We start from the raw sequence: 60935 nt of genomic DNA, 5'->3' as shown, positions 1-60935 counted from the left end.
AATTCAGGATGCCTTGCATAATGTGGATTTCAGATGACAATCCAGGTCAGTCATCACTAAGAGGAGCTCTGTGAACATGTTCTTTCCTTGTGGGATACATGCTCACGTTTTAAAAGTGGATGTCATGTCTTGTTCGTAATACCCTTAAACTTGCTTGAGTATTATGGAAAAGAGAATAAGATAAAGATGAAAATAAATGTTGTGAGTCCCCTGCTCGGTTACATAATGCCATTTTAAAGACATTTTGAATGACATAACTGTATTGTTCAGTAGTATGAAAAACAATACTGCCACCCAGTGGCAGTGTCAGATCATCAGTTCTCAAAATAAGTTGCATCATAAAAGTACATAATGTTCTTGCTTTATTAAAAAAAATAAAGAAAATGAAAAACAGAATCAACTGATTTATATCAATGTATCTTTATAGGTAGTCTTTGTATTCATATGAATTCTTGCTTTAGATTTTTATAAATGTTCTATATACATGTCGTATATTAAGGATATTTATTATTGAGGAAAAGTAGCATGCACAGCATACATTATTTTTATTATTATGACCTGCTGTTATTTCTTATTTGTTATACCATGAGAGAAGTCATGGAGGTTGTGGGACTTCACCTGAGGACATCACAACTACGACCTACCTTCTATGTGTTCAAAGATTCATGTGTTCAGAATGCCTGAACCCCAGTACAGTATCCCCAATGTGCAGTAACACCTACAACTACTCATTTAAATCAAGCAGTACAAAAATTAACACTGGAAGTGTGTGTGTAAGGAATTCTTTAAGAGCTCTATTTTTTAAGCTGTGAAAATAATTGATATACGGGGCAAATAACAACCTCAAAAACCAATTCAAAAGGAGGGGGATCACTACCTTATCCTGAGATCTGTTCCTACTGTCTGAGCGTTATAACTCAAGGATTTTGCAGCAACAGGGACAGTCACAGCAAGCGATCAGCCAACGGAGCAGAGCTGTTGCTGAGACTGCCTATTAAATTCTCCTCTCATAGCTCTGATTACAGCAACCAAAAATCAGTAACAAAGAATCACATTTACAAACTCTAAAGCAATAGGTAATGCAGTGGAGATCATTACTGGGTCGGACAGTTTTACTGGCTTTACAATAATAAAGTCAACAATGGCTTTACAAAAATAATGATTGTGGGTTTAAGACATTAATTCTGAAATCACTGCATGGAAGTGGCTGAAAATAATTTATCACTATAGGTCTTGATGTCCACGCAGCTTTAAGTCTTTCTAACAGCGCAAAAAATGCTCAGGGCTACAGAATAACACACCCGCCATGTTCTGTCTGTGGCAATATCTAAATACCCCCCACCGCGCACTTCTGACCAAGCTACAAGGTGCACTCGCTAAACGAGGTCGTGATCCACACCAACAGAGGATAGCAGAACACATCTCTGCAAAGTTAATAAGATGGCGAGACTCGAAGTGCTGCTTGTTATTGATGCTCAGCAGCTGTATGGCAAATTGAAGGGGTGGGTCTCAAACAATGGCCGTTTCACCTCTTCTTCCTCTTTCTTCCCACTTAGCGCTGGCTCATCGTAAATCAGTGGGGCGTGGGTGCGCTCTGTCGCATCCGCCTTTCTATTCATCAGCTCCCTCGGCAACGTATATCTCACTGTGTTAGAGTGTAATTACAGCCCCACCATGATATGCCCATGTGCACTCTGATAGAAACTCAATTACTACTTCAACGCTCCGGCCAAATTGGCAACGGAGGTGATCCTCATTTCTACACTTGTAGCTCATGGACACGCTTAAATGCTGCTAGAAAGCTTATCATCTTTTCTTCCTCCCGTTCCAAAGACTTTGGTGGTACTATAGAACTCTGTATCATCAGCATAACAGTGAAAATGAAGCGACACAGTGAATGCTGAATCCAAACTGAGGAAATACGTGCATTGTAGAATATGATGACCCATCTACCTCCCTACTCCAGAACCTGACCTGGACCAGACACACTCTGTGGCCCAGTTCTACAGGAAGTTCTTATATGAGGTGCATTACTGAAAATGTGGGATTGCTGGTTTCTTTCTTGCATGTTGTTTGTTTTAAACCCTTAAACATTGTTAATATATATATTTATATTGCCATAATATGTATATATTTTACTGTAGGTAGCAGGTGTTTTTCTTGGAGTGATGTGTTCCTTTTCCTCCATGCATAACGGCCCTTGTTATGGCCAACTATTTTATTTTCATCAATCCACAGCACTCCAAAATGAAGCTGGCTCATCCAAATGTGCTTTAGCATACCTCAAGCAGCTCTGTTTGTGATGTGGGTGGAGAAAATGCTTCCTCTGCATCACTCTCCCATACAGCATCTCCTTGTGTAAAGTGCGCAGAATAGTTGAACGATGCACAGTGACTCCATCAGTAGCAAGATGATGTTGTAGGTCTTTGGTGTTGGTCTGTGGGTTGACTCTAACTGTTCTCAACATCCTTCACTTCTGTTTATTCAAGATTTAGCTTGGTCTGCCACTTCAAGCCTTGACTTGAACTGTACCTGTCTTCTTCCATTTTCTCACAATGTTTCTCACACTGGAGACTGAAAGCTGAAATCTCTGACATAGCTTTCTGTATTCTTCCCCTAAACCATGATGGTGAACAATCTTTGTTTTCAGTGGGGAACCGTCAGGGCCCTCTATGCCCTCTCAGAGGGCCTAAAACATAAACATATATAATTTATCCAATTTTTTAATCTACTTACAGTTTGACAATCGACATCTAAACAATTACAGAAATATAAGCAAATAAATTATTCACCTATGTCAATTCAATCTGTGTTGGAAGGTGAGGGGTTAAGTGGAAGCCTGTGAGCCTGTGTCTCCCCCTATCAGGACTGTGATGCCCGCTGTTCATTTACAGAGGGCCTGGCAGTTATAATTCAGCGCAATACCAGTTTCAAATGACAGTAAAATTGACCAATCATATCTTCCCTCTTAGTGGGCGGGCTTAACTCTATAGGCCCTTTTCACAACAAAGCGGAAATACGTCACCGCCGGGTAAAACAAGTTCCTGTACTCACAGAAGATAGTTGTTGTCAATTCATCTCAACATGGAGGTGTATTTACTTCATCCCTGTCGTCGCTGCCGAGACTGAATTTTGAAGACGTTTTCAGGATCGTTGGAGAACATTCAACAACGAAGGGATCCAAGTTGAATAAAGGCTACAAATTGTTTGTAGAAGAATTAATTCACTCATACCAGGGTAAAGTGACACCAGCTAGCACTAGCTAGGTAACTAACTATTATTTAACGTATAGCTGGTTCCATTAGTCATCCTACGGAATGGTAAAACAGTCCATATTATGATATACATTATAATATTACGAATGATACTGACAGCTTTAGTTAACAATATCTAGCTAGGTTAGCAAGCCAAGTAACGTCAGCTATTGTTTGGTTTACATCAGTATCAATAAAGTTCATGACACACACCAAGTTATTAAGTGTTGTTGTTTATTCAGTCAGCAAAGTGATGGTCAGAGCTGGAGGAGCTAGATGCTACCGATCAGAGTTAGATGCTAGCGGATCAGAGCTAGCTTCAGAGCCGGTTTCAGTTGCTGTCCGCATTTGAAAGAGCAAACTCTCGGCTGGGAGTTGACGTATGTCCACCACGAACGTGTACTCCCAGCTTGCTCTTTTCTGGCTAGATGCTAGCGGATCACAGCTAGGTGATTGTTGTAAAAAGCGCTGTACAAATAAATTTCACTTTGACTTAATGCACACAGCCAGATATCTAATGTGAGCAAGATACTAACGTTAGTTATAAAAGTTACTAGGTTACCAAACTCTGTTCGCCAGAACATCCACTCAATGCACAACATATGTGCACCCCAACTAATGCACAACATGACCCTAATGTATCTAAAATGACACATCTTCATTTCCAGTTATTTAATGCTGGCAGGGCTTTTCTATGTTCTGTCTTTTGAAATCTATCCACTTTATGACTGAATATTCCAAGCATTCATTAGATTCTTGTTTTTGATTACTGCTGACCATTATCCATCCATCTATTATCCAAACCACTTAATACACTATTTGGGGGCAACCCCAAGTAAACCCACACAGGCACAGGGAGAACATACAAACTCCACACAGAGCGGCCCAGACTGAGAATCAAACCTAGGCTGCCCTGCTGTGAGGCGACAGTGGTAACCACCACACCACCCATCTGCTCATCATTATATTCATTTTTACTTTAATACTTTATGAAAAACCCAAAGATAAAACTTTTATATTAGTACATGGAATTTACACACATGGGTCAAAAAAGACCCCTTTTTGTGTATAAAGTAACATAATACTATAATACTATAATAACTAGCTTTGAAATGTGCCATACTTTGTCAATTGTGATTTTTACACCCCAATCGAAATTTGTCCTCTGCTTTTAACCCATCTGTGCAGTCAGAACACACACACACACACTAGTGATTACTAGGGGGCTGTGGATCACACGTGCCCAGAGCAGTGGGCAGCCCTAGCCCGGCGCCCGGGGAGCAGTTGGGGTTAGGTGCCTTGCTCAAGGGCACCTCAGTCATGGCCTGTCTGGGAATCAAACCCACGACCCTCCGGTCACAAGACCAGCTCCCTAACCGCCAGGCCATGACTGCCCCAGTGGATGTGGGATTTGAACCCCTGTAGCTCCTGCCCTTTGCTTCTAATTGGAAGCATGTGGGTCAACACGTTGAGCTACCTGAGATTAAGTAGTTACTTTAGTAGTGAGTGGAGCCAAACATTTATTTAGTATTTGCAACATATTTGTCATTTTGTCACACACGTCAGGTTTTCAAAGTGGCAACCCAAATGCAGACACCATAAGCAGAGTTTGAACGAAGCATTTTTAACATAACGAATAAAGGGTATAGGCAAGTGTGTTTTTGTGCTATGTCAGTTGATGTTACTTTCTTTTTTACCTTAAAAGAGTTTTCGTACTCTGCATTTTCCTGCTTACACCCACTGAACGTGGCAATCACGAGTCAGAATTACAAGACATATTGGGATGCATATGTCTTGTGATATACACAGGAAAACAGGCTAGAGAATAATGCTCAGCATACAAACACAGAGAAATGGCAATACTTTGCAAGGTGAAGATAATCAAGGAAGAGTATATACAGACAGGGCATTTAGTAAAAAAATGGAAACAGTTGTGGAGAAACCTTTGCAACCCTAAAATTGAGGGGAGGAGGACCTCTGGAGGCGAGAAGGGGAGCTGCAGGTGTTCACAATACACACTTTGACAAGCTAGACAGGTATTTTAGTAAACTAGACAGGTATTTTAATCTCCACCAAATTTCTCATTAATTTTCGTGATCGAATATGGTGATGGATTAAATCTGGTGACTTGAAGAATCCTGTTCACCACTGTAAACAACACACACTATAATTTGCCCAGCTACATTTTGTGTATTATGCATTGATGTGCATATATAGCACACTTGTAATATAGTAATATAATTAGCCCAGCTATATTTTATACTTATATTTTATTTTATGTTGCACATGTGTAGGACATTTGTACTTTTTTAAAAACTACAGTTATTTAAAAATGTTTATAAAAAAAAAAATTTCCACCAGGGAAATTTTAGTAAGCACCAATGCAAACTGTCTATAAGAAACTATTTCTACTTTCTTTTGTTTCCCCTCTCTTGAAGCTACATTTTATTTATTTGTAATAATTTAGGCTATGTGTTGCCAGTGTAATATTCATCCCTCAATATAGTTTGCTAAATTCAGGTACCGCATGGTTAGCTGGGAAAATAGTGAATCACTCAGATAACATAACTGGATACATTCAACCTAAAACATATTAGCCTATAATTCACTAATGATGATTACATGAGTAACACCGAAAGTAAAATACAAGACAGTATGACTCCTTTGTAATTAAAACACAAAATGACATTACTGAACAATAATAAATATTTTACTAACAATTTACAAAACATGATGAGGATGACAGGAGCACTGATAATCAGCTGCTGATTATATTCACCTTCTAACTGAGGTACATTTACTAAAACACATAGAGAACTGGCTGAATTCCAGCTGCTCCTGTTTTGCTGTTGTCTCCAGTGGGGCTGGAGAGAAGAACGTGGTCCTATGGAAGGTGGACCAGGTGGGGAAGTAGCAGTATCCCCCTAAACCCAACTCCATGCCAGGTCCAAGTGAGGATACACATGTAAGCACCTACATTCACACTTAACAAGACAGGCTACACATCTGCTCAGTTCAGTTCAGGTCTACTCCTGTCTGTTTCTGTCGTCCAATCGTAGGAGATAATTAATTAAGAATCGTTTTTCTCCACACCCCCATACATTGGCAATAGTTGGAACAGCATTGATTTTATACCTGAAATCAGCATATTCATTTAAGATGATATAACCTTAATTTTTTATCCGTCATCACCAGTAGAGATTTATACCTCCCTATTCTCTACCCTCAACACTGCAAACACTGAAATAATTGGTTCTTGTCCGAGCAGCAGGAGGGTTTAGACCCTCCTATTTACATGGGTGTCACTTCTACATGCCATCACCACATGGCCAAGGTGCTTCACTCACACAGGAAGAGCTTCAGTACATTTTGAGAAATAACCAACGTGTATTCTTATTTGCATATTTCAGGAGTGATCATGAAGCTCTGACGTGATGATGATGTAGGACCAGATGCAACAAATTCTTTAACATCACCAAAACATTAAAGACCTGTTAAGATTCCCCTGCTACTTCAGTTTTATAGAGGAGCATCCTCCTACATGCAACATGTCACACTCATTCAAAATCACACAAAGAAACTACTAGGACCCATGACACTGTGTAGAGATCTGGTCCCAACTCCTTTGATCTAATCATAGTACAGATCCTCTCCCATGCCCATCTCATGCATTCCCTCAAACACCTATTAGTCAGCAGTTGGCAAATATAGAGTGTAGGGGTGACCTGCAATAGTCGCTGATTCGACTATAGTCGACTATACCCCCTAGTCGACTATGAATGTCCTAGTCGAATGTACCATTCTAACTGCATGGAGGTGCCCAAGGATGCAGCTAAGCATTAGTTGTTGCATGAAATGTGTTTGTTTTCGTTATATATAACCTTTTGTCAAATAAAATAATCCTAATTTCTGTTAATAAATATTTAAAAATGATGTTTGCGCATTAACAATAGGCATCTTCCTTACTACACATTAATAAATCACACCCTGCTGTTGCACAATCCAAACGAGCGGAGCTGAGCACGCTACAGAATACGCGCAGCATCTGCCGAGATTATAATGGCTACTAAAAAACTTAAAGTATTTTGAAAAACAAAGATGAATCAAACAAAGTAAAGTGCAAGTTATGTCATCAACGTCTTTCATTTCGCACGACAACAACCAACATGGCGTACCATTTAAAACACGTAAGGCGAAAAAAAAACGTTTGTAGTTTCAGTCGTGCCGTCTCGTCGCGGTGCGTCTCGGTAAGTAGGCCTATAAACATTTTTTGTTGTTGTTTGCTTTTAAACCCCGTTACTTGAACCTTTCCTTGTATTTTTTTGCTGTTGTATGGCAATTGTTTAATATTTTCAGGCAGGCATATTTTATTTAAAATATTTTTGACATTTTGCACAGTGCCTGTCTGACAGTTCGATATGCGCAATGCGCACTAACGGTTAATGTTCTCTAACGTTTCATTAAAAAATAAATAAGTAAATAAATAAAAGCTGAATAAAGCCAACCTACCATGTTTAGCCTATTCATTTATCTGACTGTTTTAGGTTTTTACTTTGAAGAGGTAAAATGTCCTGAATGAGAACGGGATCCCGTTTAAGGTGCTCTAAGTAAAAAAATAATAATAAACCCGATTCGACTATTAGTCGACTAAAGGGAAAAGCTGACGAATCAGATTCGACTATGAAAATCCTTAGTTGAATACACCCCTAATAGAGTGATACATTTTTAAAGACTTTGGGCAGCTTAGGTAATTAAAGCAGTTTTTAATAAATGATAACAATAAGGAAAGATGGTAATATTATTGTCTACTTTCTGCACCTGCATTCCTGCGTTCCTTGTGCACAGCAAACAAGCTATACTGACTCTGCTTGCTTCAGAGACACTATGATGAAAGCGGCTGGCATGCACCCTTCTGGCCACTAGAGGGCCTCATCAATCAATCAATCAATCAATCAAATTTTATTTATATAGCGCTTTTTACAACAGTTGTTGTCACAAAGCAGCTTTACAATTGTCCGAGTCCAAGCCCCCTGTGAGCAAGCCAAGGGCGACAGTGGCAAGGAAAAACTCCCTAAGAGCATGAGGAAGAAACCTTGTGAGGAACCAAGACTCAGGGGGGGAACCCATCCTCCTCTGGCTGACGCCAGTCACAATGAACAATTCAAAAAGAGACAAACAAAGAAAAGATGTGAGGGATAAATAAAGTCCATCTTGGTGTGTATACATGAGTTATTTATGTAATTCCTGTTCAGTCCTAAATGTTAGTCATAGCAGAGGACGGTGAGAGAGGCCAGTGTAGTGGGTTTATCCTTCATCCACACTGGTAAGTCAGGGCAATAGGTTGATCCTCCATCATATCTGGTTATGCAGGAGGTGGCTGGCCCAGGATAGATGAAGAAGAAATTATTATAAACATTTCTGGAGTGTGGCAGCAACTCTGGCATCAAATTAAATTATTACAGTCTAGCGGAAAAGGCAGAACCAGAAGGTAACATAGACTTGGGAGCATTCTGAGACATTGGCATCCATCCACTGCACTGTCAACAAACTTGAGTGACCACGTGCAGTGACAGGACAACAGTACCAGCACTCCAGTTTACCATAAAACCCTTCGTCTATGAACCCCTGGAACTGTACCTTTATCTAATGGGGCAAATTAGTTATCAAATGCTAAATTAAATAAGTAGGTTTTCAACCTAGACATAAAGATTGAGACTGTCAGCGTCCCGGACGCATTCTGGGAGGTTATTCCAAAGCTGGGGGGCCTTATAAGAAAAGGCTCTTCCCCCTGCTGTTACATTATTAATTGTTGGAACTAATAAGAGGCCAGCACCCTGTGATCTTAGTGGACGTGGGGGTTCATAATAGGAAATAAGTTCCTGGAGGTAATCAGGAGCAAGCCCGTGCAGTGCTTTATAAGTCAATAGAAGAATTTCAAAATCAATACGGAATTTAACTGGGAGCCAATGCAGGGCTGATGGGACTGATCTGATATGATTGTATTTTCTAGTTCTAGTCAGAACTCTGGCTGCGGCATTTTGAACTATTTGAAGTTTATTTAGATTCTTATTTGAGCATCCTGACAGTAATGAGTTACAGTAGTCTAATCTGGAGCTAAGAAAGGCATGCACCAATTTTTCTGCATCTTGCTGTGATAATGCATTTCTTAACTCTCTTCTAAGACACAAGGTCCTGTGAACCTTGAGTGCATGTTTCAGTAACTCCTAAATCTACCGCAAAAAGCTTAGGTGTCACTATTGATTCGGATCTTTCATTTGACACGCATATATGCGACGTCACTAAGGCTGCCTTTTTCCATTTACGTAATATCTCCAAGCTGAGACATTTACTTTCGTTAGCTGATGCAGAGAAGCTGGTCCATGTCCATGTCTTGTCAAGATTGGACTACTGTAATGGTCTTCTAATTGGATGCTCTAAACAGTCCATAAAGAAGCTACAACTTGTACAAAATGCTAGAGTCCTAACTAAGGCTAGAAAATTCAATCATATCAGTCCCACTCTCACAGCATTACACTGGCTTCCGATTTGTTGTGTTGTTCAATAATGAGACCTGTTGATTACTTTAAGTTATTTTCCTTTATTCTCTCTCTTCATGTGCTCCCGCTACACCTCTTCTCTCCCCTTCACTCCTCTCCTCTAGCACCCCCTAGCGGGCTCTATAACTATGCTACATTTTCCTTCCCTTGTAGGATTTTAACTTCTAGCCAAACTAAATTGAACATATTGTGGCCTAGTAACATTTCCAACATAGAACCTCACATAATAAAACACGTTTAAACCACCTTAACTACTAAAACAAAACCATTTCCCAAATTCTTTTTTTTTTTCCAATTCTACATTCTGTAGCGAGCTGGCTTCCTGATAACCCTCCCAGATCTGGTGGTAAGTTCATCTGCAAGTGCGGTTTCCGGTACTGTGACAGTCTCTTGAGGAGTCTCAGTTGGCAAGTGTTGTGGCTGTAGTAAATCCTCGGGTGCCCTAATGTCTAAGTGCGGAGTCCCTGGTTCTGGGATGTTGACCTCCCCTATTATGGGTGCATGTCGGAGGTGTTTGACATTCCTCATAACTCTACTTCCATTTTCAGTGTTGACCAGCTCAAAGGAAGAGTCAGAGGTACTCGTCACTATAACATAACGCACACCTTTGTATTTTGAATCCAACTTGTTGTTCTCCAGATTTGCAATGTATACAATGTCTCCGACCTCAAAACCATGTTCTTTTGCTCCATGTTTCTTGTCAGCATACTCTTTCATTTTCTTCTTATATTCATCATGATGCTTTCTTATGTCTCTGTTCTCATTTTCTTTTTCTCCCCAATGAGGTAGTTTGTTGCGCATATCCCTCCCAAAGATGAGATAAGCTGGGGTTTCCCCAGATGCTCTGTGGGTGGTTGTACGATACGCCATCAGGATCTTTGACAGTTCGTCTGTCCAACGCTTTCCTTCACACTTACTGACTCTGAAAGCCTTCTTCAGATAGCGATGGAAGCGCTCAATCTTGCCATTACTCTTTGGATAGTAAGGGGATGCTCTGATATGTTTGATTCCACAGGTTTTCAGAAAAGAGTCAAAAAGAGTGGACACAAATTGCCTTCCATTATCAGCCACTACCTCCAATCTTTCAATGTCAATATCCATATTAGGCCAATAAAATTAGTTTCTCAAAGACTGTTTTGTCCTTACTATTCCTTGGTGTGTTTCGTGTGCAATGTTCATGGCCTGTTTTGTTTTGCTTTTGGGCAGCACAATCCTGTGGGCCCTAAGGATCAGTCCGTTGTGGGTCGACACTTCCTCTGCACATCTCTTATATGGTTGCAACTCCTCCGTCATGTTTGTTGGCCATTGTCCTGTCTCAATAATTGATATAAGTTGGTTCAGAGCAGGGGTCACCAACGTGGTGCCCGCAGGCACCATGTCGCCCACGAGGACGTCACGAGTCGCCCGCGGGCTTGTTTTAAAAATAGCTCACTATAGTGCCATGCACCAAAGCGCTGCATCGTTTATGTTCTACTACTACTATTATAGATTGTCCGCAGTTGCTAGCGGTCTTCCCGCTTAGCAATTGATACTCGCACCCCCCCCCCCGCTCAACTTTTCGTTAGATTGATGCGAATGGTAGCCCTCCGCAATAATTGGTCTCCAAGAAGTAGCTCCCGGTTTCAAAAAGGTTGGTGACCCCTGGTTCAGAGTATCGTCTTCTTGTGTGTCTTTTCTGATGTCCTCGAGTGTCATGGCTGGTACTTCACTTGCGAGTATGGAGAGTACCCTCTCCATGTATGTGTCAACGTACTTACTACATTCTGCGGCAGACAAGGGCAGTCTAGAGAGTCTGCTATGTTACACTTACCTACCACGTGTTCAATTTTGTATTCAAATGGATGCAGTCTCATCCCCAGTCTCTGAATTCGTGGTGGCAACATTGTTGCTTTTTCTGGATTGAACATATAGATCAGTGGCTTATGGTCTGTATGGTAAACTTGCCGCCCCATAGGTACTGTATGTTCTAAAGTGCTCTACAGCCCATACACATCCAAGAGCCTCTCGTTCAATTTGTGAATATCATCTTTCCGTGGCAGTTAGAGAGCGACTTGCATATGCTATTGGTTTGTTTTGTCCAGTGGACTGTTTTTGAAGTAGAACAGCTCCTAATCCTATTGGACTGGCATCAGCAATTACAGTGGTCGGTGTGTCTAACTTGAAGTAAGCTAGGCATGGTTGACTTACCAGTGCTCTTTTCATGTCTTTAAAAGACTTTTCAGTCTCTGTGGTCCACTGCCATTCTTCACCCTTTCGTGTCAGTCTCCTGAGTGGTTCGGACATGTTTGCATAATCTGGAATGAATTTCATAAAAAATCCACATGTACCTAAAAATGAACGTAGTTGTGAAATGTTCTCGGGTCTTGGTGCCTTGCTTATTGCTTCCACTTTTCTTGGATCAGGCTTTATTCCCTCTCCTGAGATCACATGACCTAGTATTTCAATCTGATTCAATCCTAACACACATTTGTCTTTGTTAAGTGTCAGTCCTCTCTCCTGAAATCTTTTGAACACTCTCCTCAGTCTTTCTTCTAGCTGTTCCTCATCATCTGCATATAAGACCATGTCATCCATGTAGCACACTACTCCCGGCATACCACTAAGCAATAAATCCATAGCCTTCTGATAAGCCTCTGGTGCTGATGATAATCCAAATGGTACCCTTTTGTACCTGTAGCAACCTCGGTGTGTAATGAATGTGGTCAGGTGTCTTGACTCTGGATCTAAGTCAATTTGCCAGAAGCCTTTCCTTGCATCCAGTTTTGCATAGACTTTAGATCCCTGAACTGCTTGGAGAATGCTATCTACAGTCGGTACTGGGTGTCTTTCCCTAATAACCGCTTTGTTCACCTCTCTGAGGTCTGCACAGAGCCTCAACTCTGCTGTATCTTTCTTTGGCGTGAGCAGTAAATTCGAAACCCACTCAGATCCTTCATTTACTTCTTCAATTATGTTCTGTTCAAGCATTTTGTCTAATTCTTGGTTCACAGCTTCTTTCAAGTGATATGGAATTTGTCTTAATTTCTGTGCCACAGGTGGTATAGACGTATCTACTGTTATCTTGTGTGTGTACCCTTTTACATTTCCCAATCCTTTGAATAGTTCTCCATATTCTTTAAACAGGTTCTGAAATCTTTGAGACTGTTGTACTGCACTGACTGTCTCTCTCTTGTTCAGTATGTTCAGTGTAAAGCTGGACTTCCGTCCTAACAGTGGCTCAGCATTGCCTCTGATCACATAGACATCGTCCTTCATTCTGTTTCCCTTCCAGTAAAATTCAGCTTCGAAAAATCCAATGCATGGTAATGGTGTTTTCTGTCCATATGCATAAAACTTTTTCGTTGTTAATTTCAGCTTTGTGTTTGTTTTGAAAAGTCTATTGTAAAGACTGTCAGATATAAAGTTACTACTACTTCCTGTGTCTATTACCATTCGCACTATTTGTCCATTAATCCGTATTGGTTCTTTTCCTTCAGGGTCAACAGAATAAAAAAACTCGTCAGAATCGTCTGAGCTGTATTCATCGACATTTCTCAGTCTCTCTGGTTTGGTCCTGCCTGACTCTGATTTTCTTTGTTTTAGATCAGTGTTTCCATAACCACTCTTTTTGTCCGTAGTCTTCTTTCTGCAAACTCGTGCATAATGACCCACTTTCTTGCAATACATGCATTTAGCTGTTCTGGCCCCACAGTCATCTGCCTTGTGGTTAGTCAATCCATATCTGTAACATACATTGTTTTCCTCATCACAATCTCCTTTCTTGACAGGGCCCTTCTTTTCAAACCGTTGAGGCTGTGTGTGTCTGTCTTTGGTAAAGTTCACAGTACTGTCCTTTAGTCTATTGCCGTCTGACAGCGTTTTGGCTTCTGCTTGTGCAGCTTCAAAAACTCTTGCTACTGTAAGTGTTCTCTCCAATGTAATTCTATCCTCCTGCAACAGCTTATCACAAAGCCTTCTATTTGCACATTTCTCCACAATTTGGTCCCGTATCATGTCTGATTCTAGCCCTGCAAAGTCACACGATCTGGCCAGTTCCCGGAGTGCATTTACATATGCATCAATAGTCTCGTCCTGAGCCTGAGTTCTCTGTCTAAATTTATGCCTTTCGAGCACTACATTTCTCCGTGGTGTAAAGTATTTGTCCAGCACGGTTATTGTCTGCTGATAAGTGTCCTTCGGACCTTCTAAGTTAGCAAAAATACGTTGGACGGAGGTTCCTATACAATGCAGCAAAGTAGCTCTTCTCACCTCATCCGTGCTGTATATGGATCCACTGGCAATTTCGAAAATCTTATAAGAGTCCATCCACAGTTTATATTCCGTGTACAGATCTGCTACTCCCATATTCAAAGAATTGGGTGGTAATATTTGTACCATCGTATTCCCACCTGGCTGTGCTTGTCCATTAGCATTTCCCGTAGGCTCGTCCGCCATTTCATTGTGCAGATCACGCTAACGCTGCTAGCTCACAAAATGCAATCAGGTCCTAAGGTTTCTAAAGTCGGTTCGGAACGTTAAATCCGTGTCGTTCTTCTCTTCACTTCAATGTGTCTTGATTCTTTGTTTATCCTCGTCGCCATAAATGTTGTGTTGTTCAATAATGAGACCTGTTGATTACTTTAAGTTATTTTCCTTTATTCTCTCTCTTCATGTGCTCCCGCTACACCTCTTCTCTCCCCTTCACTCCTCTCCTCTAGCACCCCCTAGCGGGCTTTATAACTATACTACACGATTAAACATCGAATTGAATAAAAAATTCTTCTGTTAATCTATAAGGCGTTAAATGGTCTTGCCCCACAATATCTGAGTGAACTCATTGTTTACTACAACCCATCTCGCCCTTTGCACTCCCAAAATGCTGGATTTCTCCTAGATCTACAGACTACAGCCGGAGGCAGAGCTTTCTCCTTTAAAGCCCCTCAATTATGGAATAGCCTTCCAGCGCTAATCCGAGATTCTGATACAGTTCCAATATTTAAATCTAGACTTAAGACTCATCTATTTAATCAAGCCTTCAATCTGTGACGAACACAGCATAGAGATCGCATTATAGTTCTGTATTTATGTTTTTGTTTGTTTGTGAGGAAGTGTTTTATATTTTGATAATCCGCTTTCAGCAAAAGGCCCACCAGAATATCCCACTCATGACGTCATGGGACTACCCCAGTTTATTCCAAGGGAATTAAGAGGAAGAGGAAGGAGAGTAGAAGGCATGGTTTGAGCGTTGGTGGGGGAAACTTTCATTCGTGAAGAGCGCAGTTTCATTAGGGGTTTTTAGCGTGCACGCCTGGACTTTTAGGTCTTTTTATGGACCCAACGGGAGTTATACGCCGAACTGTGGATTTTTCATATCGGATCGGTTTACCTGCGCGTTCTACCTTCCATGCTGGACTGGTGAGCTTACGGGATGCGGGAGTCCGCCGTGACTCATGATTTTTTCAGATTGTACTCCCGGGAGATATCTCCACCTGATTCTCCCCTCCCTCCTGCTCGGATATTTGCAAATGTTCATTGGGAAAGACTCTTTTTTTCTCTCTCTCATTACAGTTTGCGTGTGTACATATTAAGACACTCACACCCCGATAACGTAAAGGGGGGTGTTGGAATGTTGTTATATGGATTTTGGCGTTTGATGTGAGTTCCATTAAACCACGATATTGCATTGCACGGTGACATTGGTAGACTCCTATTGCTGATTATAACCCCTGTTGGAAAATTATATTTTAATCACAATGTTTTTGTAATTTTGTGTGATCTCATATATATTAACCAAAGTCTTTATTCTAATCCTTTTATATTTTGCTAACATTACAGTATTAATCCAACTGTTTATTATTATATTTTACTTACAGTACTGTATTAATCAAATTACTTATTATCAAAAGTGTCTGAGAGTATGCTTGTCTGCCCTTTTAAGTACATGCAGGAGAAAGTTAGCTAAAAAGAGGAAGCTTCAAAACAGCCTCTGTAGGTCCACTTGACATTTGCAAAACCACGAAGTGAAAACTTGGAGAGAGGAAACAACTGTGTGTTTGACGTCTGTAACTTAGGTGCAACCCCAAGGAGTGAAAGTTAAGTGGAAGTTAAGTGGATTAAAACCCCAAGACGTGGGGCCTCTTTCACCTTTGTGATCGCTAATTTGTCAAAACATGTTGTAGGATTTAGGGAACTAAGATGGGCTCACCTAATTCTGAAAGTCTTAGACAAACAACTTTTGGAGAACATGCTAAAACAGTTTCTGGAAAACAGGTATAGTCCGGTAAATTCCAACAGAGACGGGGGGGCTTACCCATATTCATTATAAAATAGAGACAGAAGCGGACTGGTTTTAGAGCTACACACTGAGCGACACGAATAGGCTGAGGTTTTTCACTCTTGTGTACTCTCAGAGATCTCTTAAAATATTTCTTGATTGTATTAGCTTTAATAAAAGATTAAAAGACACAAGACTGGTGACAATTCTTTTTGCATCAAACGAACGCGCTGCGCTAGAACGGGAGGAGAGGAAGCGCAACACCCCCCAGCCTTAGAAGGTGTTATATAGCAGTGGGCAGGGGTTTTCATGACCACGGTTAGAAGTTAATATTCCCCTTGTAATGTTTGGGGCTCGGGGGCCCCCAGACGTTGAGATTTCTGGTAATCTGAGATGTTGATGCTGTCATCCAGCTGTGTCATGGCATCACTCTAGTTGTGGCAATGACTTGACTGGAAAGCAATGTCTCAGTGAGCCCTCATGACTGTGGTCACCTCTGAACCCCTCCCTTTAGTTATGCTGCTATAGATTAGCCTGCCGGAGCCACATGCTAATCACTGGCACATGAGCTATGTATGTTTAAATCAATGGTGGTTTAAATGGATGTCCACACACTCAGTCTGTATTGTCTATCTTTTTCCATGCTTCTACCAAGACGATTGCATGCAAGCACCTACAAGCACCTGGGAGATGGTCTGGCTTGCCGGTGGATGTACTGGGATTTCCGCAAGAGGATGTGCTGATGCTAACTCCTATCTGATGCTCACCATCTGCACAGAAGGGACTGTGACTACTTGGCCAGGGAACAAGAACCTTAACTATAACTGTAGAACCACCCTGCGCACCACAGACTTGGCTGCCCTGGGTCGCCCAATGGAGGATGGGTTCCCTTTTGAGTTTTGGTCCTCCCGAGGTTTCTTCCTAATCCCCACCATCATAGGGAGTTTTTCCTTGCCACTGTTGCCTTTGGCCTGCACATTAGGGATCTGGACCCATACGATTGTAAAGCTGCTTTGTGACAATGTGTTGTGAAAAGCGCTTTATAAATAAATTTGACTTTGAGCAAGATGTGGGTAAGTATTTAGTATGTAATAAGAGCCCAGTTTGCTATACTGACAATTTCTGGTGGTGAATGATTGCAGATTTCCTACAAAGGACTGCATGTGAGTTACCGCTTATGTTAGAATGGCTGTTTTTGAAATTGTAAGGAAGGAAGGCTGATAATGGCTGTAATAACAAAAGCATTATTTCTCTCCTCCTGTGCTGTTGCTGCTATTTCTCTGCGTGCCTGGTAGGATGCAGTGAAGGAGTGGAAGGCTCGGATGCGTCAGGCAGACCTCTCCCGGCAACCAGGGTCCTAGTGCCAAGGAGGAGGCCAGGGAGCGTGCTCAGTACCTGCTCGAAAGGGCTAATGCTCTGAGGATTGAGCAAGAAGATGAGATCAAGAAACCACATCTTAAAGCAGATTGACGAACGCCTGGAGGAGTGTCTGCTTCAGGACAAGCTGAAGGATCAGGAGAACCAACAGTTGAGGGAGAACATGGAACGTATGCAGATGGAGAAGCAGAAGCACCAGTCCGTACCAGTGTTCATTTCGTCTTGTTTTTTTCATGATGAAAACGAGACGATAACTAAATAAAAACCACATAAAAGGACGAAAACTATGACGAAATTAATTGACACTTTCGTCAACGAATAACAACGAGACGAAAATATTTGGCAGGGACGACATCCAATCAGAACTGATTTAGTTTTGAAAAAGGACAAGTTAGGAAAACATCCAATCATAACTACTTCGGCGTTTGTGGAGAGGCAGGAACACTTGCAACGAACACTTGCGCACATTTGATCTGAGCCCGGGAAGACTGTATCAGCCTGTAAACTCTCGTTATTCATGATTATCAAATTATCTAGACAATGTCAGCAGGCAGAAAGAGAAGAGACGATGTATGGACACATTTCTCATTTGACGTCGTGAAAAACAAAACAATGTAAACAATGTGGAGTGACTATCTCGGGTAAAAACATGACAAATCTTAAAAGGCATCTGCAAGCAAAGGTAAGATGCAGATCTCCATGCAAAGGTAAGCATTCAATATCATGCAGGGTAAAATATTTTTCCAAGTTTAACGTTTGTGTTTAGAGAAAATAAAATCAGTTTAGAGCATGTCCTGCTGTAAACGCTGTATTAACTCAGTAAGGTGGTGTGACGCCGGGGGCGTCGGGACAGAGGCAGCCGGAGACGTGGGTTGAGCAGAGGGTGTTTTATTCTCCATGACAACCAGTAATACTCGTAGCACGCAATGCACGGTAAAGCTCGTAGCGTATATATTGCAGATGCAAGGTAAAGCTCGTAGCGCCTACACTGTAGATGCAAGGTAAAGCTCGTAGCGCAAACACAGTAGATGCAAGGTAAAGCTCGTAGCGCAAACACAGCAGATGCAAGGTAAAGCTCGTAGCGCATACACCGTAGATGCAAGGTGAAGCTCCTAACACACAAGGTAGGGACGTGCAGACACCAGAGACGCTCGTGTAGTGGCAATGTGCAGCACTGGACCAGACGACCTGCGGGCTTAAGAAGTGCAAAGTAAACAAGAAACAGGTGCTCAGTATGATGGTGATTGCGACTGTGGGAGTGGCTGCGTGCGCGGGGGTGTGTGCTGGGATCGGCTGCTGGCCGGGTTGCGCGCCCTCTGGTGGCGACCCGGCCCCCTCACCGTGACAGAGCCCTCCCCCAAGGACCCCTCCCGTCGACCTCCACGCGGTCTTCCCCGTCGCCGCGGAGCTGGCCGGTCTGGATGTTCCCTGTGGAAGTCGGCGATAAGGGAGGGGCCTACCACTTGCGAGGCCGGTATCCAGGAGCGCTCCTCCGGTCCGTATCCGACCCAGTCCACCAGGTACTGTAAGCCACCTCTTCTGCGCCTCGAGTCCAGTAACCTCTCCACGAGGTACGCGGGTCCGTCCGACAACTGCAGCGGCGAGGGCGGCCGTGACGTCGAGGCCTCCTCCAGTGCACCTGCTCTGTATGGCTTGAGAGCGGACACATGAAACGCACGCGACACACGTCTGTCTTCGGGCAGACTGATGCGGTATGTAACTGGGTTAAGCCGCCTCAAGATGACGTACGGGCCGGCATATCTCTCCCCCAGTTTACCTCTCCTGCCCAGGCGTCCATCTTCGGTGGAGACCCACACCTTATCCCCTACCTGATAAGATGGGGTCTCTCCCCTCCGACGGTCGGCTTTCCGCTTGAATCGCCGAATCGCCTCTCTCAGCCGCTGATGGGTGTCCTCCCACACCCGCTCACTCCTCTTGCACCACTCCTCGACGATGGGCTGGTCAGAGGACGCGGCGTTCCAAGGATAGAGCGGCGGCTGGCGACCGAGCACGCACTCGAACGGTGTCATCCCCGTGCTGGAATGTGTGAGGGAGTTCTGTGCGTACTCGGCCCAGGGCAGAAGGGCGCACCATGTGTCCGCGTGCTCGCTGCAGTACGCGCGCAGGAACTTTCCTACTTCCTGGTTCGCTCGCTCCACCTGTCCGTTAGCCTGCGGATGGTAACCAGAGGTTAGGCTAACCGTGATGTTAAGCTTGGAGAGGAACTCCCGCCACACACGCGAGGTGAACTGCGGTCCCCTGTCCGACACAATATCCTCAGGCAGACCGAACTGCCGGAATATGTGTCGAAACAAGAGATCCGCAGTCTCCCAAGCAGTGGGCAGGCCCCGCAGGGGAAGGAAGCGAACCATCTTCGAGAACCGGTCAATTACCACCATGATGACCGTGTTCTCCTCGGACGGGGGGAGGTCCGTGACGAAGTCCAATGCGATGTGCGTCCATGGTTGCTTAGGTGCAGGGAGAGGGAGGAGCTTACCCGCAGGAGGAGTGTGTGGCACCTTGCACCGCGCACACACCGCGCAGGACGCCACCTGCTGCAGCACGTCCCGGTGCAGCCCCGGCCACCAGTAGCGAGCCCCCAACAACTGAGCCGTCTTGGACACCCCTGGGTGCCCCGTCCCCACTGACGTATGAGCCCAGCTGATGAGGGCACTACGGTGCGCGGGGGGGACGTACTTACGGTGCGGCGGGCAACCTGGATGCGGGTTCGCTGCCTCGATCTCCCGATCGATCCGCCACTCCAAAGCTCCCACGACGCACTCTGGCTTAAGCACCGGCTCCTCGCTTGTCGACTCCGTACTGCCAGGAAAGGACCTAGATAGCGCATCCGCACGCTGGTTCTTCTCTCCTGGCCGGTATGTCACCTGGAACTTGAAACGAGAGAAATACAGAGACCACCTGGCTTGACGGGCGTTCATCCGTTTCGTGGTCCTGATATATTCCAGGTTTTTGTGGTCAGTAAGCACGGTGAAAGGATGCTTAGCTCCCTCCAGCCAGTGTCTCCACTCACCGAACGCCTTGCGCATGGCCAACAACTCACGGTCTCCCACCCCGTAGTTACGCTCGGCGGCGGTGAGCTTCCTCGAGTAAAAGGCTATGGGACGGAGAGAGCTATGCTTCTTAGGTCGTTGAGATAGCACCGCGCCTACTCCCACGTTCGACGCGTCTACCTCCACTATAAAGGGACGGTTAGGATCCGGTTGGTGCAGAACCGGCGCGTCGACAAACGCTTGCTTCAGCTGGTTGAACGCTCTCGTAGATCTCTCTGTCCAGCGAAGCTTAACTCCTCCCCCTCTCAGCATGTCAGTAAGGGGCTCTGCGATCTGGCTATATGCGCGAATGAACCGCCTGTAAAAATTCGCGAAGCCCAGAAATCTCTGCAGCTCGCGCCGTGTGTGAGGCTGCGTCCATTTCACGACCGCCTCTACCTTCCTGTGCTGCATGTGCACGGAGCCTGGCCTAATGGTGTAACCTAGGAAGTTCATCTCGCTGAGATGGAACTCGCACTTCTCGAGCTTGCAATACAACCGATTGCGCAAGAGCGTGCCCAGAACCGCCCGTACATCACGCACATGTTGGTCGTAGGAGGGAGAATAGATCAGGATGTCATCGATGTAAGCGACAACGCATCTATTCAGATACTCCCTTAAGACCTCATTAATGAACGCCTGGAAGAACGACGGAGCAGAGGCCAAGCCATAAGGCAAGACGCGATACTCGTAGTGACCCGTCGAGGTACTAAACGCCGTCTTCCATTCATCACCCTCGCGTACGCGAATGAGGTTGTAGGCGCTGCGCAGATCTAACTTAGTGAAGACCTTAGCCTTCCTTAACTGCTCCAGTGCCGACGGCACTAGAGGCAGCGGGTAGGCAAAGTTCACTAAGAGGGAATTGAGCCCTCGGTAATCTACGCATGGCCTCAGCCCACCGTCTTTCTTCTTTACGAAGAAGACGCTGGCTGAGGCGGGAGAGGTAGAGGGAGTAATATAACCCTGAGCGAGAGCCTCCTTAATATACTGAGCCATGACCCGCTCCTCCTCCTGAGAAAGAGGATAGACTCTACCGCGCGGTGGCGTAGTACCTGTCTTGAGTGTAATGTGACAGTCCCAGGGTCGGTGAGGTGGTAACTGGGTCGCCTTGGCCGCGCTGAACACCTCCGCTAGATCCCGGTACGGAGCGGGAATGACTGGAGTGGTGCTGATGTTTGGGCTCTCAACGCTGGTGGATTGCGCGAACACACGGGAGGGAGACCGGGTGCCCTGCAGGGGCGCTACCCACTTCAGCAGCTTACCCGTGGACCAGTCGATAACGGGGTTGTGGAGTCTAAACCAAGGGAGACCTAATGTAACAGAATAACGTGTGGAAGGGAGCACAAAAAAACTAATCTGTTCCCTTCGACCCTGAACGTGTATGGTGACTGGTGCAGTGCGGTGAGTAATAAAACCCCCGCCCACAGGTCGTCCGTCCAGTGCCTGCACGCGTCTCGGCTCCTCGAGTCTGGTCAGGGGCACCCTCAGCTGCTCGGCAACGCTCTTCCGCATCAGGTTCCCCGAGGCTCCCGTATCCACTAGGGCAAACACAGATAATGACATCGCCCCGTAAGACACTGACGCTTCCCACGTTAAGAGACCTTTCATTATAGCGATACTCACCCTAGCCCGCCCCCTCCTTGGACTAGCGGTACGAGTGAGGGGGGGGCGGAAGCACCCATCTCCATGGGCTCGGCGGGCGTGGTCTCACGGGGCGGTGTGTGCACGGGAGCCTGCGGGGTGGGGGGAAGCGCCGCTCCTCTGCCTCGCTCCTGCAGCAACCTGTCCATGGTTATGGCCAGGTGCACCATCTGATTCAGATCCTGTCCCTCGGGCCTGCAGCTCAGCTCTGCCCTCAGGTCGGGCTTCAACCCCGCCAGGAAGACGTCTGTCAGAGCCGCTTCACCCCAACCAGTCCTGGCGGCCAGGGTCCGGAACTCCAGAGCGTAATCTGCGGCACTTCGGCTTCCCTGCCGTAGTTTCAACAGGCTCTGGCCGCAGACCCTCCCATGGCTGGGGTGATTGAAGACCGCCCGCAGCTCGCGAACAAACTGCTCATAACTGCGGGTGCAGGGCTTCTCCGCGCTGATCTGGGCTGCTCCCCAGTCCAGTGCCTTGCCCTGTAACCGGTTTACCATGAAGCCGACTTTCTCCCTCTCCTCCAGGTGAGGCATGCTGGAAAAATAGAGCTGGCACTGGACCAGGAAGCCCTCACAACGCTCCGGGTCCCCGTTATAGGGCTCGGGGGGAGGTATCGGTGTTCGGGGCGTCGGAGGGCGCGCAGGTACCTGTACCGTCAGAGCCTGGATGCAGGTCGTCAGGGTATTCACCACTGAGCGGAGCTCCTGGAGCTCCTGCTGTTGTCTGCCCAGGATGATGCCTTGGTGGGCCAACACCTCTATGGCAGAGGCGCCCTCGCCTCCGGCTGCTCTGGGCTGCACATTCTGTGACGCCGGGGGCGTCGGGACAGAGGCAGCCGGAGACGTGGGTTGAGCAGAGGGTGTTTTATTCTCCATGACAACCAGTAATACTCGTAGCACGCAATGCACGGTAAAGCTCGTAGCGTATATATTGCAGATGCAAGGTAAAGCTCGTAGCGCCTACACTGTAGATGCAAGGTAAAGCTCGTAGCGCAAACACAGTAGATGCAAGGTAAAGCTCGTAGCGCAAACACAGCAGATGCAAGGTAAAGCTCGTAGCGCATACACCGTAGATGCAAGGTGAAGCTCCTAACACACAAGGTAGGGACGTGCAGACACCAGAGACGCTCGTGTAGTGGCAATGTGCAGCACTGGACCAGACGACCTGCGGGCTTAAGAAGTGCAAAGTAAACAAGAAACAGGTGCTCAGTATGATGGTGATTGCGACTGTGGGAGTGGCTGCGTGCGCGGGGGTGTGTGCTGGGATCGGCTGCTGGCCGGGTTGCGCGCCCTCTGGTGGCGACCCGGCCCCCTCACCGTGACAGGTGGTAATGGTCAGATGGTTAATGGTTAGTTGGATCAGGTGTGTGGGGAACAGTGTGTCCAGGCCAGAGTCTGGAAACTAGCTAGCTAACTCCAACCATGTGCGTTATCATGTCCCAAATCTCTCCATACACCCTAAAAAGTGCACGAAACAGATTTGTTAGTTTTATTTACTAGTTTATAATAAATAGTTAGTTTTATTTATTAGTTAGTATTTTATTAGTGCACATAATGTGCAGTGTGTGGCTTTAGTAAACACTGTGACCAACAGATGTCTGGTATGTTGTGTGTCTAAAATAAAGAGATGTGGAATTGAAATGTGGAATGAAGGTCTATGCCAGTTATTTATTCATTAATTTACTGTTATGGTAAAATTTATTGGAATTGCACAATTAAAAATACTGTGTAAAAAGTGATGAGTTAGATTAGTTAATCACAGAGCATGTCATTTAATTAGATTAACAGCACTTGACAGCACTAGTAACAATTATTAAATAAATAAGAGATCATATAAAAAGGTGGTACAAGGATAAAAGAACAGTTTTCTCGTATTCACTTTGCAGTTACGGAGGACCTCAGATGACTAAAGTGGACCACAGAATGCAAAGAAAGTGATAGCATCCCAGCAGAATAATTCAGCAGCTCTTCTAAGTACTTCAAAGTACAAAAGTGACTCTAAAGAACAACAGACAAAAGAGGAGGCTATAGCCAAATGGATTGGGTGTACTGCATTATCAGTTACTACAGTTGAAGATGAGGACTTTGTTCTTATGATGGAAACAATAGATAGGAAGCTGACTGTTCCAAAGAAAACTAAAGTAAGCAATTTGATAGACAAATATTATGAAGGTGAAGTACTGTACAAAAATTTAGAAAAAGATTGGCTGCTGTCCGGAAGGTCTCTGTTGGCATTGACCTGTGGACAAAAACAGGGCTCACAGCGTCATTCCTGGCTATAAGTTCATGCTACTTTTGTGTTGAACAAAATAAACCAGAACACACATTGTTGGCCCTTGAACAAATAGCCCACCCACACACTGCACAGTCAATCAAAGCATGTGTGGATAAATGTATGCAAGAATGGGGCATACCAAATGAGAAAATCTTCACAGTAATAACAGACAATGGGAGCAACATGGTGGCAGCATTTAAACACACCCTGCCAGAGGAAGAAGAAACCACCTTTGAGAATTCAGAAGACTCCCCACTGATGGAAATCTTTTTCTAACAGAGACTTGGCTTGATAGCAATGGAGCAATAGTGCTAAATGAAGCTTCGCCTCCCGACTTTAACTATTTTAATGTCTCCATAGTAAATAAGAGAGGTAGTGGTGTTGCATGTTTTTACCATAAAGCATTCTGCTGTAAGCAGATTTCATTAGGGAAACATGCCCGCGAGCTAGACCTGGGGGCAATCAGGCACAATAGGCTGCAGGTGTTTGCAGCCTACTTAAGGCGAGCAACTTCAGCAGTCCTTTGCAGAAGTTGTTAGTTGTATTCACGCTCGCAGCCTAAGCCAGTTACTCTTGCCTTTGTGCAGTTGCTACGTTTCTCTGTTTACTTCTGTTTCTCCCCTGAGTGTTCTCAGGTTTTGTCTCTCGTTAGTGATGGGCAAATGAAGCCTCTTGAAGCAATGAAGCTTTCCAACCCTTTGCTTTGCAAAAAGGTTCATTACTCGAGGCTTCATTCATCACTCACTAGTGACATCTGCTGGTGAAACTAACAGCCTCGTCATTCAGTTGGATCATACTTTCAAATAATTGTAAATGCAATATTGTCACAAAGTTTCAATCAAACTCATGTTTAGTAACAGGAGAATCAATTAAATCATGTTTTAATTATTAAAATGATTTGTAGCCAATCTAATCCTTGACCATTAGTGGTTGTGTTGGGTTCTTGTATGTCACATGGACTTATTTGACAATGAAGATATGTTGTACTTTACTATATTGGGAATTGAGTGATTGTTGAGGCAGACTGAATATTTTGAGTTAGAAAATGATAAAAAAAAAACAGAATGTGTTTAAAATAATTGCTTCTTGGGGGTTCTAGATCTGGTTTGGCAGTCATGACCTGGTGGTTAGGGAAGGGAAGTGGTTAGGGAATTGGTCTTGTAACCGGAGGGTCGTGGGTTCGATCCTCAGACCTGAGGCCATGACTGAGGTGCCCCTTAACCCCCAATTGCTCACTTATATAAAAATGAGATAAAATGTAAGTCGCTCTGGATAAGGGCGTCTGCCAAACGTAAAATGTTTTTAACATTACAAATAAGGTTTGCCTCTTCCAATGGTTTTTAGTCTGTTTTTGATGTGTGAATCTGATATACATCCTGATCAAACAAAAAAAGAATTTAGAACGTTCCAGATTTTAAATTTAACCACCTACTACAACCCACGAAGCAACAGGGTTCATAGCGCTTTTATTTTGAAAAACGATACGCAAAATGAAGCAATGACGTGGCCGATGTAATACGAGGCCTCGTTTGTTGCTGATCACGTGATTTTGCTCAATATGACACAAGCTCCGAAGCGGGGCTTCATCGGACACGCCCCTTTTTACTCGGTACACGCTTCGAAGCCTAGCTTCAGATGTCCCATCACTATCTCTCGTACGTTCTGTTTGTTTCTTCCCTCTCTGTTCTATGTCGGTTTGTCTACCAGTGTTCTGGTGGACAGGCTGACAGGTAATCTGGTAGAAGCTTAGGTCTTGCCTACCTAAGCTTCATCTATTTTATTTCTCCTTTTGACATGTTGAGCCGTTCTCCATGTAATTTTTTGTTTTCCCGTTTTTTCTTAAGACGCGTTGTATTCCCTTCCGCGTGTTTTTGTTTGTTTACTTACCTGGTCTATACTCACGTCGAGTTTCTCCGTGTAGTTCTTCTGTTGTTCCCTCTGGGTTTTTTTTGTTTTCGTTTTCCCGCTGTCGCGGAGGTTTCAGTTTGGCTGTTTTTTGCCTTTTGCTTTTAGTGGGTTTGCACTTGAGTCCTACACTCCTCGAAACCAGCGCGACACCACCGTGTTCGGGGGTGCCTCGTTACAACATTTTGATATTTATAAAACAACATTGCAGAATTACAACAGTGAAGTGAAATCAGCAAGGAAAAACTATTTCTCTACCTTAATCAATTCATCCAATAATAACTCGGCTGTCTTGTTCAGAAGCATAGATCAGCTAGTAAACCCCACCTCCTGTGGCTTCCCTGAGACTGTTTCAGTTGAAAAATGTGAGGAGTTTGCTATATTTTTTAGGGACAAGATTACTAGTAGGCAGAACATAGCAACAAGCACTAATAGACCATCAATCCTTACACCAGTTACTCAGCCTAACTTTAATATGTCTTATTTCCAAGAAGTTGACATGGTAACACTACTTGATGTGATCTCATCACTAAAATTCTCTACTTGTGAACTGGACCCTTTACCAACATGCTTTTTCAAGCAGGTTCTGAGCTCATTAGCAAATGAAGCAAATAACGATTGTTAATCAGTCTCTGCAATTGGGTGAATTCTAGGGGTATATTCAACTAAGGATTTTCATAGTCGAATCAGATTCGTCAGCTTTTCCCTTTAGTCGACTAATAGTCGAATCTGGTTTATTTTTATATTATTAATATTTGATACCCTGTATGTTACAGAAACTGCAACCTTGGATGGAGGCAATAGAGAGATTGAAGCTGAGGGTCATCCTCGATACAGATGATGCTGAAAGACTTATTTTGTCATCTCGCCTAAGCAGTGTACAAGCACTCATAGATGAGATCAAAACTAGGCTAAAATTGACTTTTGACTTTCGGCTCCAGTTTCATGACCCAGATTTTGATCATGCATTGTGTAATTTGGTTGAAATAGAACACCTGCCAAGCACAGCATCAGTCAAAGTGGTCAGATTAGTTGAGCTGGAATGGATTTCAACTAGCACCAATGACACAATCATTCTGACTGATAGCACTGAGAGCACAGACACACCTGAGCATAGTAGTCAGTGGCCAGAGGTTTTTATTGTTCCAACATTTTCTTATGAGGTGGAACATGTGCTAAGGGAAGGTAATGCAGCATATGAAAAAGATGGGAAAGTAATTAGACTCCCTAGAGATCAAAAACACAACATACTTGAGACAATGGGGGACGAAATCTATAAACTAAAAGCATATCCTAGCAGCACACAAATTGGCAAGGCTGCAGAAGCTTTAGTTCGAAAACATCCCTGCCTGAAGGAGAACTCTGACACTGGGTGGGAAGGGTGGAAGAATAGTCTGAGACATAAATTAGGAAACCAACGAAAGAAGCTGGCTAAAGCTGGCATCAAAGATGTAGCTGTAAATTCTGGGAAATGCAGCAGAACAAACCCAAAAGTTGCTGCACCAAGGGCTAATATTAAAAGACCTAGGAGAGGTGAGGTCAACTTCCTTCCCAGTTATCCTTCTGGAGAAACAAAAGAGTATCTGGAGACCAGGAGGATTGAGATGGTAGAAGAGTTCCAGAAGACCTCTGCTGAAAGAGACATCCCTCTTATTTATCAGCACATGATGCGCACCTTTGCCCTCAGGAGAGAAGAGATAATCACAACTTCTCCTCCTGTGTCAGAACTTAAAGAAAGATGGCCAGCACTCTTTAATGAGACACAGGTAAGTACAGATTAAAATGTAGTGCTCATCAAGTATGCAATGTTTTTGTTTGTTTTTAATCTCAAGGTTTTTTTGCTAATTCTCAGCTCTACTGTGAATTTCACCGGATTACCAATCAGCACCTGCCACATGTGTTTTATGCTGCATTGGATGAATATGCTGGTCAGCTGATTGGACTTTACAAATAGAATGAAACTGGACGGGTTGGTGAAAAGATGAACCAGCTTTTGTTGGCATATGAGAAACAGGTACTTCAAATTACATTCACACTATCAGTAGCATGATAGTTCCCATTGTCATGATTTATTTTTATCCTTTAAGGACAAAAATGACATTCATGCAAGAAGAACAGCAGCCCTGGCCGGCCTACCCATTTACCTCAAAGAGGATTCTTCAGGTATCTTCAAAACATGCAAGGTATGGTATAATTGGGCAATAAACCTCAATAATCCATTGCAATAAAAAAATGTCAGAATTAATTAAAAAAACATAGCTGATTGTGTTTTATTCACTCTTTTTTGTCTTTGACGGATATTTTTGTTTGATAATATTGCACACTGTTATATTTCAGAATGAAATGGAGTTTTATGAAGGTGCAGTTGCTCTGGTTGCTGATGTGGATGAAGAAGAGGTGCCTGCTGGAGTTCCTTTCTCACCACACCAAGTGTTCATTGTGCTTGAGGATCAGGTTGTAATGACTCATCATTCATGGACTGATGCACTAGTGTGTTTGTTTGTGCTAATCTATGCCCTACATCTGAGCTATCCTGTGAAATGTAGTAGCTTTTTTGAGTTCATTCAAATAGTTTTGCTCAAGCTAGACGATGAGAGAAAGCAAGGCCAGATATAACCTTCAGAGGACCATCAGGCTAGCAAAACGGAACTATAGGGACAGAGTTGAATCCAACTTCCTCTGCTCTGATCTCAGACGTATGTGGAGCGGACTGCGCACCATCTCTGATTATAAAGGAGGTATGAGCCGGGACAGGGGGTCACCCTCCTCACTTGCAGACGAGCTTAACGCACATTATGCTCGTTTTGAGGAAAATAACACCTCCCCTGTTGAAAATCTCCCAAAAGATCAGGAGAGCTTCACTCTGACCATTTCTCTGTCTGAGGTGGTGAAATCTTTCAGGGCAGTTAACCCACGCAAGGCACCAGGTCCTGATGGTCTACACAATCGTGTACTTAGAGCATGTGCCAACCAGCTGGCTGAGGTTTTCACAGACATCTTTAACCTCTCCCTAAGACTGTCAGTGATTCCAACATGCTTTAAGAAAACCATAATTGTTCCAGTTCCCAAGAAACCTACTGCCACTTGCCTGAAGGACTACCGCCCTGTTGCACTGACATCAACAGTTATGAAGTGCTTTGAGCGGCTGGTCAAAACTCACATCTGTTCTACGCTTCCAGCCAATACAGACCCTCACCAGTTCGCATACCGTTCCAATAGATCCACAGATGACGCCATTGCATTAACAGTACACACTGCTCTCACACACTTGGACAGTAAGAACACATATGTGAGAATGCTGTTCATAGATTACAGCTCGGCATTCAACACAATCATACCAGCCAAACTCATCCTGAAGCTCAAAGATTTGGGTTTGAACTCTCATCTCTGCAAGTGGATAATGGGCTTCCTGACGAGCAGACCGCAGGTGGTGAGAGTGGGTGATAGTATTTCGGCCACGCTGACCCTGAGCACGGGGGCCCCCCAGGGATGCGTTCTCAGCCCCCTCCTGTACTCCCTGTACACGCATGACAAACCTCATCCTCAAATTTGCTGATGACACTACCATCCTAGGCCTCATCACAGATGGAGATGAAACTGCCTATAGAGACGAGGTAAGCGCTCTGTCACAGTGGTGCCACAACAATAATCTCTGTGTAAACACCAGCAAAACGAAGGAGATGATTGTGGACTACAGGAAGCAGCAGAAGGGCGGTCACTCTCCCCTTAGTATCAACGGGGATGAAGTGGAGAATGTCAGCAGCTTTAAGTTCCTCGGCGTACACCTCTCTGATGACCTCACCTGGTCCCTTCACACCAACATGATTGTGAGATCTGCCCGTCAGCGTCTCTTCTTCCTGCGCAGGCTCAAGAAGTTTGGAATACCTCCTGTTATCCTCACCAGCTTCTATAGATGCACTATAGAGAGCATCCTAACAGGCTGCATCACTGCCTGGTATGGCAGCTGCACTGCTTGTGACCGCAAGACCCTTAAAGGAGTGGTGAGGACAGCAGAATACATCATAGGGAACAAACTACCAGCCTTACACGACATTTACCAGTCTCGCTGCCGCAGAAAAATCCAGAAGATCAGGCTAGACAGTGGTCACCCAGCACACGGCCTGTTCACTATTATGCCTTCTGGTAGAAGATTTCGCAGCATCCAGGCTAGAACAACCCGGCTACTGAACAGCTTCTATCCACATGCTGTCAGACTTCTGAACGAACTGTGAGGCTAGTAAACCCCCAACTTACATCTAAATTTTTAATTTTAATTTTAATTTAATCTTAAATACTTTATTTATTCTGGTATATCGCTGCTATACATTGTGTGTATGTTGTGAGTATATTCTCTTGTGTTTTTCGTTTGCACCGTTTTTGTACTGTTTTGTACTGTCTTGCCACTATATGTGATACTGCCCTGCTGTAGAACTATTACTATCTGAGCCTCACCCCAAGCATTTCAATGTATGTTATGTCCCAACATGATGTGCAAATGACAAACTTGAAACTTGAACTTGAACCAAAATTGCTATCACTGAAAAATGAGCTGGTGTAGAGGGTTTTCTTCTTCACAGGTCACTATATTCATGATTGTCCAGGAATCAGTGGTCAATGACCAAGTTAATTTTCTATTTGTTCTGGTTATCAGCCAAAAAAGAAATAGTTCAAATGAGTACTTGGCAGTTTTCTTGTGATTTTGATTTTAAGGCAAATAACTCAGAAGCCACAAGTACTATTGAAGATTTTTTTTTTACATAGTGTATATTCTTGAGTTCATTTTTTGCATTCTTACAGTACTCCAGACTGTAGGTTATTGAAATCCTTGTAAATCTTTATTATATTTGAATTGCCTATAAATTAAGGTAGGTACATTTACAAATAATTCAATACTTGATAATTAGTCAAAACTTATATTTTGAATCCTATTTTTGAGAGTACTTGCCATTTTGAGGTTTGGACAAAGTAGTTGAGAAGCCACATGTCTTTATGCTTACAGTTTCACATTTACATTGTCGAATATAAATGTTGCATTATGCATGGGAATTGTTACAGATGTCCTTGTTGTTCAGTTACATTTGCATTTGTGTATCTCAATATCGTGCACAAGTAAATTGTAATTGTTAGTCAATTTTTTTCTTAAAATTCTGATTATTATTGCTGATGGTTAACAACTAAAATAATTTCTTCTAAAAGATTGAAATTCTTCTCAATTTGTACAGTATTCTAATTTATCGATGTACACCTAAAATATTCTATAAGCATTTTGAGCAAATTGAGTAATAAATATGCATCTTGTAAGTGTTGGGTTTAAAATACTTTTTTAAAAAATTGTTAATGACTTTTTGTTGCCTTATGTTTGAAGCTGCAGTTTCAGTTATTAAAAACTGAATGGAAAAAGTCAAAGGTTTGTTGTTGTGTTAATACTACTCATACTGGTAGGTGGTCACAGTGTCTCCTTCTTCATGAGAAACATTGGCAAATTGTCCGCAAAATACTGTACTTCAAATGTGATCTGACCAATATAGAATATATAGACATATATTCTAGTCTAATCATGGCAGGGAACAATATCACTAATTTGAACTGACAACACAACCGGTTATGATAGACATTAAATACAGCAAACATAATGCGAATGGGGAACAGACGAACCAACTAAATGTATAAACTAGGGCATTAAACATAACAAGAAATGGCCAGAGAACATAGGTGAATAAACGCAAAGAAACTAAACACAATAACCAGAGAATCAAGGCCAACTGAAAACATGCTAAACTAACACAGAGAAACAGGGAGCAAAAGCGCAGACAACGGGAAACAATGGAAACGAAAATGAGGCAGGAAAAGAGCAGACAACACGAGAAAGGTGAGGGGGCGGTGTTACGTGTGACAACAAGGTTCTAATTTGTCAATGTCACCCAGCAGTGATAATATACTTAGCAATGGAGAGATGTTGATGTCTCTTTAGAGCAGGGATGTCAAAGTCAAATACACCGAGGGCCAAAAAACCAAATTTGCTACAAGCCGAGGGCCGGACTGGTTCAATGTTTATTAAAACATTGAAATGATTGCACATAGCCTATTGAACCAAGACCTAACACAGTGTATATTATTTAATGCTTAAATGAATAAAGCAATATTTTCTTATGGATGCCAGTATTTTCAAGTGAAAACATTTTTCAACAAGCAAACAGATAAAAACAAACTTCCTTCAAAGAAAATATGTCCTGTACATTAAATGAATAAAGTAATAAAGGTTTGAAAAGTGCTGGAATTTAGGCTAAAGTACTTGAAATTGTAAATGCTTGAAAATTGTACAATGCTTGAAATTGTAACGACTTCGTTTCACAACAAATATGTCTGACTGAACAGGGGAGAGTTTTCCGAAACGTTCTTAGCGCTAAGTACTTCTTAACCTCATACGTTTCATACGAGGTTACGAAGTACTTAGCGCTACGAACGTTTCGGGAAACCCACCCCAGTTCTCCTGTATTACGTTAACTCTTGTAATTCCAGGACGAAACATGAGAGAACGTGAAGACGTTAAGATTGGGCGAATAATTTCGACTATATGTATAAATATTTAACTTAATTAAGTTTAACTGGTGCAAGACCTTGCGAGACAGCGTGCGACGCCCTCGCACACGGGCGGAGCCACTGCGATTATGTCATTTTTGCCGCGCAGACCCTCGCCGCTTGTGTGCTGCAGTGACTTCGTGGGCTACCGTTGCATTGTGGGGAATGTAGTGTTTGTGCGTGCAAAACACCATCGGGCGGCTCTGGCCTGCGGGCCGGTTCTAATAGTAATTAAATATCATCCAGGGGGCCATAGATAATCAATTTGCGGGCCGGATCTGGCCCGCGGGCCTTGACTTTGACACATGTGCTTTAGAGTATCACAGACATGAATTGCAGTCTAACTTCCATATACAAAGCAGATCTTTTCTACCAAGGCAAGAGTCATGGAAATACTCTGATAATGATCCCAGGTGTTTGGATAGGCAGAGAGGTGAACCTTGTGACTTTTTGATTCTGATAAGGTTTGTTTCTTGGCTGCAGGTCAGAGAGGCTGAGCATGAGGCTGAGCAGCAAAGAATAAAGAGAGAGAAGGAGAAGGATGTGGCCAGACTCAGAGCTCTCCAGAAACGAGACAGAGACCACAGAGCTGAACAGGTGGAAGCAACCTCACTGATTAAACATTTAACAACAGACTCCTTTCAGTTAGATGCTTGTGTTAAAGACTTGGTGGATCATATTTCCAAGTAAATATTGAACAATCTTTTGCCAGTGTTTTATATTTATCATACGTTTCATGGTACATTTCTTCCGGCTTTCAAGAGAGGCGGTCGCACTTTATCTCCGCTCCTGCACTCCCTCCCTCCTGCCCTGCTCAGCTTAGATTCTCTGTCTTGTCTTAGTAACCTGACGCTGCTCTTCGAATTTTAACAAGAAAATGGATTTGATCAGGTGGTCTCTCAACGCAATTGACACTATTTTTTCCACGAGGAGTCATGGTGCGGGAGAACCCACATGCCCGGACGGAACGTCCTCAGCTGGATATGTGCATGACTCATGGGGGACCTGGCGTAGTTTGTGTCTTGCGCCTCTCTCCCTGGAAGATGTTGAGGACGTGTACTTATTTGGAACTTTGATCGCAGTGGCTCTGCTGATTGGATTAGGCGTTGCCCTGGTGTATCGGAAAACTGATAGAGTGGAGTCAGCTATTGAGCGTCCACGTCAAGTGCCCCACATGATTGATGCGGTGGGTAGAGCTGTTGGAACACAGACTGTGACTGTTGGAAAAAGCTTGGAGACGATCGTGGATGGAATCAATGCTCTACGTGCGAAGTTGGATCAGTTGGGAGACAGCCGACTTTAAGAGGAGTACATGCTCAAATTCCCAAGGACGGGCTCCTTGCTAAATTCTTCATTCTTCTTATCTGCATTGGCGCCCAAACAAATTTTTCCCAGAAGGTCGTCGTCTTGGTTACCTGCTCCTACCCCCACACAGAGACTGTCAGAGATGGCTCTCGCCTTCCACCGCGAACTTTGACACAAAAACTCTGTGCCAGGCCTCTGGCTCCCCCCTCCCTCTCTGAATGGATCACGCCTCTCACTGCTTACTGTCTGTGTTATCAATGCTGTATGTGCTATGGGGATTTTTTGCATGCACACAGACTGTTGTCCTGTTTGTGAGAATAATCTGTGGTCATATTTTTTTGTCTCCTCCCAATGTTATCTCTGTTTCTCTTTGCCTGTGAGGGTGGCGCGTCTGCGTTTGTACGCTGCGTTACGCTGCCGCCGCTCTGGTTTTCTGGTGCTTTAACACTGTGCCCTGGGCAAGAAAGCATTTCATCTTGTACTTGTTGTCACGTTGAGGACCCCGGCCCCTCCCTTTTGGGCGTGTGTTGACGTAGTCTACGTGCATCGTCTGCGTCTATGGATATCCGTGGTTATGGCATGTCGTGTGAATAATCAGTATCACCTGTGACTTGTCTCGTAATCACGTGGGGCTAATGTGGTTTGTCTATTTAATGTGCGCTCGCGCAGTGTCCTGTGCTCGTCGTTGTCTACGTCTGCACGTTGTGCTGCCTGTATGAGTGTCTATCGTGCGCTATTGCGCAGTATCTGTTTAAAAATAAAAGTGACGTCTGTCGCCACAAGAGGGATTCGTGTCTCATCCTTCACCACGACCCCATCGTCACAGAACGACGAGCCGTCCTGAGACACCCAGATCATGCCTGGCTACGCCACCCGGCAGAAGAAGGCAAAGCGCCCAAGCAAGCGTCATCACCACGCTTCGTCTTCCCCCTCGCGCCGCGGCGCTACGTCGACACAGAGAAAGCGGGAGGAGGACACCCCCCCGTGCCAAGAAGCCACACCGTCGGTCGAGGAGCTGGAGAAGGACCCGGTGTGTGCCTACCAACTGGCCACAGCCCGGGGGCTCGAAAGAAAGGACCCCGAGCTGGCGGAGATGCTCCGCGAGGGGGTGGTACGTATATGGAGGGAGCGACACCTTGCTCCTTCTCGCGCCACCTCGCCGCTGCAGGTAGGCGTAATCGCGTCCACCCCGGAGGCGGAATTCGGTGAGGAGGATTCTGAGGAGGAGCAGGAAGAAGAGGAGGCGTATTCCCCTTCGTTAGGCGAGGCCTCCACCATAGACTACGGTGGCGAGGAGGAGGAAGCCTACCCCCCCTCGGATTACGACGCCTCCACCATTGACTACGGTGGCGAGGAGGAGGAAGCCTACCCCCCCTCGGATTACGACGCCTCCACCATAGACTACGGTGGCGAGGAGGAGGAGGCCTACCCCCCCTCGGATTACGACGCCTCCACCATAGACTACGGTGGCGAGGAGGAGGAAGCCTACCCCCCCTCGGATTACGACGCCTCCACCGTTGACTACGTGGGCGAGGAGGAGGAGGCCTACCCCCCCTCGGTATGCGATGCGGTTCCCGAGGACTACGGCGAGGAGGAGGAGGAATCTGAGGAGGAGGACTATATTCCAGTATAGTCCATGGAGTGGAGATGGACACAGAGGAGGAGCTCCCTTGCGGTCCACAGGGCGCGTACGACAGCCGCGCTGCACAGGGCGCGCGCGACAGACGCGCTTCACCGGGCGCGTCCGCCAGCCGCGCTGCACCCAGCGGAGGTTCCGCAGCTAAGGCTGGAGGAGGAACATCCCCTGCAGCAGCGCCTGCAGCTCCCGACCTCTCTCCCCTCCTAGCTCTCCTCCTGGCGCGTAGCTGGGTCCCTGTTTCATGTTTTTGTGTACCAGTGTTCGTTAGTCTTCCCGTGTGTATACCAAACCCATTTTTCCCGTTTGTTCCTCTATGTGTTAACGTTCCTGTGTGTATGTTTGTGAACGTCCCGTTCAACCTGTCTAACGTCTTTTCCCCGGTCTTCCCAGGGAGGGTGTGCTAGGCGATTCGTGACGGACGCTTCGCCAAGGGCAGTCACCTCCCAGACGCAGGACTGAGCGCGTCGGATCCGCCCATCGTCGTGGGTTCGGGGCACTCGGTCCTGTTGGCACCCCGGGACGGGTAGTGCCCTTGGAGGGGGCGTCTGTCACGTTGAGGACCCCGGCCCCTCCCTTTTGGGCGTGTGTTGACGTAGTCTACGTGCATCGTCTGCGTCTATGGATATCCGTGGTTATGGCATGTCGTGTGAATAATCAGTATCACCTGTGACTTGTCTTGTAATCACGTGGGGCTAATGTGGTTTGTCTATTTAATGTGCGCTCGCGCAGTGTCCTGTGCTCGTCGTTGTCTATGTCTGCACGTTGTGCTGCCTGTATGAGTGTCTATCGTGCGCTATTGCGCAGTATCTGTTTAAAAATAAAAGTGACGTCTGTCGCCACAAGAGGGATTCGTGTCTCATCCTTCACCACGACCCCATCGTCACACTTGTACAATGTATGACCAATAAATCTGAATCTGAATCTGAATCTGAACATTTAAAACAGAGGAGGATCATATCTATAGCCATATTTATTTATGCATCATGACTGTGATAAATCACAGTCCACAGAGAAAAACAAATTTTTGTTAACTTTGTGATGTCATTTCCTCCCAGGATGAGCTCAGGGCTCCCAGGAACCAGTCGAGAGAGAATGGAGAAGAAAGGAGAAAAAGCAGGCCAAGAAGGCAGTGCAAAGGAACAGCTGAAGGTCTCCCGCCTACATCAGATGTCCCACAAAGAGCACATGCTGTCAGTCGAGGTTGGCAGACAGAGGGCGGAGTTCAACAGGGTCCTCAGGTGAACTGGCACCACACAGCTAACCAACGCCAGTCTTAGGCTTAGAAACTCATTCTCATTACTAACATGTTCTTGATTAAGTAAGGAATTTGGAGAATGTGGAATAATACCATCATTTCACAGCTGTGGAATGTATACGTGTGCCATAAACACCCATGGAAGCCATCTCAGACAAGCTGTGGCATTTCTCAGGATTCAGCACATGGGTGTGGTACAGATGTAAAGGTCAAAACAAGGGACCTTATTTTTGAGACCTTATTTTCCTCTATAAAACTTTCACTTAAATACTATATATATCATAGATGTTTATTTTTTTACCTGGAAGAACTCCTGATTATAAAACTGATAACGTTACAGCTCTTTGTTTCAGTGGCAGTCTGGAACTTGTTAGACAGAAGACTATTGTTGTGATTTTGGGTTTTTTGCTTAGCAATTAACACATGCTTTGTTTATTCTTTTAACATAATACAGTATTCTTATAACATAATACAGTATTCTTTTAACATAATACAGAAGTAAAATGTAACCACTGTTTAATATAGAAGTGAAATGTAACCACTGTCTAAGATGTGTCCGAGCTGTGAACCCAAGGGAGAGGATGTTGAGCAAACCACACTGTAGAGTGAGACCTAAAAAGCAGAAGGCGTAGGCCTGATTGTGACGACGTTGAGGAAATATGAATTTACAGCATCTTCATGGATGGTGGCCTCTTTCCGGCCTATCAGTCCATCGGCAGGGACCATAAGTCTATTAGGGAAAAGTGTTGGGGGTGCAGAAAGAAGAAGTGCAGAGACGCGAGAGACGCAGGCCATCGTCCTGCAGAGGGAGCGCTTCCGGGAGGTGCAGAGAATGAACGAAGAAACTCGCACATGCAGAGCTCGTCTGGATGACATGAGAGACAAGAAGCTGAAGTGAGTCACACAAAAGCAATCGAAGACGAGTTTCTTAATTGGCACGTTGTCTTCATTCATGAAAAGCACATGAGCATTTTAACCCAGTTCCTGTTTGAGGAAGAGTGTAGCATGATAACATCAGTGTCAATCATGAGATCATTTCCTTTAATGACAGAACTGCTAGATTTTATAATTGTCAGCAGAATCATGCAAGATAAGCAATGACACAACATCTTCGTTTTCCCTCACAGGATAAACCCACTTTTATGTCACTCCTCCCCATTTCATTCCCCCCTTGACCCTCTCTCAGTCTCATGATATAACAGGGGATCACATTGTGATTACGAGTTAAAAATCTCCCTTTTTCTTTTCTTAAAAAAATTTAACAAAAAAGTTTATATAGAGTTTATCTATATACTGCATATTATAATAATAACTGCACATGTTAAAAACAACTAATAATGCGTTACAAAATAACTTTGTAAACAAAGTTCTTTGATTTTCCTAGCTTATATGAGCTCTTTAATGTTGCTTAATTCTAACCTGAGTCTCTTTTCTGTGACCTGCTTAAGTGCATCAAGCAGGGAATGATTCTCAGTCACACAGAACAATGGAAGAGTGTTCAGACTAGGGTCACCAGTGGTGATTTTAGAAAAGTGTTGCCAGGAAGACTTCACTGTTTATTCCATCTGACATGACTAGAGTTTCTCCTGCCAGTGTGCTTTTGACCACATTAATTTTTCATATTGCCAAAGGAGAGGAGAGATCTTTCCTCCTTTTCCCATGAGTGCAATCAGTGTCCCTCCCTGTGTACCTTCATCAGGAAGATTAACAAATGAAGCATCACTGAAAACAACCAATGTCAAATCATCACTGTTACCCAAGTGTTGAAACGTAAGAGTCACCTTCTTTGCCTTAAGTTTGCGGATGGCTTTGTTCACTTTGTGAATGGACTGTGTTAGGTGCCAGGCTACATGTGTCAATCAGAACATCTAACCTTGTTTGTTTAGCAACCCTCAAAATCTGTCCTATCTTTGACCTCAGTTGCTCCCTTTCTGTCACACTTAAGTATCTCTCTGTGTGGCCCGTGCTGCCTGCCTGTTTCCCCAACCTTTCATCTTATCACCCTAAACCAGCAGACTTCTGTGTGTCTGCTCATGATTATTTTTACTGCATATCCGGACACATCCTTAAATTTTGATTCCAGAGTGAAACTGTACTACCCATGAGAAAAGATGCCAAAATATGTGGGGTTTTTTATTCTTGGGGAGTTTCCACATTTTCCAAATGTGCAAAAAACTAAAACCTATAATAATAAAAAATGAAAATATGCATGTCCTTTACAACATGCACACAAACAGCTGTGATTGATTCCCAAATGATACAGCAAGTACAGGAAGTATGTATTTTTAAGGGAATTTACTATGAAATGTTGATTATGGTTAACAGAAAATGTTTTGCGCTCTCAGGTCAGCTGGGCTTCCTGACAAATACTGCAATGAAGTGGACATAAAGGTTATGCCTTACCCACCTTGGCGCACTAAATGTTAGATTCTTGTATGTCCCCACATATATACATAAAACCCATGAAGCATGTCTTGTACGCAATGTAAGCAAATAAAAATCTTTAAAGCAAACTGCAGGTTATTGAGTAATTGGGTGTTCTGTTATGAGTTCTGTGATTTTGTTAATAGACACATACCGGACCCTACAAAATATCATTAGAAGGGGCACGCAGGCATAGGCAGGAGAAAGCCCATAAAGCCATTTTAATTTTTTTTTATGGTTTTGATTGGTTAGATCCACTCTAAGCAGGGCCGGCCCTTCCATTAGGCGACATAGGCAAATGCTAGGGGCGCCATCTGTCCAGGGGGGCGCTCGCGTGCATGCGTTTTTTTTTTTTTTACAAATGAACAATTAATAAATGTGAAAACAAGCAAAGTCCACATAATCATAATTTCATTGTTTAATAATGTTATTATAAGAATTCTTAATTTGACTAATAACACACAACACCTATCACTCGCACGCCAACCTGCCCTCCCCCGCGCTCTGCGCACCTTGTTACTGTTTCTCTGTACACCACAGTATTTCACACCGTTGTTTCTAGGTAAAAGAGAGAAAGGCCCTCCCCCAGGAACTTCTGTGTATCTGTCGCATACCCTTGCCTTTTACATTGAGAGCTTTTATTATAGATTGGCAGTTTTATCAACCAATCATATTATCGAATTAGAATCGTTATGTAAAATGGTTTTAAAATATTTTTTGTGCAACACCTTTATATTTATTGTTTGTTATATGGTAATATTTAAGTCATTTGCTTTTTATTTGTTTCTTTAATAGTGACACAATCAACCCAATGATTGGTGATGCAGGGGGCACCAACCAAAATCTCGCCTAGGGCACCACATTGGTCAGGGCCGGCTCTGACTCTAAGTCAGATATGTCCTACAGCAGCAAAGAAAAACACTGATATAACATGTTAATATAGCATGAACTGGTTTATAATTTTACTTTATTAATGAAATATATATATATTTATATAATTTTACATACACCTTTACCCCTTCTCTGAAGGGTTAGAAGGGCCTGACTGCACACCACTGCAATATAATAATAATAAGAAGTATGAGGAATAAGCACTATAATATTTTTGTTGAATTTGCATGTGGAATAGCATTAAGCTCCAGTGATTACTAGCCCACCCCAGGTCTTCCACAGACAGCTGTAACGGGACTGTTTTTCCTTCGCGAGAGTGAGCCGTCCCATCACAACTGCGCTTTAGCTGAAACGGAAGCATGTCCGCTACGCACCGCACGCCGTTACTATGGAAGCTGCATTTTGACGCGGTGCTGACGCTGACGTCACAACGCGGCATTTTAGAATCTAAACAGAATCCCAAAGTTTGTGTTCGAAACGAGACCAGAGTTGGTTGAACTGACGGAAAGTTTCGCGTTTAAAAAGCGTTCAATACAGAAACATCTGTTAAATTCTGTTGTACAGCTGTCTGTCTACAGAGGTAAACATTTCTTTACACATTAATAGTCACTTCTTAATGAAGACGATCAACGATATGATACGACCGATTTAAATTATTTACTTCAAAGCTAATCTGTAGTCCTGTATGCTAGCTTGTTTTTGTTTGACGATCGCTATGCGGTTTAGCGGCTTTGTCCACTTCTGAAGTGAGAGTGGATTGATTATAAAATCGTATTTGGCAGGCTAGATCGTTTAAAGCTGAAAACAGCTGTCCGCGTTATCCTCGTGGCATGCCGTCCGTCCCTTTCGCTCGTGTTCCGTTTGTTTAACTTGCTGTCTTCGTAAGAGCGTCTCTGAACTTTGGTACCTGTTTAAAACTGTACGTTAGCAGCTTTGGTAGCTTTTTTTGAATGAGTTATTTATACCTTACACTCATTTTTACCCCATTTAAACGGAACCTAACACGTTAGTTCTATTGATGGGTAGTTACATAATCAGGTATGAAGGTGTTTAGCTGCGCCTGTATTTCTTCAGGTGATGGAGTCGTTGAGTGAGATGGAGCAGCGCTTGGTGCAGGTAGGACTGTCTGGACGCCTCCAGCTCTGAGCGTCTGGCTTTGCTGTGGCGGCTCTACGTGGAGAAGGACAAACGCGCGAGAGAGCTCACTCGGAACATACTGGAGCTGCGCTTGGAGCACGCGGCGGAGCTCAAAACCGTGAGTGTGTTTTCGAGCCATTTTCATCTTTGATTAATGCAATTGTAGTTTTTTCTTTGTTATACTTTAATTTGTTAGTTAGGAATTTACCCGATTTGTTATTGTATTCGAATTGTTCCTGTCTTAATCGTTGTATTAAAGAGTCTTCTCATTTGCATTCTTTTAACTTTTTTAATTTTTTCTGTTGGGTTTTTTATCATTTCGTTCGATAGCTCCCCAATTTTCTGTTGTAGATTAGTCTCATTTTCTAAATCTTTCTTCTTCTTATAAGAAGAGTAAGAGATCATTTGGCCTCTTAACACTGCCTTTCCCAAAGAAGTGTTGGTGGGGTTTCTGGAGAATCATTTGTTTCTAGGAAAGATGCCCACTCTTTTTTAATATAGCTGTCAAACTCTGGATCTCTGAGTAAGGAGGTATTTAGTCGCCAGTTGAAAGTTTTATATATTGGATTTATGTTCTATGTAAGTGGTACTGGAGCATGGTCGCTAATTGTTATCGGGTGATATTTTATTTCAGATAGACAGGATATAATAGAATTGCTGGTTAAGTGATAGTCAATGCGAGAGTGCGAGTGGTATACTGATGAATAAAAAGAAAATTCTTTAGCGTTTGGGTGTTTGAGGCGCCAACCATCACTGAGCCCTAAGTCTGACATGTATTGCTTTATGATATCTGTGGACTGCCAGTTACGTGTATTGTGTGAACTGGTTAATCTGTCTATATGTGGGTCGAGGGTTAAATTAAAGTCACCTCCAATAATAACTGTAGCGCCTGAGATATTGTTTATATGGTCGAAACATTCGTGAAAGAAGGATGGGTTATCAGTATTAGGGGCATATAAGCTAGCTATTGTTAAGGGGGTATTGCTGATGTTTATGTTGATTATAATATATCTTCCTTCTCGGTCTAATATGGAGGTGTTATGTGTAAAAGATACATTTTTACTTATTAATACTGATACTCCTCTTTGTCTGGAGTTATAGTAGGCTGAGAATATTTAGGTGTATTGTGATGACCTGAACTTGTGATGATTTGTTTCTGATAGATGTGTTTCTTGTAGTAAGCAAATGTCTGCCTTTAGTGACGTGAGATGATTTAGTACCTTGGTTTGCTTAATTTGTGTGCCGGTACCACGAATGTTCCAGGTTATAAATTTGAGTGAGGACATATAGTGGGATATGGATTAATAGTATTTATCAATGATATGATACGAGTGAGCACATGCTTGAATATTTTCTGCTGTGTATGGGATGGAATGTAAACAGAGTTATTTGTTTCCTGGTCTGGGATGTACAATAGTAATAAAACAGAAGTTGGTGCAGAAAGATAGAGAGAAGTGCTTCCATAGAGACAGATAGAATATAATATAAAAGGAGTTGGGTTTGGAGTGACATGCATGTTGTGATGTTGAGACGTTACGTGCGTTGTATTATTCCTGAGCTATTCCTTGTGTTATTTATGGGATTTTATGGATGGATTAATATGTATGCGGTGTGTTTACGAGTGTGTGTACATTTGCGTGTAGTGAATGGATGTTTCTGGGTAGCGAAAAATCTAAAGTTAGAGGGAGAAGAGAGATAGAGAGAGCAAAGTTCAGTGAAAAATATATATACATTATGAAAAAAAATACAAATTTTATGATATATATATATATATATATATATATATATATATATATATATATATATATATATATATATATATATATATATGAAGAGTTTGGTTCCAAAACGCTATAAATCCATTTTGATCAATTTGAGTAAAAATGTGTTTTCTTTAGCAAGAACGTGGTAGGCTGAAAACCACTGTTTTCTGTTTCAAACTTTCAAATACCATACTAAGGTTAAAAAAACACAAATCAAATCAAGATTTTAATATTTAAAGATTTATTTAAAAAAAACAATTCATTTTTTCGCAAAACGCAATAAATCCATGCCATGTTTTTTTCAAAATGTCTTGTATATCCTTTGGCATCAATAGAACATTTTTTTTACTGAAAATGTGCAAAATACAATAACAAATAACTGTAAATTGTACATCTTAATATAATAGTTTGACCATTGGGCCTAAAAACACAAATTTCAAAACATTTCATTAACGAACAAGACATTGTCACGCTACAGCCCCGAACCCCTCCCTTCGAGCGTGTGTTAATGTTGTCCGTGTCTTTACGTGTACGTCCGTTGGTGTGTGTGTGTGTGTGTGTGTGTGTGTGTGTGTGTGTTCACTTGTCTCGTTAAGACTAATGTGTTTCACGCGGTGCTTGTTAGGCTATGTGTATATAGTGTGTGTGTGTTTGTATCGTTTGGTGCTCGTCTTTAACGTGACATTCGTTGTGTGTGTTATACCGTGTCAGCACGCTGTGAGCGTGTACTGTTTAGTGTATTCTACTGGTGTTATGATGCGCCGTGAGCGTTTACTGTTCAGTGTGATTGACAGCTGTTTCAAGACGCCGTGAGTGTGTCCAGCGTCAAGCTCAATAAACGTAGCCTTTGAACGCACAGTCTTTGCATCCTCGACTCCCTCGCACCCGTTACAGACATAAATAGTAAAATGGTATAACTATTAACATAAACAGTATAACTGCTATACGAACAGGCTCCTCTATACTATCAAAACCGTTCATTTTCGCGTATTTTAAGAGTGAAAAACGAGATATATTTTACCAAAGTAGGCTACAAGAAATGCCGGGCGGCTCAACAGGTCGCATTCTATGACGTTTCCATAGGTGGTGGTGCGCTGTGATTGGATGAGTGGAGATGTGGCGTTCTGCGGGAAATCAGGATTGGCGTTTGTTGCATTTTGGAAAGAAAGAGAGAAAGTAGGGCAGTATTACACGGCGGAAATGGCGTTTATCGCGTTTTGGAACCAAACTCTTCATATATATATATATACATATACATGCATACACACACATGCATCCATGCACATATACATACCTACATACACATACCTACTTATACATATACACATACCTACACACACATACACACATACCTATATACCTACACATACATACATACAAATGAATATCACTGTATATTCAAGATACAGACTGTAGAGCTCAGCGTGTATGAGAGGGAGATAGAGCGCAACAGTGAGCGAGGTCAGGAAAGATAGATAGAGAGAGAGAGAGAGAGAGAGACCGCTCATTCAATTATATAATATAGGAACCTAAAACAACCAAGGGGTTGTCTTTGTCATGATATAGCGTTCCATTGACAAAAAGTTTGTCAACTGTGATAACTGCTTTTTTCCCCTCTTTAATGAAGACTTTTCTGACGGTAAACAGTTTTCTGCGTCTGTCCAGGATTTCACGGGGGAACTGGTCGTTAATTCCCAGGTCTGTACCTCTAAGTTCCCTTCCTTTACTCATGATGAGTTCTTTATGTTTGTAATGCTCGACCTTAGCGACGATGGGTCTGGGTCGGTTGTTCTCGGGTTTTTTTCTTCCTAAGTGGTGCGCGCGGTGGAATGTGATAGATGAGGTTATTTCAGGTGAGAGTTTCAGTTTGGTGATCATAAAGTTTTTTAATATGTCTTCTGGGTTTTCCTGTGTGTGTTCAGGTATTCCAGAGAATACAATATTGTCTCTCATACTGCGTGCTTGTAAGTCCAGAATTGTTTCTTTCATTTGTTTGTTTTCAAGTGTCACTGTTGATAGCTGGCTTGTAAGATCGCTGACGGAATGCTGTAGCATTTTTTTTTCTTTGGTAAGAGTAATGATTTGCTCTTGGCTATATTCCAAGCTTTCACGTAGGGCTTGAAATTCTTTATGCAATATTTCAACGAGGTATATTCTGGCGTCGAGTGCAGATAGTTTGCTGTTAATTGATAGCAGAATAGAACTGACCTCTGTGCAGCAGGGTGGTGAAGCTGGAGCTCCTGTATCTCCAGGTGAGCTGGGTGGTTGGAGTCGCTTGCCGGTAGGGGTTTGGTGTTGTTCACCTTTAGGTTTGTGTATGGAAAAAAGTGTGTGTGTGTGGAAAAAAAGAGTGCGTGTGTGAGCGTGCATGTGTGTGAGCGTGTGTGAAAAAAGTGCGTGTGAGTGAAAAAAGTGTGTAATCGTGCACGTGTGAAAAAAGTGTGTGCGTGTGAAAAAAGTGCGTGTTTGAGCGTGCGTGTGTGTGAAAAAAAAAGTGTGTTTGTGTGAGCATACGCGTTTTTGAAAAAAATTAATTAAAAAAGTGCGCGCGTGAGAGTGCGCATGTGTGGAAAAAAGTGTGCGCGTGTGATCTTGCGTGGGAAAAAAGTGCGTGTTCTGTCCATTTGTTCAACGCTGAGAAGCCCGGCATGATCAACGCCCACTCTCCGATTCTGTTACATTTAAAACTTATTTATTGTACAAGTGAAATGTTTAGTTGAATTAGTCCATGATCCATAATTCTTAACAACTGCATATAATGACATTGAGAAACAAAGCGTGGTCAAAAAGTGTTTTACCAAGCTCCCCTCTTACCTTTCCTCAAACTATCCGTCATATAACATCTCCCCTCGTGACCAAAAACTCAGGTGCTTCATTATTCAAAAGAAAAGTAAAAGGACGTATGTGAGCATGTGAAAAAAAAGTGTGTGTGAGCGTGCACGTATGTGAGCATGTGAAAAAAGTGAGTGAGAGCGTGCACGTATGAGAGTGTGTGAAAAAAGAGTGCGTGTGGGAAAAAAGAGTACATGTGAGCGTGCACATATGTGAGCATGTGAAAAAAGAGTGCGTGTGTGAGCGTGCACATATGTGAGCGTGTGAAAAAAGTGTGTGAGAGCGTGCACGTATGTGAGCGTGTGAAAAAAGTGTGTGAGAGCGTGCACGTATGTGAGCATGTGAAAAAAGTGTGAGTGTGAGCGTGCACGTATGTGAGCATGTGAAAAAAGTGAGTGTGTGAGCGTGCACGTATGTGAGCATGTGAAAAAAAGAGTGCGTGTGTGAGCGTGTGAAAAAAGTGTGAGTGTGTGAGCGTGCATGTATGAGAGTGTGTGAAAAAAGAGTGCGTGTGGGAAAAAAGAGTGCATGTGTGCGTGCACGTATGTGAGCATGTGAAAAAAGTGTGTGTGAGCGTGCATGTATGTGAGCATGTGAAAAAAGAGTGCGTGTGTGACCGTGCACGTATGAGAGTGTGTGAAAAAAAGAGTGCGTGTGTGAGCGTGCACGTATGTGAGCGTGTGAAAAAAGTGTGTGTGAGCGTGCACGTATGTGAGCATGTGAAAAAAGAGTGTGTGTGTGACTGTGCACGTATGAGAGTGTGTGAAAAAAAGAGTGCGTGTGTGAGCGTGCACGTATGTGAGCGTGTGGGAAAAAAGTGCGTGTGTGAGCGTGCACGTATGTGAACGTGTGCAAAAAAGTGCATGTGTGCACGCTCACACATGCCCTCTTTTTTTCACACACGCGTGTGTGCACACTTTCTGAGAAACACTGAGAATCCTGGCATGATCAATGCACACTCTGCTTTACTTTGCTGTGGTCATTCGAGCTGGTTGTGTTTTTTATTTTATATATATATATATATATATATATATATATATATATATATATATATATTCCCTGCCCTTCTGTCTTTTCCCTTTTTATTCTTTCTCTCCCCCTCTTTTCTTGGTCCACCTAACCCCAATAATTATCACTTTGCATATTGTTATAATTTTTATAAATGTAATTTGAACTGTACATAAAAACAAAGTTGTCCTCCAAAGATGGGGGGGTGGAGGTGGGCCATAAAAAACTTATTGTACAAGTGAAATGTTTAGTTGAATTAGTCCATGATCCATAATTCTTAACAACTGCATATAATGACATTGAGAAACATAAAGCGTGGTCAAAAAGTGTTTTACCAAGCTCCCCTCTTACCTTTCCCCAAACTATCCGTCATATAACATCTCCCCTCGTGACCAAAAACTCAGGTGCTTCATTATTCAAAAGAAAAGTAAAAGGACGTATGTGAGCATGTGAAAAAAAAGTGTGTGTGAGCGTGCACGTATGTGAGCATGTGAAAAAAGAGTGCGTGTGTGACCGTGCACGTATGTGAGCGTGTGAAAAAAGTGTGAGTGTGTGAGCGTGCACGTATGAGAGTGTGTGAAAAAAGAGTGCGTGTGGGAAAAAAGAGTGCGTGTGTGAGCGTGCACATATGTGAGCGTGTGAAAAAAGTGTGTGAGAGCGTGCACGTATGTGAGCGTGTGAAAAAAGTGTGTGAGAGCGTGCACGTATGTGAGCATGTGAAAAAAGTGTGTGTGAGCGTGCACGTATGTGAGCATGTGAAAAAAAAGTGTGTGTGAGCGTGCACGTATGTGAGCATGTGAAAAAAGAGTGCGTGTGTGACCGTGCACGTATGAGAGTATGTGAAAAAAAGAGTGCGTGTGTGAGCGTGCACGTATGTGAGCGTGTGAAAAAAGTGTGAGTGTGTGAGCGTGCACGTATGAGAGTGTGTGAAAAAAGAGTGCGTGTGGGAAAAAAGAGTGCATGTGAGCGTGCACGTATGTGAGCATGTGAAAAAAGAGTGCGTGTGTGAGCGTGCACGTATGTGAGTGTGTGAAAAAAGAGTGCGTGTGTGAGTGTGCACGTATGTGAGCGTGTGAAAAAAGTGTGAGTGTGTGAGCGTGCATGTATGAGAGTGTGTGAAAAAAGAGTGCGTGTGGGAAAAAAGAGTGCATGTGAGCGTGCACATATGTGAGCATGTGAAAAAAGAGTGCGTGTGTGAGCGTGCACATATGTGAGCGTGTGAAAAAAGTGTGTGAGAGCGTGCACGTATGTGAGCATGTGCGAAAAAAGGGTGCGTGTGTGAGCGTGCACGTATGTGAACGTGTGCAAAAAAAGTGCGTGTGTGCACGCTCACACATGCCCTCTTTTTTTCACACACGCATGTGTGCACACTTTCTGAGAAACACTGAGAATCCTGGCATGATCAATGCACACTCTGCTTTACTTTGCTGTGGTCATTCGAGCTGGTTGTGTTTTTTATTTTATATATATATATATATATATATATATATATATATATATATATATATATATATATATATATATATATTCCCTGCCCTTCTGTCTTTTCCCTTTTTATTCTTTCTCTCCCCCTCTTTTCTTGGTCCACCTAACCCCAATAATTATCACTTTGCATATTGTTATAATTTTTATAAATGTAATTTGAACTGTACATAAAAACAAAGTTGTCCTCCAAAGATGGGGGGGTGGAGGTGGGCCATAAAAAACTTATTGTACAAGTGAAATGTTTAGTTGAATTAGTCCATGATCCATAATTCTTAACAACTGCATATAATGACATTGAGAAACAAAGCGTGGTCAAAAAGTGTTTTACCAAGCTCCCCTCTTACCTTTCCCCAAACTATCCGTCATATAACATCTCCCCTCGTGACCAAAAACTCAGGTGCTTCATTATTCAAAAGAAAAGTAAAAGGACGTATGTGAGCATGTGAAAAAAAGTGTGTGTGAGCGTGCACGTATGTGAGCATGTGAAAAAAGAGTGCGTGTGTGACCGTGCACGTATGAGAGTATGTGAAAAAAAGAGTGCGTGTGTGAGCGTGCACGTATGTGAGCGTGTGAAAAAAAGTGTGAGTGTGTGAGCGTGCACGTATGAGAGTGTGTGAAAAAAGAGTGCGTGTGGGAAAAAAGAGTGCATGTGAGCGTGCACGTATGTGAGCATGTGAAAAAAGAGTGCGTGTGTGAGCGTGCACGTATGTGAGTGTGTGAAAAAAGAGTGCGTGTGTGAGTGTGCACGTGTGTGAGTGTGCACGTATGTGAGCGTGTGAAAAAAGTGTGAGTGTGTGAGCGTGCATGTATGAGAGTGTGTGAAAAAAGAGTGCGTGTGGGAAAAAAGAGTGCATGTGAGCGTGCACATATGTGAGCATGTGAAAAAAGAGTGCGTGTGTGAGCGTGCACATATGTGAGCGTGTGAAAAAAGTGTGTGAGAGCGTGCACGTATGTGAGCATGTGCGAAAAAAAGGTGCGTGTGTGAGCGTGCACGTATGTGAACGTGTGCAAAAAAGTGCGTGTGTGCACGCTCACACATGCCCTCTTTTTTTCACACACGCATGTGTGCACACTTTCTGAGAAACACTGAGAATCCTGGCATGATCAATGCACACTCTGCTTTACTTTGCTGTGGTCATTCGAGCTGGTTGTGTTTTTTATTTTATATATATATATTCCCTGCCCTTCTGTCTTTTCCCTTTTTATTCTTTCTCTCCCCCTCTTTTCTTGGTCCACCTAACCCCAATAATTATCACTTTGCATATTGTTATAATTTTTATAAATGTAATTTGAACTGTACATAAAAACAAAGTTGTCCTCCAAAGATGGGGGGGTGGAGGTGGGCCATAAAAAACTTATTGTACAAGTGAAATGTTTAGTTGAATTAGTCCATGATCCATAATTCTTAACAACTGCATATAATGACATTGAGAAACATAAAGCGTGGTCAAAAAGTGTTTTACCAAGCTCCCCTCTTACCTTTCCCCAAACTATCCGTCATATAACATCTCCCCTCGTGACCAAAAACTCAGGTGCTTCATTATTCAAAAGAAAAGTAAAAGGACGTATGTGAGCATGTGAAAAAAAAGTGTGTGTGAGCGTGCACGTATGTGAGCATGTGAAAAAAGAGTGCGTGTGTGACCGTGCACGTATGAGAGTATGTGAAAAAAAGAGTGCGTGTGTGAGCGTGCACGTATGTGAGCGTGTGAAAAAAGTGTGAGTGTGTGAGCGTGCACGTATGAGAGTGTGTGAAAAAAGAGTGCGTGTGGGAAAAAAGAGTGCATGTGAGCGTGCACGTATGTGAGCATGTGAAAAAAGAGTGCGTGTGTGAGCGTGCACGTATGTGAGTGTGTGAAAAAAGAGTGCGTGTGTGAGTGTGCACGTATGTGAGCGTGTGAAAAAAGTGTGAGTGTGTGAGCGTGCATGTATGAGAGTGTGTGAAAAAAGAGTGCGTGTGGGAAAAAAGAGTGCATGTGAGCGTGCACATATGTGAGCATGTGAAAAAAGAGTGCGTGTGTGAGCGTGCACATATGTGAGCGTGTGAAAAAAGTGTGTGAGAGCGTGCACGTATGTGAGCATGTGCGAAAAAAGGGTGCGTGTGTGAGCGTGCACGTATGTGAACGTGTGCAAAAAAAGTGCGTGTGTGCACGCTCACACATGCCCTCTTTTTTTCACACACGCATGTGTGCACACTTTCTGAGAAACACTGAGAATCCTGGCATGATCAATGCACACTCTGCTTTACTTTGCTGTGGTCATTCGAGCTGGTTGTGTTTTTTATTTTATATATATATATATATATTCCCTGCCCTTCTGTCTTTTCCCTTTTTATTCTTTCTCTCCCCCTCTTTTCTTGGTCCACCTAACCCCAATAATTATCACTTTGCATATTGTTATAATTTTTATAAATGTAATTTGAACTGTACATAAAAACAAAGTTGTCCTCCAAAGATGGGGGGGTGGAGGTGGGCCATAAAAAACTTATTGTACAAGTGAAATGTTTAGTTGAATTAGTCCATGATCCATAATTCTTAACAACTGCATATAATGACATTGAGAAACAAAGCGTGGTCAAAAAGTGTTTTACCAAGCTCCCCTCTTACCTTTCCCCAAACTATCCGTCATATAACATCTCCCCTCGTGACCAAAAACTCAGGTGCTTCATTATTCAAAAGAAAAGTAAAAGGACGTATGTGAGCATGTGAAAAAAAGTGTGTGTGAGCGTGCACGTATGTGAGCATGTGAAAAAAGAGTGCGTGTGTGACCGTGCACGTATGAGAGTATGTGAAAAAAAGAGTGCGTGTGTGAGCGTGCACGTATGTGAGCGTGTGAAAAAAAGTGTGAGTGTGTGAGCGTGCACGTATGAGAGTGTGTGAAAAAAGAGTGCGTGTGGGAAAAAAGAGTGCATGTGAGCGTGCACGTATGTGAGCATGTGAAAAAAGAGTGCGTGTGTGAGCGTGCACGTATGTGAGTGTGTGAAAAAAGAGTGCGTGTGTGAGTGTGCACGTATGTGAGCGTGTGAAAAAAGTGTGAGTGTGTGAGCGTGCATGTATGAGAGTGTGTGAAAAAAGAGTGCGTGTGGGAAAAAAGAGTGCATGTGAGCGTGCACATATGTGAGCATGTGAAAAAAGAGTGCGTGTGTGAGCGTGCACATATGTGAGCGTGTGAAAAAAGTGTGAGAGCGTGCACGTATGTGAGCATGTGCGAAAAAAGGGTGCGTGTGTGAGCGTGCACGTATGTGAACGTGTGCAAAAAAAGTGTGTGTGTGCACGCTCACACATGCCCTCTTTTTTTCACACACGCATGTGTGCACACTTTCTGAGAAACACTGAGAATCCTGGCATGATCAATGCACACTCTGCTTTACTTTGCTGTGGTCATTCGAGCTGGTTGTGTTTTTTATTTTATATATATATTCATTCCCTGCCCTTCTGTCTTTTCCCTTTTTATTCTTTCTCTCCCCCTCTTTTCTTGGTCCACCTAACCCCAATAATTATCACTTTGCATATTGTTATAATTTTTATAAATGTAATTTGAACTGTACATAAAAACAAAGTTGTCCTCCAAAGATGGGGGGGTGGAGGTGGGCCATAAAAAACTTATTGTACAAGTGAAATGTTTAGTTGAATTAGTCCATGATCCATAATTCTTAACAACTGCATATAATGACATTGAGAAACATAAAGCGTGGTCAAAAAGTGTTTTACCAAGCTCCCCTCTTACCTTTCCCCAAACTATCCGTCATATAACATCTCCCCTCGTGACCAAAAACTCAGGTGCTTCATTATTCAAAAGAAAAGTAAAAGGACGTATGTGAGCATGTGAAAAAAAAGTGTGTGTGAGCGTGCACGTATGTGAGCATGTGAAAAAAGAGTGCGTGTGTGACCGTGCACGTATGTGAGCGTGTGAAAAAAGTGTGAGTGTGTGAGCGTGCACGTATGAGAGTGTGTGAAAAAAGAGTGCGTGTGGGAAAAAAGAGTGCGTGTGTGAGCGTGCACATATGTGAGTGTGTGAAAAAAGTGTGTGAGAGCGTGCACGTATGTGAGCGTGTGAAAAAAGTGTGTGAGAGCGTGCACGTATGTGAGCATGTGAAAAAAGTGTGTGTGAGCGTGCACGTATGTGAGCATGTGAAAAAAAAGTGTGTGTGAGCGTGCACGTATGTGAGCATGTGAAAAAAGAGTGCGTGTGTGACCGTGCACGTATGAGAGTATGTGAAAAAAAGAGTGCGTGTGTGAGCGTGCACGTATGTGAGCGTGTGAAAAAAGTGTGAGTGTGTGAGCGTGCACGTATGAGAGTGTGTGAAAAAAGAGTGCGTGTGGGAAAAAAGAGTGCATGTGAGCGTGCACGTATGTGAGCATGTGAAAAAAGAGTGCGTGTGTGAGCGTGCACGTATGTGAGTGTGTGAAAAAAGAGTGCGTGTGTGAGTGTGCACGTATGTGAGCGTGTGAAAAAAGTGTGAGTGTGTGAGCGTGCATGTATGAGAGTGTGTGAAAAAAGAGTGCGTGTGGGAAAAAAGAGTGCATGTGAGCGTGCACATATGTGAGCATGTGAAAAAAGTGTGTGTGAGCGTGCACGTATGTGAGCATGTGAAAAAAGAGTGCGTGTGTGAGCGTGCACGTATGTGAGTGTGTGAAAAAAGAGTGCATGTGTGAGTGTGCACGTATGTGGGCATGTGTGGAAAAAGAGTGCGTGTGGGAAAAAAGAGTGCATGTGAGCGTGGACATATGTGAGCATGTGAAAAAAAAAGTGTGTGAGCGTGCACGTATGTGAGCATGTGAAAAAAGAGTGCGTGTGTGAGCGTGCACGTATGTGAGCATGTGAAAAAAGTGTGTGTGAGCGTGCACGTATGTGAGCATGTGAAAAAAGAGTGTGTGTGAGCGTGCACGTATGTGAGTGTGTGAAAAAAGAGTGCGTGTGTGAGCGTGCACGTATGTGAGCATGTGTGAAAAAAAGAGTGCGTGTGGGAAAAAAGAGTGCATGTGAGCGTGGACATATGTGAGCATGTGAAAAAAAAGTGTGTGAGCGTGCACGTATGTGAGCATGTGAAAAAAGAGTGCGTGTGTGAGCGTGCACGTATATGAGCATGTGAAAAAAGTGTGTGTGAGCGTGCACGTATGTGAGCATGTGAAAAAAGAGTGTGTGTGAGCGTGCACGTATGTGAGTGTGTGAAAAAAGAGTGCGTGTGTGAGCGTGCACGTATGTGAGCATGTGTGAAAAAAAGAGTGCGTGTGGGAAAAAAGAGTGCATGTGAGCGTGCACATATGTGAGCATGTGAAAAAAAGTGTGTGTGAGCGTGCACGTATGTGAGCATGTGAAAAAAGAGTGCGTGTGTGAGCGTGCACGTATGTGAACGTGTGCAAAAAAGTGCGTGTGTGCACGCTCACACACGCACTCTTTTTTTCACACACGCGTGTGTTCACACTTTCTGAGAAACACTGAGAATCCTGGCATGATCAATGCACACTCTGCTTTACTTTGCTGTGATCATTCGAGCTGGTTGTGTTTTTTATTTTTTGCTTTTATTATATATATATATATATATGTATATATTCCCTGCCCTTCTGTCTTTTCCCTTTTTATTCTTTCTCTCCCCCTTTTCTTGGTCCACCTAACCCCAATAATTATCACTTTGCATATTGTTATAATTTTTATAAATGTAATTTGAACTGTACATAAAAACAAAGTTGTCCTCCAAAGATGGGGGGGTGAAGGTGGGCCATAAAAAAAACTTATTGTACAAGTGAAATGTTTAGTTGAATTAGTCCATGATCCATAATTCCTAACAACTGCATATAATGAAATTGTAAGCATGTGAAAAAAAAGTGTGTGTGAGCGTGCACGTATGTGAGCATGTGAAAAAAGTGTGAGTGTGTGAGCGTGCACGTATGAGAGTGTGTGAAAAAAGTGTGAGTGTGTGAGCGTGCACGTATGTGAGCATGTGAAAAAAGTGTGTGTGAGCGTGCACGTATGTGAGCATGTGAAAAAAGAGTGTGTGTGAGCGTGCACGTATGTGAGTGTGTAAAAAAAGAGTGCGTGTGTGAGCGTGCACGTATGTGAGCATGTGTGAAAAAAAGAGTGCGTGTGGGAAAAAAGTGCATGTGAATGTGGACATATGTGAGCATGTGAAAAAAAAGTGTGTGAGCGTGCACGTATGTGAGCATGTGAAAAAAGAGTGCGTGTGTGAGCGTGCACGTATGTGAGCATGTGAAAAAAGTGTGAGAGCGTGCACGTATGTGAGCATGTGCGAAAAAAGTGTGAGTGTGTGAGCGTGCATGTATGAGAGTGTGTGAAAAAAGAGTGCGTGTGGGAAAAAAGAGTGCATGTGAGCGTGCACATATGTGAGCATGTGAAAAAAGAGTGCGTGTGTGAGCGTGCACATATGTGAGCGTGTGAAAAAAGTGTGAGAGCGTGCACGTATGTGAGCATGTGCGAAAAAAGGGTGCGTGTGTGAGCGTGCACGTATGTGAACGTGTGCAAAAAAAGTGTGTGTGTGCACGCTCACACATGCCCTCTTTTTTTCACACACGCATGTGTGCACACTTTCTGAGAAACACTGAGAATCCTGGCATGATCAATGCACACTCTGCTTTACTTTGCTGTGGTCATTCGAGCTGGTTGTGTTTTTTATTTTATATATATATTCATTCCCTGCCCTTCTGTCTTTTCCCTTTTTATTCTTTCTCTCCCCCTCTTTTCTTGGTCCACCTAACCCCAATAATTATCACTTTGCATATTGTTATAATTTTTATAAATGTAATTTGAACTGTACATAAAAACAAAGTTGTCCTCCAAAGATGGGGGGGTGGAGGTGGGCCATAAAAAACTTATTGTACAAGTGAAATGTTTAGTTGAATTAGTCCATGATCCATAATTCTTAACAACTGCATATAATGACATTGAGAAACATAAAGCGTGGTCAAAAAGTGTTTTACCAAGCTCCCCTCTTACCTTTCCCCAAACTATCCGTCATATAACATCTCCCCTCGTGACCAAAAACTCAGGTGCTTCATTATTCAAAAGAAAAGTAAAAGGACGTATGTGAGCATGTGAAAAAAAAGTGTGTGTGAGCGTGCACGTATGTGAGCATGTGAAAAAAGAGTGCGTGTGTGACCGTGCACGTATGTGAGCGTGTGAAAAAAGTGTGAGTGTGTGAGCGTGCACGTATGAGAGTGTGTGAAAAAAGAGTGCGTGTGGGAAAAAAGAGTGCGTGTGTGAGCGTGCACATATGTGAGTGTGTGAAAAAAGTGTGTGAGAGCGTGCACGTATGTGAGCGTGTGAAAAAAGTGTGTGAGAGCGTGCACGTATGTGAGCATGTGAAAAAAGTGTGTGTGAGCGTGCACGTATGTGAGCATGTGAAAAAAAAGTGTGTGTGAGCGTGCACGTATGTGAGCATGTGAAAAAAGAGTGCGTGTGTGACCGTGCACGTATGAGAGTATGTGAAAAAAAGAGTGCGTGTGTGAGCGTGCACGTATGTGAGCGTGTGAAAAAAGTGTGAGTGTGTGAGCGTGCACGTATGAGAGTGTGTGAAAAAAGAGTGCGTGTGGGAAAAAAGAGTGCATGTGAGCGTGCACGTATGTGAGCATGTGAAAAAAGAGTGCGTGTGTGAGCGTGCACGTATGTGAGTGTGTGAAAAAAGAGTGCGTGTGTGAGTGTGCACGTATGTGAGCGTGTGAAAAAAGTGTGAGTGTGTGAGCGTGCATGTATGAGAGTGTGTGAAAAAAGAGTGCGTGTGGGAAAAAAGAGTGCATGTGAGCGTGCACATATGTGAGCATGTGAAAAAAGTGTGTGTGAGCGTGCACGTATGTGAGCATGTGAAAAAAGAGTGCGTGTGTGAGCGTGCACGTATGTGAGTGTGTGAAAAAAGAGTGCATGTGTGAGTGTGCACGTATGTGGGCATGTGTGGAAAAAGAGTGCGTGTGGGAAAAAAGAGTGCATGTGAGCGTGGACATATGTGAGCATGTGAAAAAAAAAGTGTGTGAGCGTGCACGTATGTGAGCATGTGAAAAAAGAGTGCGTGTGTGAGCGTGCACGTATGTGAGCATGTGAAAAAAGTGTGTGTGAGCGTGCACGTATGTGAGCATGTGAAAAAAGAGTGTGTGTGAGCGTGCACGTATGTGAGTGTGTGAAAAAAGAGTGCGTGTGTGAGCGTGCACGTATGTGAGCATGTGTGAAAAAAAGAGTGCGTGTGGGAAAAAAGAGTGCATGTGAGCGTGGACATATGTGAGCATGTGAAAAAAAAGTGTGTGAGCGTGCACGTATGTGAGCATGTGAAAAAAGAGTGCGTGTGTGAGCGTGCACGTATATGAGCATGTGAAAAAAGTGTGTGTGAGCGTGCACGTATGTGAGCATGTGAAAAAAGAGTGTGTGTGAGCGTGCACGTATGTGAGTGTGTGAAAAAAGAGTGCGTGTGTGAGCGTGCACGTATGTGAGCATGTGTGAAAAAAAGAGTGCGTGTGGGAAAAAAGAGTGCATGTGAGCGTGCACATATGTGAGCATGTGAAAAAAAGTGTGTGTGAGCGTGCACGTATGTGAGCATGTGAAAAAAGAGTGCGTGTGTGAGCGTGCACGTATGTGAACGTGTGCAAAAAAGTGCGTGTGTGCACGCTCACACACGCACTCTTTTTTTCACACACGCGTGTGTTCACACTTTCTGAGAAACACTGAGAATCCTGGCATGATCAATGCACACTCTGCTTTACTTTGCTGTGATCATTCGAGCTGGTTGTGTTTTTTATTTTTTGCTTTTATTATATATATATATATATATGTATATATTCCCTGCCCTTCTGTCTTTTCCCTTTTTATTCTTTCTCTCCCCCTTTTCTTGGTCCACCTAACCCCAATAATTATCACTTTGCATATTGTTATAATTTTTATAAATGTAATTTGAACTGTACATAAAAACAAAGTTGTCCTCCAAAGATGGGGGGGTGAAGGTGGGCCATAAAAAAAACTTATTGTACAAGTGAAATGTTTAGTTGAATTAGTCCATGATCCATAATTCCTAACAACTGCATATAATGAAATTGTAAGCATGTGAAAAAAAAGTGTGTGTGAGCGTGCACGTATGTGAGCATGTGAAAAAAGTGTGAGTGTGTGAGCGTGCACGTATGAGAGTGTGTGAAAAAAGTGTGAGTGTGTGAGCGTGCACGTATGTGAGCATGTGAAAAAAGTGTGTGTGAGCGTGCACGTATGTGAGCATGTGAAAAAAGAGTGTGTGTGAGCGTGCACGTATGTGAGTGTGTAAAAAAAGAGTGCGTGTGTGAGCGTGCACGTATGTGAGCATGTGTGAAAAAAAGAGTGCGTGTGGGAAAAAAGTGCATGTGAATGTGGACATATGTGAGCATGTGAAAAAAAAGTGTGTGAGCGTGCACGTATGTGAGCATGTGAAAAAAGAGTGCGTGTGTGAGCGTGCACGTATGTGAGCATGTGAAAAAAGTGTGTGTGAGCGTGCACGTATGTGAGCATGTGAAAAAAGAGTGTGTGTGAGCGTGCACGTATGTGAGTGTGTGAAAAAAGAGTGCGTGTGTGAGCGTGCACGTATGTGAGCATGTGTGAAAAAAAAGAGTGCGTGTGGGAAAAAAGAGTGCATGTGAGCGTGCACATATGTGAGCATGTGAAAAAAAGTGTGTGTGAGCGTGCACGTATGTGAGCATGTGAAAAAAGAGTGCGTGTGTGAGCGTGCACGTATGTGAGTGTGTGAAAAAAGAGTGCATGTGTGAGTGTGCACGTATGTGGGCATGTGTGGAAAAAGAGTGCGTGTGGGAAAAAAGAGTGCATGTGAGCGTGCACATATGTGAGCATGTGAAAAAAAAGTGTGTGAGCGTGCACGTATGTGAGCATGTGAAAAAAGATTGCGTGTGTGAGCGTGCACGTATGTGAGCGTGTGGGAAAAAAGAGTGCATGTGAGCGTGCACATATGTAAGCATGTGAAAAAAAAGTGTGTGTGAGCGTGCACGTATGTGAGCATGTAAAAAAGAGTGCGTGTGTGAGCGTGCACGTATGTGAGCGTGTGAAAAAAGTGTGTGAGAGCGTGCACGTATGTGAGCGTGTGCGAAAAAAGGGTGCGTGTGTGAGCGTGCACGTATGTGAACGTGTGCAAAAAAAGTGCGTGTGTGCACGCTCACACACGCACTCTTTTTTTCACACATGCGTGTGTGCACACTTTCTGAGAAACACTGAGAATCCTGGCATGATCAATGCACACTCTGCTTTACTTTGCTGTGGTCATTCGAGCTGGTTGTGTTTTTTATTTTTTGCTTTTATTATATATATATATATATATATATATATATATATATATATATATATATATATATATATATATATATATATATATATATATATATGTGTATATATTCCCTGCCCTTCTGTCTTTTCCCTTTTTATTCTTTCTCTCCCCCTCTTTTCTTGGTCCACCTAACCCCAATAATTATCACTTTGCATATTGTTATAATTTTTATAAATGTAAATTGAACTGTACATAAAAACAAAGTTGTCCTCCAAAGATGGGGGGGTGGAGGTGGGCCATAAAAAAAACTTATTGTACAAGTGAAATGTTTAGTTGAATTAGTCCATGATCCATAATTCTTAACAAACTGCATATAATGAAATTGAGAAACATAAAGAGTGGTCAAAAAGTGTTTTACCAAGCTCCCCTCTTACCTTTCCCCAAACTATCTGTCATATAACATCTCCCCTCGTGACCAAAAACTCAGGTGCTTCATTATTGAAAAGAAAAGTAAAAGGATGTATGTGAGCATGTGAAAAAAAAGTGTGTGTGAGCGTGCACGTATGTGAGCATGTGAAAAAAGTGTGAGTGTGTGAGCGTGCACGTATGAGAGTGTGTGAAAAAAGTGTGAGTGTGTGAGCGTGCACTTATGAGAGTGTGAAAAAAGAGTGCGTGTGGGAAAAAAGAGTGCATGTGAGCGTGCACATATGTGAGCATGTGAAAAAAGTGTGTGTAGAGCGTGCACGTATGTGAGCATGTGAAAAAAGAGTGCGTGTGTGAGTGTGCACGTATGTGGGCATGTGTGGAAAAAAAGAGTGAGTGTGGGAAAAAAGTGCATGTGAGCGTGGACATATGTGAGCATGTGAAAAAAAAGTGTGTGAGCGTGCACGTATGTGAGCATGTGAAAAAAGAGTGCGTGTGTGAGCGTGCACGTATGTGAGCATGTGAAAAAAGTGTGTGAGCGTGCACGTATGTGAGCATGTGAAAAAAGAGTGTGTGTGAGCGTGCACGTATGTGAGTGTGTGAAAAAAGAGTGCGTGTGTGAGCGTGCACGTATGTGAGCATGTGTGAAAAAAAAGAGTGCGTGTGGGAAAAAAGAGTGCATGTGAGCGTGCACATATGTGAGCATGTGAAAAAAAGTGTGTGTGAGCGTGCACGTATGTGAGCATGTGAAAAAAGAGTGCGTGTGTGAGCGTGCACGTATGTGAGCGTGTGAAAAAAGTGTGAGAGCATGCACGTATGTGAGCGTGTGCGAAAAAAGTGTGAGAGCGTGCACGTATGTGAGCGTGTGCGAAAAAAGGGTGCGTATGTGTGCGTGCACGTATGTGAACGTGTGCAAAAAAAGTGCGTGTGCACGCTCACACACGCACTCTTTTTTTCACACACGCGTGTGTGCACACTTTCTGAGAAACACTGAGAATCCTGGCATGATCAATGCACACTCTGCTTTACTTTGCTGTGGTCATTCGAGCTGGTTGTATTTTTTATTTTTTGCTTTTATTTTATATATGTATATATTTCCTGCCCTTCTGTCTTTTCCCTTTTTATTCTTTCTCTACCCCTCTTTTCTTGATCCACCTAACCCCAATAATTATCACTTTGCATATTGTTATAATTTTTATAAATGTAATTTGAACTGTACATAAAAACAAAGTTGTCCTCCAAAGATGGGGGGGTGGAGGTGGGCCATAAAAAAAACTTATTGTACAAGTGAAATGTTTAGTTGAATTAGTCCATGATCCATAATTCTTAACAACTGCATATAATGAAATTGAGAAACAAAGCGTGGTCAAAAAGTGTTTTACCAAGCTCCCCTCTTACCTTTCCCCAAACTATCTGTCATATAACATCTCCCCTTGTGACCAAAAACTCAGGTGCTTCATTATTCAAAAGAAAAGTAAAAGGACGTATGTGACCATGTGAAAAAAAAGTGTGTGTGAGCGTGCACGTATGTGAGCATGTGAAAAAAGTGTGAGTGTGTGAGCGTGCACGTATGAGAGTGTGTGAAAAAAGAGTGCGTGTGGGAAAAAAGAGTGCATGTGAGCGTGCACATATGTGAGCATGTGAAAAAGTGT

General features: G+C 43.3%; 2 protein-coding genes and 1 long non-coding RNA gene across 5 annotated transcripts; all 3 read left to right on the top strand.

Annotated features, from left to right (window-relative positions):
- Window positions 1–15712: 15712 nt before the first annotated feature.
- LOC143527378 (uncharacterized) lies at window positions 15713–25520 on the top strand. Of its 2 annotated transcripts, none has more exons than XR_013134100.1 (3): window positions 15713–17137; window positions 17360–18123; window positions 24018–25520. It is a non-coding gene; the product is annotated as an uncharacterized LOC143527378 (long non-coding RNA). The 2 variants fall into 2 exon arrangements; XR_013134099.1 differs by having other exon boundaries at window positions 17360–18148.
- Window positions 25521–27579: 2059 nt separating this feature from the next.
- On the top strand, window positions 27580–31607 carry LOC143527377 (uncharacterized). Its single transcript, XM_077022549.1, has 4 exons — window positions 27580–28077; window positions 28164–28325; window positions 28399–28494; window positions 28649–31607. Exon 4 carries the CDS (start codon window positions 29839–29841, stop codon window positions 30541–30543), a length of 705 nt encoding a protein of 234 aa, XP_076878664.1. The 5' UTR covers window positions 27580–28077; window positions 28164–28325; window positions 28399–28494; window positions 28649–29838; the 3' UTR covers window positions 30544–31607.
- Window positions 31608–33484: 1877 nt separating this feature from the next.
- LOC143527375 (uncharacterized) lies at window positions 33485–39584 on the top strand. 2 transcript variants are annotated; one of them, XM_077022548.1, is made up of 2 exons: window positions 33485–36729; window positions 36890–39584. In XM_077022548.1, exon 1 carries the CDS (start codon window positions 35052–35054, stop codon window positions 35826–35828), a length of 777 nt encoding a protein of 258 aa, XP_076878663.1. In that variant the 5' UTR covers window positions 33485–35051; the 3' UTR covers window positions 35829–36729; window positions 36890–39584. The 2 variants fall into 2 exon arrangements, with proteins under 2 accessions (XP_076878663.1, XP_076878662.1); XM_077022547.1 differs by having other exon boundaries at window positions 33485–37072; window positions 39435–39584.
- Window positions 39585–60935: the final 21351 nt, after the last annotated feature.

The sequence above is a fragment of the Brachyhypopomus gauderio genome, chromosome 11 (assembly GCF_052324685.1).
Source record: "Brachyhypopomus gauderio isolate BG-103 chromosome 11, BGAUD_0.2, whole genome shotgun sequence".
Classification (NCBI taxonomy): domain Eukaryota; kingdom Metazoa; phylum Chordata; class Actinopteri; order Gymnotiformes; family Hypopomidae; genus Brachyhypopomus; species Brachyhypopomus gauderio.
The sequence above is the reverse complement of the archived record's forward strand: the minus strand, read 5'-3'. Positions and strand labels throughout refer to the sequence as shown.

What these genes read in the sequence shown, in the direction of transcription:
- LOC143527377 (XM_077022549.1), top strand. Translation starts at nt 29,839, where the DNA reads ATGACAAACCTCATCCTCAAATTTGCTGATGACACTACCATCCTAGGC.
- LOC143527375 (XM_077022548.1), top strand. Translation starts at nt 35,052, where the DNA reads ATGCCTGGCTACGCCACCCGGCAGAAGAAGGCAAAGCGCCCAAGCAAG.